Source organism: Anopheles gambiae, chromosome 3 (genome assembly GCF_943734735.2).
Source record: "Anopheles gambiae chromosome 3, idAnoGambNW_F1_1, whole genome shotgun sequence".
Lineage (NCBI taxonomy): Eukaryota > Metazoa > Arthropoda > Insecta > Diptera > Culicidae > Anopheles > Anopheles gambiae.
Window position 1 is genome coordinate 55,851,986 of NC_064602.1, and position 62,071 is coordinate 55,914,056.

The 62,071-nt window shown below is 44.9% G+C and overlaps 1 protein-coding gene and 1 long non-coding RNA gene across 3 annotated transcripts; both read right to left on the bottom strand.

Annotated features, from left to right (window-relative positions):
* Window positions 1–37,619: 37,619 nt before the first annotated feature.
* Window positions 37,620–45,014, bottom strand: LOC133393504 (uncharacterized). 2 transcript variants are annotated; one of them, XR_009766208.1, is made up of 3 exons: window positions 43,988–45,014; window positions 40,356–40,426; window positions 37,620–40,235 (listed from the first exon to the last, which is right to left on the bottom strand). It is a non-coding gene; the product is annotated as an uncharacterized LOC133393504 (long non-coding RNA). The 2 variants fall into 2 exon arrangements; XR_009766209.1 differs by lacking the exon at window positions 43,988–45,014 and adding an exon at window positions 43,188–43,981.
* A 10,729-nt stretch (window positions 45,015–55,743) lies between these two features.
* On the bottom strand, window positions 55,744–59,344 carry LOC1271157 (F-box/SPRY domain-containing protein 1). Its single transcript, XM_309899.4, has 5 exons — window positions 58,685–59,344; window positions 58,441–58,607; window positions 57,902–58,008; window positions 57,730–57,820; window positions 55,744–56,125 (listed from the first exon to the last, which is right to left on the bottom strand). Exons 1-5 carry the CDS (start codon window positions 58,999–59,001, stop codon window positions 56,031–56,033), a joined length of 777 nt encoding a protein of 258 aa, XP_309899.3. The 5' UTR covers window positions 59,002–59,344; the 3' UTR covers window positions 55,744–56,030.
* Window positions 59,345–62,071: the final 2,727 nt, after the last annotated feature.

Here is a 62,071-nt window from a genome sequence, read left to right on the forward strand (position 1 = left end):
TGGTCTTAACATTTCAACAAATGTAGGGAGCCTTATATTATAAAATACTACTATTTCTGAAAACATCCTCCAGTATTGTTCAATTTTTTTGCATGTTTTAAATTTGTGTTCATAATTGTCTTTGTTTCCACAAAAAGTACAATGTGGGTCAGTTATTTCTTTATATTTTTGTTTGAATTTCAGTTCTTCGCAAATTATTTTTTCATTTACTAATAGATAATATGTACTTCTTTGGTTAGAATTAAGCTTATTGCAGTTCAAATTTCGCCATACTTTTCTCCATTCCACTGATTGGCTGTTTTTTAGTTGTATAGGGGGAAGTGGAAGAAAGTCTAAAATAGTTGTATGAATTTGTCTAGCTGTGGGTTTTTGAATTATTCCATCTGTTAAATAAGCCCATTCTTTTGTTATTACTTGCAAACATGGATAGAATTTGGGCACTGATTGAATGTTTGGAGGGTTTTCTATTTTTAGCAAGAATTTAGAGGTAAAAGGCATATTAGTTTTTTCTTTAAGATGTCTATTGATCAGTAATGATGGTAGCTTTATGCTTGGTAGGAGCAGATTTAGACCTCCTTTAGCTTTGGATAGCCCAAGTTGATTCATGCTGACCCTCAGTCCACCTTTAGGCCACATGAACTCACCCAGTAAGGATGTGAGCGTTGCTGTTTGTTTTTTGTTTGCTGATATTATTGATCCTATGTACCAAAGTTTAGCTGTTAGGAATGTGTTTGATAATATGGCTCTCTGTTGCAAGTTGATATCTCTATGTTTGTGATGTCTGATTAGTTGTGCAAATGTTTGTGTGGTTCTATCCCAATTTAACTTGATTGTTAATCTTAGCGAGTTGGTGAAAATTATTCCCAAAATTTTTAAGCGATACTCTGTGCTAATCCAAGGAACTTTTAATTTGTTGCGCTCTATGAAATAACCGATGTCCAGACCTTTTGTTTTTTCGGTGCTTAATTTAGCTCCTGATACTGATTGATATTCCATAAATATTTTCCTGATGTCATTAATTGTCTCTTGTTTTGTTGTTATGATAGAAATGTCATCAGCATATGCGTTTATGATGTCGTCACATTCGTTACACACTGATTCTAATTTTTCCAGTAAGGGGTGTAAGTATAACACAAACAAATGCATCGCAAGTGGATCTCCTTGCCTCACTGACTTTTTGATCGGGATTTTTTTTGATAGGCTTCCGTTAATATAGAGTCTAGAATATGTGCATGCATTTATTTTCTTAATGAATGTAATCAAGCTTGGGTTAAATCCTATTGCTTGCATTGTTTTATACAAAAAGCTGTGATTTACTCTATCAAATGCCTTGGAAAGATCAAAGGAGATGAGTTTCCCAATTTTCTTTTTGTTGTTAATTTCTAGAATTTTATCTTTAATCGATAAGAGGGCTTGAAAAATATTATTGTCCTTATTACTACTTTTTTGAGAGTTTGTAAGTATGTTGTGTTCATCTATAACTTTTGTGATCCTTGTTTTCATTATTCTATTAAGTATTTTAAAGTCGGTGTTCAATAATGTTATAGGTCGAAAAGCTTCTATATCCTTCTTCTGTAGATTGTTTTTCCGAACAAGGACTACAATACCTTCCGTGAATTTATCCGGAATATTTTTACATAGAGCTTCATTGATTATCAAATTTAGTTCTTTATGTATTACATCAAAAAAATTATGTAAAATTCAGTTGTCAGTCCATCTCTCCCAGGACTACGATTTTTTGATGATCTTAATATTGTGTTGTAAATGTCCTTTGTAGTTATTTCTTTTGTTATAGTTCGGTTAAATTCACAGTTATCAGGTATCTTTGATAAACAAGAATATTGAGACTCTTGGATTGGATCTTCCATCGAGAGTAAATTTTCAAAGTGCATAACTATATAATCATGTACTTGCTTTGGCGTTTCTAGTAAAGTTCCATGATCATCGACTATATTATTGATTAATGTACGTTTTCTCCTTCGTTCATTCAAGTGAATTGTTGACAAACTTTCACCACAGATATAGTAATTGCTTGGTTTTATGTATTGTTCTGTGATTTTTCTTTGCAAAGATATCATTTTTGCTTTTTTTCTATTGATATTGCTACGTTCTTGTGGACTATCTAGATATTTTGTATAGGATTGATCTAAATCTTTTTCTAGTTGGTTGTATGTTGCGTTAAATTCTTTGAAAAATAAGCTCCTTTCCCATAAAAAATATTTTTTGATTTTGGGTTTAGCGAATGTAACCCACCAATCTATCCATGTTGGGAAGTTTTTTTTGTGCCTTGTCCAAAACATCCACTTTTCCTTGAATTCATTTTTTGTAGCATCATTAACAATATTTTTCTTGAAAGTCCATAACTTGTGCGAAGTTAAAGGATAATTTTTGCTTGTAATTCTAATTCTAATTGCATATGCCTTGTGATCACTAAATGAGACACTGTGCATTTCTGCAGAGGCAAGTTCGGTTTTTAAATTACTAGATACATAAATTCGGTCTATACGGGATGCAGAGTTATGCGAAAAATACGTAAATTCCACGTTATTTTTTAAAAGGTTCCATGTATCATAAAGTTGCAGATGTTGTATAGCGTTTTTAAGTGCAGCACTATTATTCGAAACCCGTGTTGCGTCTTTTTCGTTAATTACACAATTGAAATCCCCTGCAATTATCAATTGCTCATGCGGCACTCGCAGATGATATGCTAAGGTGTGCCTAAAGAAGTGCTCTCTACTCTGTCTGTTTTGCGATCCAGAAGGCGCGTATACATTTACAATTTTAAGGTTGTTATTAATGCATACTGAGATAATCCTCCCGTCTACGCTCTTCTCTATGTGTGAGTGTTTCAAACAGAATCCGTTCCGTATGGCTATTGCTGTCCCTCTTTTTTATAATCTACATTTGTATACGTTGTGAAGCCATTGATTTCAAGTTGATGATCAAAAACTTCTTGCATACATACAACATCTGCATCTAATTTTCTTATAGTCGAATGAAGACAGTCCAATTTAGTATTGCTTGATAAATTGTTTAAGTTTATCGATATAATACGAAGGCTTATGTTTATATTATTCATAATGTTTGATTTTTCGTACCTTTTTATGTCTCTGATTGTTTGTGATTATACTTAGTACGTCCTCTTTTCGATTCCTTGTTAAACACGTCCGTTATAATCTTATTGGCTACTCTCTTATACAAGACGCTCTTGTTGATCGAAACCGTGAGCGCGATCGTAATCCATGTGGAGAGGAGGATAAATGTCGTTTAGGTGAGAGATTTTCGTCGCTGGATATCAGCAATTCGCTCTCAGAGAGAGTTCTATTTTGCCCAGCTTTTACTTTCTTAACTGGCTTTTGTTCACTCTCTTTAGGCGGTGCACTGTTCGCCGAGGTCGACGGTATTGGTTCAGGCAGTTTTTTGTTGCTTGTTTTTTTCTCTTGCATGTGTGGATTTGTATCCTCAGCAGCTGCCACTTGTGCGTAAGTGGTAGTTAACCGCTCGCCGATGTCGTTTTTTTGGCTTACTAGCCGACGGTTTAGATTACACGTTATTCCGTAGTGTACGTGCTGCCCACAATATCGACATGTGGGTTTCTGACCTCTGTGTGGAGCCAGAGTTGTTTCTCCTCGTATTTCTACGTACGATGGGATTGGTTTTGCTGCCACTATTCTGACAAATCGGTACCCATTCGGGAGACCGGCAAACGTTTTCTTGATTCCAACATCCTTCAAAGATGTGGATTACTTTCCCGTATTTTTGAAAGTGAAACTTTATTTCTTCATCCGCAATACGGGGAGAGAGGTCGTGCAGTTTAACCAACACAGAGCCATCATCCATAGTGATGGGAATAAATACTTCAGTGCCTTGACATTGCAGGGCATGCTTGCCGTCGTGCTCTTCCACGATCTTCAGAGCTAAGCTCTGGTCTTTCACGTCAATAAAAGCGCATGTAGACGTTGTTCTTAGGTGAATTCGTGTCACCTGTTCATGTGCTAGGCACAGCTTGGTTGTGAGGAAGTCCATTACTTCCTTTAATGTTGGTCTCACAGCCATCTTCGAGAAGTCCACTCTAAGCGAGGCTCCTCCTGACGCCATGATAGGGATAATTGTGCACTTTCACTCTCTCGAAATACGTGTGTTCTCTCGGAGCTCTAGAACCGAACTGAAAATAAACCATCAATACACCGATAACACTTTAAATCCCAAACAAACCCAACCAGCTTCTCCCGCATCGTCTCAAGGTCACACACAAATTAATAAATGCTAACACCCACCAATAACAATACACAACCGCAATGCACATATATGAATCAACGCATACACCACAACACCCAATCAGCTGGCGGCGGAAGGCACGGACAGAAGCGCAAGTAAGGCAAGGCAGGGTGAGAGAGGGAGAAGCGAAAGAAGCGAACGAAAAAATGGGCGTAAACATTTTTGAATTTTTTGACCGTTTTTTTTGCTCCGCCGCCTAAAATAGTTCGTTCATTTCGCCAACAGATGGCGCAGGCCTGCACAGGAATCGCTGAAGTCCCGCGCGGGGAACGGGTCAGAATCTGCGCTGGCTAGCGCACCCGCTGCGCAAAGCGACGGAAGAACTCATGGAGTTCTGAGAATTTTATCATGCCCTCCTTTTCTCTCCAACGGCAAATTTGTCGAGCAGCGTTTCGAGCTACCCGTCCCTGGCTCCGCCTCATACCCCTCGCCTGAGCGCGCTGCCGAAGGTTTGAATGTGTTGGTGCGTCAGACGGCCAATCGCTGTCAGCCATCGTCCGTGCTCTTTCCCTCCCTAGCGCTATCTCATTCTCGCGTGTTGTCAATGCTCGCGAGCTGTTGTGGCGCCAAAAATGCCGTTAACAAACATTGCGGCGATGAAGTTGCATTTTCACAAATCAAACCAAAAAATCGCAATGAGTTCAAACACTGCAATATAGAAATGACTAAGCAAGCGCTAGTTTACGCTGGAGGGTTTGCTGTGCAACGCGCTGAACCCTAATTCGCATTGACACGTTCAGCCCGGCGCTGATTTTCATCAACTTTCCGTTCCACCAGCATCTAGAACGCAGGCCGGAAAGTTCACTGGCAGTTCCTGAGGCCTGCCATCGATCTGAACGTGTTAAGTACTAAGCATAACTTTGTCACACAAAGCTTTTGCTTTCGTATGTTGTAGATTACATAGATATGCTGTGCCGTCTGCGCAAAGGTATGAGCGTGCGTGTGTGTGCAACACTTTCGCCAAATGTGGTCAAAGAAAGGAAGGTGTTCATGAAAGGCGGAAAGACGAATGGAGGCCCCTGTCAATGGTAACTGATGACCGGGAGCAGGGGGTATTGGCACACAGCTGTTGGAAGATTGAACGGTATACTTAAATTGCCGGCGGATGGGAGGGGAGGGGGGTGGCCATGGGACCCCTACGATCATCGGTCACAGTCCCTAAAATTGTAGTAGCCATGGGGGAAGGGGAGGTGCAAATGGTTCTCCAGCCACGGAGCCCCAACGACCATCTTTCCGGGGGGGCCCTTATCGCTAATACTCTGTCCAATTGTAGACATACGGCATACTACAGACTAGAGATCTTCGGTGACCGCTTAGTCCGCCTACCGTTAGGTCCACCGCTGGTTCATGACGGTGTTTTTTTTTTACTGTGGATGTGCATCCTTCCCCCTGCCTGCTGCGTATGCACCGGGCAGGAGACAGTATGGCAGTATGCAAGTTGCACACTGGATAGGAGCGGGCCCGCGGCACCGCCATCATTCCGCACATCTGCATGCCCGTCGTGGGTTCTAATCGCGTATGAACCGGCAGCCGTAGCAAGGGATTAGCCACCGGCTCCGGCTACGTGGTACTCAAGTCCTGAAAAGGCCGACATGATCGCGTTGGCTATTACGCCAATAATAATAATAAAAAGAACTTAGCGTAGCAGTCCACACCCGGGTAAGAGTTTATCTTGACTTTGTTGCTGCCGGGCTACCGCTGTGACGAGACAAATACACGGAATGCACTCGACCAAAACATGAACCTACCGATCCGAACCCATTCCAAGGCATTGCCGGTCAATCGGCGTCATGATAACTACTCCAAACCAACAAGCCACTAGATTCTGGACGGACAGGTGCAGCACCATACGCGCACCGTAATAAACAAATTAAGAATCCTCTTTTGTATGGATTCAATTCAAAATGTTGTTTCCACTTGCGTCCGCTAGCTGAATTGGAGAGAAATGTGCAACATATGACACGCACGTTTGCTTTGATCGTGTGTCTTTTTGATACTCCCAACAGCAGAGACGATCGCAAAGATGCCAATGCCAATGGTTGTGTTGTCTCTCAGGTAGCGAGATCGAAAATGCACCGACTTTGTAGCCGCAGCGGATGAAAATGTACGCATCAGAATCAAATAGTTTTGGGGTTTCCAAACGCACGCACACACACAAACACACAAACACGCGCGCGCAAACTCACACACAAACACGCGCGCGCTAACTCACACACAAATACGCGCGCGCAAACTCGCACACACACACACACACACACACAAACGCGCGCGCACATGCATGAACGCGCGCACGCCAGCACGCACGCACGCACACGCACACGCACGTACGCGCGCCCGCGAGCATGAAAGCGCGCACGCCAGCACGCACCCACGAAAGCGCGCTCGAGAGCACGCACCCCCGAAGTCGCGCAAGCACGCACTCCCCCCCCCCCCCCCTCACTAGACCACCCCCCCCCCCCCTTCCCGCACGAGCGAGTACGGCTACCTTTTCGGTAGAACGGCTGGTTCAGCCTTCTTGTAGCGCATCCTCATTCAAAGCGCCGGGCGGGGTGGGGGATCGCGGCATGATAGAGTGAACGGTCACTTTCTACGCGCTGTGTGTGTGTGTGTGTCGAGACCCGAAAACTCTAGACAAATTTCGGCACATTAAAAAAAAAAAAAATATTGCCACTATACATCGTGCTACATGATGCATAGAAGGTCGTTGAAGCATCAAACATGTTCAAATTGAAAAATATTAGATTAGTGTTAGACGTTCTCCTACGCTTGTTTTAAATAGGCTTCTTCACGCTCAACTGGCAGGGGCATCGAATGGTCTCATCAGCAGCGGCACGAAATAAAATAAACCATCAATACACCGATAACACTTTGAATCCCAATCCAGCTTCTCCCACAGCGTCTCAAGGTCACACACAAATTAATAAATGCTAACACCCACCAATAACAACACACAACCGCAATGCACATATGAGTATCAACGCATACACCACAACAACCAATCAGCTGGCGGCGGAAGGCACGGGCAGAAGCGCCGCAAGTGCAAGTAAGGCAAGGCAGGGCGAGGGAGGGAGAAGAAGCGGACGAAAAAATGGGCGCCAATTTTTTTAAATTTTTTTGACCGTTTTTTTTGCTCCGCCGCCATAAATAGTTCGTCCATTTCGCCAGAAGATGGCGCTAAACTTGCTCGACCCAGCGCAGAAATCGCTGAAGAACAGCGCGGGAGACCAGGCCAAATCTGCGCTGGCCAGCGCAGATTTTGGTGCATTTTCTGCGCTGGAAACTGCTCGAATTTGCGCAGCGGGCAGATTTTGGTACATTTCCTGCGCTAGAAACTGCTCGAATTTGCGCAGCGGGTTGTTTGGGATGCGTCGGCAAAAATGTCCCGCTGCGCAAATTCGAGCAGTTTCCAGCGCAGAAAATGCACCAAAATCTGCGCTGGCCAGCGCAGATTTGGCCTGGTCTCCCGCGCTGTTCTTCAGCGATTTCTGCGCTGGGTCGAGCAAGTTTAGCGCCATCTTCTGGCGAAATGGACGAACTATTTATGGCGGCGGAGCAAAAAAAACGGTCAAAAAAATTTAAAAAAATTGGCGCCCATTTTTTCGTCCGCTTCTTCTCCCTCCCTCGCCCTGCCTTGCCTTACTTGCACTTGCGGCGCTTCTGCCCGTGCCTTCCGCCGCCAGCTGATTGGTTGTTGTGGTGTATGCGTTGATACTCATATGTGCATTGCGGTTGTGTGTTGTTATTGGTGGGTGTTAGCATTTATTAATTTGTGTGTGACCTTGAGACGCTGTGGGAGAAGCTGGATTGGGATTCAAAGTGTTATCGGTGTATTGATGGTTTATTTTATTTCGTGCCGCTGCTGATGAGACCATTCGATGCCCCTGCCAGTTGAGCGTGAAGAAGCCTATTTAAAACAAGCGTAGGAGAACGTCTAACACTAATCTAATATTTTTCAATTTGAACATGTTTGATGCTTCAACGACCTTCTATGCATCATGTAGCACGATGTATAGTGGCAATATTTTTTTTTTTTTTAATGTGCCGAAATTTGTCTAGAGTTTTCGGGTCTCGACACACACACACACACAGCGCGTAGAAAGTGACCGTTCACTCTATCATGCCGCGATCCCCCACCCCGCCCGGCGCTTTGAATGAGGATGCGCTACAAGAAGGCTGAACCAGCCGTTCTACCGAAAAGGTAGCCGTACTCGCTCGTGCGGGAAGGGGGGGGGGGGGTGGTCTAGTGAGGGGGGGGGGGGGGGGAGTGCGTGCTTGCGCGACTTCGGGGGTGCGTGCTCTCGAGCGCGCTTTCGTGGGTGCGTGCTGGCGTGCGCGCTTTCATGCTCGCGGGCGCGCGTACGTGCGTGTGCGTGTGCGTGCGTGCGTGCTGGCGTGCGCGCGTTCATGCATGTGCGCGCGCGTTTGTGTGTGTGTGTGTGTGTGTGTGCGAGTTTGCGCGCGCGTATTTGTGTGTGAGTTAGCGCGCGCGTGTTTGTGTGTGAGTTTGCGCGCGCGTGTTTGTGTGTTTGTGTGTGTGCGTGCGTTTGGAAACCCCAAAACTATTTGATTCTGATGCGTACATTTTCATCCGCTGCGGCTACAAAGTCGGTGCATTTTCGATCTCGCTACCTGAGAGACAACACAACCATTGGCATTGGCATCTTTGCGATCGTCTCTGCTGTTGGGAGTATCAAAAAGACACACGATCAAAGCAAACGTGCGTGTCATATGTTGCACATTTCTCTCCAATTCAGCTAGCGGACGCAAGTGGAAACAACATTTTGAATTGAATCCATACAAAAGAGGATTCTTAATTTGTTTATTACGGTGCGCGTATGGTGCTGCACCTGTCCGTCCAGAATCTAGTGGCTTGTTGGTTTGGAGTAGTTATCATGACGCCGATTGACCGGCAATGCCTTGGAATGGGTTCGGATCGGTAGGTTCATGTTTTGGTCGAGTGCATTCCGTGTATTTGTCTCGTCACAGCGGTAGCCCGGCAGCAACAAAGTCAAGATAAACTCTTACCCGGGTGTGGACTGCTACGCTAAGTTCTTTTTATTATTATTATTGGCGTAATAGCCAACGCGATCATGTCGGCCTTTTCAGGACTTGAGTACCACGTAGCCGGAGCCGGTGGCTAATCCCTTGCTACGGCTGCCGGTTCATACGCGATTAGAACCCACGACGGGCATGCAGATGTGCGGAATGATGGCGGTGCCGCGGGCCCGCTCCTATCCAGTGTGCAACTTGCATACTGCCATACTGTCTCCTGCCCGGTGCATACGCAGCAGGCAGGGGGAAGGATGCACATCCACAGTAAAAAAAAAACACCGTCATGAACCAGCGGTGGACCTAACGGTAGGCGGACTAAGCGGTCACCGAAGATCTCTAGTCTGTAGTATGCCGTATGTCTACAATTGGACAGAGTATTAGCGATAAGGGCCCCCCCGGAAAGATGGTCGTTGGGGCTCCGTGGCTGGAGAACCATTTGCACCTCCCCTTCCCCCATGGCTACTACAATTTTAGGGACTGTGACCGATGATCGTAGGGGTCCCATGGCCACCCCCCTCCCCTCCCATCCGCCGGCAATTTAAGTATACCGTTCAATCTTCCAACAGCTGTGTGCCAATACCCCCTGCTCCCGGTCATCAGTTACCATTGACAGGGGCCTCCATTCGTCTTTCCGCCTTTCATGAACACCTTCCTTTCTTTGACCACATTTGGCGAAAGTGTTGCACACACACGCACGCTCATACCTTTGCGCAGACGGCACAGCATATCTATGTAATCTACAACATACGAAAGCAAAAGCTTTGTGTGACAAAGTTATGCTTAGTACTTAACACGTTCAGATCGATGGCAGGCCTCAGGAACTGCCAGTGAACTTTCCGGCCTGCGTTCTAGATGCTGGTGGAACGGAAAGTTGATGAAAATCAGCGCCGGGCTGAACGTGTCAATGCGAATTAGGGTTCAGCGCGTTGCACAGCAAACCCTCCAGCGTAAACTAGCGCTTGCTTAGTCATTTCTATATTGCAGTGTTTGAACTCATTGCGATTTTTTGGTTTGATTTGTGAAAATGCAACTTCATCGCCGCAATGTTTGTTAACGGCATTTTTGGCGCCACAACAGCTCGCGAGCATTGACAACACGCGAGAATGAGATAGCGCTAGGGAGGGAAAGAGCACGGACGATGGCTGACAGCGATTGGCCGTCTGACGCACCAACACATTCAAACCTTCGGCAGCGCGCTCAGGCGAGGGGTATGAGGCGGAGCCAGGGACGGGTAGCTCGAAACGCTGCTCGACAAATTTGCCGTTGGAGAGAAAAGGAGGGCATGATAAAATTCTCAGAACTCCATGAGTTCTTCCGTCGCTTTGCGCAGCGGGGTGTAATTGGACGCTAGTAGCTTCATTTTGCAGAACGCATCGTTGTATTTGTATTGTGTTAAGTAAGTTGAGCTCATTTTTAAATGATAGCCATTGTTCCTGGAGCTGCTCTGGAAGCTCAGTATCCAAGTTCCATATCGAGTCATCGCTGGCCTTAAGTGTCCAGAGAGATTGCATGAATATTTTTGCCTTCGTGACTACTGGTCCGATAAAGCCGATTGGATCGAATAATCGTGCAATTCCCGACAACGTCGAGCGTGTTGTGATCAGTTTTTCTTCAAATGGTTTGATACGATACGTCATGGTGTCATTCAATGGATGCCAATGCAAACCAAGAGTTTTGATAATCTGGTCGCGATCGAAACAAAATGACTCGTCTTCTGAAAGTTTGTCTTCTGAGAGGGTTTGGCGAACTTGTTCTTCATTTGTGGCCCATTTACGTAGAGTAAAACCACCTTTGGAAACAAGCGCAGTTCGGTTGTGTGATTACTTCGGAAGCTTCGGCTACGGTGGAAGTGCCGGTAAGTAAATCATCGACGTAAACATCTTTTTTCAATACCTTGGCTGCAATAGGATAGCTACTGCCTTCGTCATCGGCAAGTTGTGACAATACTCGTGTAGCTAAATAGGGCGCACTAGCTGTACCGTATGTGACGATACACAGTTTGTATGTTTGCATTGATTTGGACGGTGTTGGCTTCCATACGATGAATTGTAACAATGTATCACGATCATCTACTAGCACTTGACGGTACATCATTTTGATATCAGCGACTATCATGATCAAATGTTTACGTGCTCTCATGATGATTGATCGGATATCGTCCTGAATTGTAGGCCCTACCATCAAAACATCGTTCAACGATATGCCGCTAGATGTCTTGCTGGAGGCGTCAAAGACAACGCGCAACTTGGTTGTTAGTGATTCTTGACGCGTCACCGCATGGTGTGGAAGGTAATAATGATGTTGTTTTGTGTTTATTATTATTATTGTTGACACGCCAAAATATAAACAGTACAAAGGTTGGGACAAACAGAGGTGCGTTAATCGATCTGAGCGCAATCGATCACCACTGCTATAAAACGCGAGCAGGATAGACGATTGGGCGAGAGAGAGAGAGAGAACAATCGTTCTAAGCAAGGTGTTATAAATGACAAGGTGAAGTTGTTCAGAGCAAAATGACATTTCTCGACTTGACATTTCTCTTCCAGGGGCTCCGGTATAAAAATCGGGGAGGGCTGGTGCGGGGTAATGAAATTTGTATGCAGAGAGTGACAGATGTCCCCCACAATGTCGTCCAGCAAAAGCGATAAAAATCAACCTTCTAAATACATTATCCTTGGTTCTAAGCGGTCAGGGTTCCGGTGCCATGTCAACGGTCGAGGATCGGGAATCGGCAGAGCGCGCGAGAAATCTTGACCAAATAAGGGCATGCGCAACAGAAGCGATTTATTAATCAAAGTGTGAAGACCCAAATTGTAAAAAAGTGTGAATAATTTTGAATCAATTAAAATAAATATAATTTCAAATCCACGCTATACAAAGGTCTTGTTATCGCTTCCACAATTATTATTATTATTTATTTAATCTTCAACGGGCCGTATGGCCTAATTAAGATGTAACAGTTCATTAAAAAAAACATAACAAAACCAAGATTTGCATCGCAATTCACTGCGGCCACGGCAAAAGCCGGAGACGTTCCTTGAAGCACTGAGTCGAGATGTCGAAGTCGAAGCAATCCGAGACAGTATTGAAGACAGCCGACATGCGGAACATAGGGTCAGACCGACCAGCGCTGGAACGGGGTTGAGCGAACCGTAGAATTTCTCTAGACCTAAGTGTTCGGGATGGTGCATAGATATCGACTCGATGCAACAAAGGCGATGAGTCGATAGAGCCATTTAGCAATCCAGCGATGAAAGAACACTGTGCATTGCGTCTTCTAACCGAAAGAGGTTCAAGGCCTAGAAGACGGCACCGCGCAGCATACGGAGGAAGATTATTGCGATCCTGCCAGGGAAGTAGGCGTAGGGCATATCTCGTGAGCTTACGTTGAATCGCCTCAAGTCGAGCAATTGAAGAAGCAGTAGTTGGGCTCCAGACTACGCACGAATATTCCAGAACCGAACGAACGATACAGTTGTAGATAGCTTTGATGCACATGGTTGGTTGCGGAATTCATTAGTTGTCCGGATAACCACGCCAAGTAATTGATTTCCTCTGGCTACAACGTCATCGATATGCTGTTTAAAGTTCAAACTAGAGTCAAGCAGAACGCCCAGGTCTTTGGCATGATTTTGTCGATTATCTGCAGTGCCGTCCATGAAGTAGGTACCAGTGACTGGGCTCCTGCATCGACTAAAAGACACACAGTAGCATTTTTCGATGCAGATAGTCAGCCCATTACGCTTGCACCACGAACAGAAGATTTCGATGCAGTCTTGCAGGAATGTACAATCACCTGTATTGTGAATAGGCGCAAACATTTTTGCATCGTCGGCAAACAGACTAACACTGTCGGGAGGTAAAGCGAGGGTAACATCGTTGATGAACAATATGAAGAGAAGCGGGCCAATATTGCCTCCTTGTGGCACACCCGAGCTGCTGACTATTTCTTTGGACATGTGTTTATCAATTTTCACGATGTATGTGCGATTAATTAGGTAAGACTTAAGCCACTGTACGAGCGAGCAGGGAAATCTTACCTTATTGAGTTTAGCGAGAAGAATTGCGTGCGGAAGAGAGTCGAACGCTGATTTCAGATCTGTGTAAATTGCATCGACTTGAGCTCCGGCATCAATTTGACTAGTGCAATAGGTTAAAAATTCAACCAGGTTCGTAGTAGTCGACTTTTTTGGCACGAATCCATGTTGATACGGGCTTAGGTAGCTGCGGCATGTATATAGCAGATTATTGTATATCACTAGTTCAAACACCTTGGCAATGGCACACGACGATGTAATACCCCGGTAGTTGATGGCATCTGTCCTGTCGCCCTTTTTGTAAATAGGAACCATCCAAGATTTCCTCCATGTTTTGGGAAAGTAGTCATTGGCTAGCGATGCATTGAACATTTTTGCAAGGATAGGTGCTACTGTCGTTTGACAGCGTTTCAGCACGGTAGAAGGAATTCCTTCGGGTCCAGGAGCGAAGGAAGGCTTTAGTTGCATTAGGGCTGATAAAACAATCTCACTGTCGATGAAAGGAGTACTCATGTTAATTGCGCCAGCCGGAGTGTTGACGAGAGCAGCATCAATGGTATCGGTATCATTCATGGCCGGTGAAAAGCAATCTGCGAAGCGATCCGAAGCGAAGAGATTGCACATTTCATTAGTGTTGACACTTATTGCTCCTTTGTACGTAATAGTTTTCGGTGTATGCGTGGATTTTGTTTTGCTCTTGTAGAAGCGCCAAAACGAGTCAGGTCACCTGCAGAGGTTACGTTGAATATTATATATAGATATATAGATCGAGCGAGATCTTTGGCAGCAGCGCGTTTGGTAATGACGATAAGCAGCTCTTTTTACACGTTTGAGTCGTTTGAGTGTGCGGTCCGCCCAGGGGGGGTTAGGTTTAGGACGCTGAACTGTGACGCATACAACAAAGGCTTGCAGCATAAAGGACGAGAATGAACATACTGCTTCGTCAAGTGAAACAAAGTTGGAACAATGAAAGCTATTGTTAAACATTGATATCATGTCGTTCAGTTTCATATAGTCAGCTTTAGCAAAGTTATAACGATAAAATGCGGTTGTCGTCGAGTTTTGTCGAGTCGTCGAATTGCGTCGGGTCGGCGAGTTAATACGTATATTGAAATCAAACGCCGGATGGTAGGAGTCAAGAGGTACAAGCGGAACAACACTTGGAAAGACAGGCGAACTCGATTTAGCTGCAGCATTGTTAGCGTAGAGCAGGTCAAGCATGCGTCCGTGCGAATTGTTGATGTGATTAAGTTGCACTAATCCGTTAAATTTAAATCCATCCACAAAGGTGTTGTTGGCCAGTGAGCGCGCAGTTGGTTCATAGTGCGTGATTGATGAGTATGCTGGCGAGGACGAAGGATCAGCTGTGGACCAGCTTATGCTAGGCTGATTGAAATCGCCAATAACAAACAGCAGATCCGAAGGCTTCAGTGTGAGAGTGAGGCCGCTGATACAATCATGTAGAGAGCGAAGAGTCGATATCTCGGAGCTAAGCTGCGGTGGAATGTATACTACCATGACGTACAGATGTGCGTTATTGCAGGCGACGCGCACACAAATATACTCGAGAGAGCGATCACGGGAAGGTAATTCTATCGACTCGTATGCGTTAGAAACGGCTAGCAAAATACCACCACCGCGAGAGCTAGAGCCGCTGAGCGATCACAGCGGTAAACAGAGAAGTTGTTGTTAAAGATAAGAGCAGATGGAATGTTGTCTGTGGTATTGCAATAATATTTAGATTGCACATCACTACATGGAACGACAGTTCCAGATCGGATGACACCAACCGATCCACGGATGACAGCGGTGCTGTCAATGGATGACGAGCAGATCGTCCTGTATATTCATGTACGCGATCACGACCGGACTGGAATAGCAGAGTAACACATTGTCAACAAGCCAAGTTTCCGTGAGGGCGATGAGATCGAAGTCAGCCTCCTATACAGCTAGGTGAAATTCTTTTGTTTTAGTACGCAAACCTCTAACGTTTTGATAATAGCAGCTTAAATACTCAGCGATAGCGTTGTCATTGTGGCGGTTGGATAAAGCGGGTATACGGTAAGTCTATTTAGCTGCGTTGTCAGAGCATGAGGCTTGGCGTGTTTGTTGCGTGTATGGAGCGGAACTTCGTCTAGTTGAGACAAAGCGATTGATTGTAGACTGGTGCAGGTGCGGAGATGAAGCACGGTGGTTTTGGGGCGGTCCGGAAACAAGTGTTGAGTTCGGTGCTTCCAAGTGTAGCGAACAAGTGTAGCTACGATCCGTTTTCGATAAGGCTACGTGTAGCTGCGGCTAAAGGGGCGGCCGTGAGAATAAATATTGCGGATAGTTGCGAGAAGAGAACGAGCGAACTGAAAACCGAGAGAGCGAGCGATCGGACGAAGCGGAGTACGATGATCGAGCGGTTTTGCGGCGCGATGGCGAAAAATAGACCCGGCACTTTGGTAACGGTTATCAAGTGGTTTGGTGGTGGTTTTTAATAAGATTGATGGAAAAGATTTAGAATATTAGTTCAAGTTTTTTTTTCACACTTCACGTATAGGTTAATGAGTCGAATGCAGAATACAAAGAAGAAAGTTGTAGAAAGAGACAGAACGTGACGCTACGAAAAACGCGGACACACTTCTGTAAGTTTGTAGTCCGGTTGATAGTGGGTTTATGGAGTCGGGTTAAAGGATCGAAGTGTAGGATATTGTCAATCCTAACACCCCCGCTCAATATCCAGAAGGTGCCAACCCCAGTTTGGCTCGATGCTTCTGGAACACACCGGATGACAAGCCCTTGGTCATCATGTGTGCAACTTGTTCACCGGTCGGGACATAACGAACAGCAACACGCCCCCGCTGAATCTCTTCACGGATGAATCGATGTCGAACATCGACATGCTTCAAGCGCGCTGTATCTCGCTCCTCCTCGACAACCCTTATCGTCGACTGGTTGTCTTCGTAGTAGACCACCGGACCCTCCGGTTCCATGGAAAGCTCCTGCAGTAAACGAACCAGCCAAACTCCATGGCAAACAGCGGTGCTCAAGGCCACGAGCTCCGCTTCCGTCGTAGACAACGATATGGTGAACTACTTCTTAGTCAACCAACTGACGGCACCGCCGCATACTCGGAAGACGTATCCAGTGATAGAGCGTCTATCCACCAGATCGTTCGCCCAATCTGCATCGGCAAATGCTTCCAGTACTGGTACCGGATCCTTCGCTGAAAACACCAAAGCCAAATCCAGCGTTCCTTTAATGTACCGCAGTATCCGTTTCGTTGGACAGCTTTGAAACTGACTCATGTAGTTTACCACGGCACATAGGGCAGGTCTTGAAGTTAGAGTTACGTACGTGAGACAGCCAACCAACTCTCGGTAAGGTTTCGCAGTACGCTCAGCTTCTTCTCCTCTTTTTAAGTGCAGGCGACACTCCATCGGTGTAGATGCTGGTTTGCACTCAAGCATGTTGAAGCGACGAAGCAGGTTCTCTAGAAATCCCCTCTGGCTGATGCGAAGGATTCTCTCTTTAATGTTTCGGTTAATTCTCATACCGAGAAATGTGCGTACTTCTCCGATGTCCGTCATTTCGAATTCCTTTGAAAAACATTTCTTGATGGCTTCTATTTGCTTCAGCTGACGACCGTCAACAAGTAAGTCGTCCACGTACAGAACTAGGATAACCTGGCTGCTTTTGGAACCCTTCACATAAAGACACGGATCACTCAAGCTTCTGGTAAATCCTAGACGCTGTACGTAACTATGGAATCTTGTATTCCAAGCTCGCGATGCCTGCTTGAGACCATACAAAGAACGGTTAAGACGACATACAAGATTCTTACCTATCTCGAATCCTTCTGGTGGAATCATAAAGATCTCCTCTTCCAGTTGCCCATTTAGGAAGGCCGTCTTGACGTACATCTGATGAATTATCATCATTTGGTCATTAGCGATACTCAATACTGTTCGCACAGTGTCAAGACGCGCAACTGGCGAATAGGTTTCGCCATAGTCAAAACCTGCTTTCTGGCTGAATCCACGTGCCACAAGTCTTGCCTTGTAACGCTGCTCACCATTTGCCTCGTTTTGCTTTATTTTGAAAAGCCATTTGCATGTGATAGGTACACGCCCTTTAGGAAGTTTCACTAGTGTCCACGTTTGATTTCGCTCAGCGATAGCGTTGTCATTGTGGCGGTTGGATAAAGCGGGTATACGGTAAGTCTATTTAGCTGCGTTGTCAGAGCATGAGGCTTGGCGTGTTTGTTGCGTGTATGGAGCGGAACTTCGTCTAGTTGAGACAAAGCGATTGATTGTAGACTGGTGCAGGTGCGGAGATGAAGCACGGTGGTTTTGGGGCGGTCCGGAAACAAGTGTTGAGTTCGGTGCTTCCAAGTGTAGCGAACAAGTGTAGCTACGATCCGTTTTCGATAAGGCTACGTGTAGCTGCGGCTAAAGGGGCGGCCGTGAGAATAAATATTGCGGATAGTTGCGAGAAGAGAACGAGCGAACTGAAAACCGAGAGAGCGAGCGATCGGACGAAGCGGAGTACGATGATCGAGCGGTTTTGCGGCGCGATGGCGAAAAATAGACCCGGCACTTTGGTAACGGTTATCAAGTGGTTTGGTGGTGGTTTTTAATAAGATTGATGGAAAAGATTTAGAATATTAGTTCAAGTTTTTTTTTCACACTTCACGTATAGGTTAATGAGTCGAATGCAGAATACAAAGAAGAAAGTTGTAGAAAGAGACAGAACGTGACGCTACGAAAAACGCGGACACACTTCTGTAAGTTTGTAGTCCGGTTGATAGTGGGTTTATGGAGTCGGGTTAAAGGATCGAAGTGTAGGATATTGTCAATCCTAACACCCCCGCTCAATATCCAGAAGGTGCCAACCCCAGTTTGGCTCGATGCTTCTGGAACACACCGGATGACAAGCCCTTGGTCATCATGTGTGCAACTTGTTCACCGGTCGGGACATAACGAACAGCAACACGCCCCCGCTGAATCTCTTCACGGATGAATCGATGTCGAACATCGACATGCTTCAAGCGCGCTGTATCTCGCTCCTCCTCGACAACCCTTATCGTCGACTGGTTGTCTTCGTAGTAGACCACCGGACCCTCCGGTTCCATGGAAAGCTCCTGCAGTAAACGAACCAGCCAAACTCCATGGCAAACAGCGGTGCTCAAGGCCACGAGCTCCGCTTCCGTCGTAGACAACGATATGGTGAACTACTTCTTAGTCAACCAACTGACGGCACCGCCGCATACTCGGAAGACGTATCCAGTGATAGAGCGTCTATCCACCAGATCGTTCGCCCAATCTGCATCGGCAAATGCTTCCAGTACTGGTACCGGATCCTTCGCTGAAAACACCAAAGCCAAATCCAGCGTTCCTTTAATGTACCGCAGTATCCGTTTCGTTGGACAGCTTTGAAACTGACTCATGTAGTTTACCACGGCACATAGGGCAGGTCTTGAAGTTAGAGTTACGTACGTGAGACAGCCAACCAACTCTCGGTAAGGTTTCGCAGTACGCTCAGCTTCTTCTCCTCTTTTTAAGTGCAGGCGACACTCCATCGGTGTAGATGCTGGTTTGCACTCAAGCATGTTGAAGCGACGAAGCAGGTTCTCTAGAAATCCCCTCTGGCTGATGCGAAGGATTCTCTCTTTAATGTTTCGGTTAATTCTCATACCGAGAAATGTGCGTACTTCTCCGATGTCCGTCATTTCGAATTCCTTTGAAAAACATTTCTTGATGGCTTCTATTTGCTTCAGCTGACGACCGTCAACAAGTAAGTCGTCCACGTACAGAACTAGGATAACCTGGCTGCTTTTGGAACCCTTCACATAAAGACACGGATCACTCAAGCTTCTGGTAAATCCTAGACGCTGTACGTAACTATGGAATCTTGTATTCCAAGCTCGCGATGCCTGCTTGAGACCATACAAAGAACGGTTAAGACGACATACAAGATTCTTACCTATCTCGAATCCTTCTGGTGGAATCATAAAGATCTCCTCTTCCAGTTGCCCATTTAGGAAGGCCGTCTTGACGTACATCTGATGAATTATCATCATTTGGTCATTAGCGATACTCAATACTGTTCGCACAGTGTCAAGACGCGCAACTGGCGAATAGGTTTCGCCATAGTCAAAACCTGCTTTCTGGCTGAATCCACGTGCCACAAGTCTTGCCTTGTAACGCTGCTCACCATTTGCCTCGTTTTGCTTTATTTTGAAAAGCCATTTGCATGTGATAGGTACACGCCCTTTAGGAAGTTTCACTAGTGTCCACGTTTGATTTCGCTCTAGAGAATCCACTTCTTCGCGAATAGCTGTTTCCCATAGATTCCAATCAGGACGTTTCCTCATCTCAACCAGCGAGCTCGGAAGATTATCCACAAATGCAGTTGCATTCATGGCATAACCAGTATATCCCATGTCATACCAGCTTGCCAGCTGGGATGCTTTCGGTCTCGTTCCGATTTCCGAACTTCGACCATTTCGTCTTCAGCTTCATCTGAACCCTCTCCAGGATCAATTCTGTCTGCACAGCTGTCGAAGGTCTCATCCTCATCCGCATCGTTTGTCTCTGCATCATGTACAACGCCTGATGCCTCCGAGACGCCGCCTGAATCATCGGGAACATCCTCGTCGTTACTTTCTGCCTCGGACTCACTTTCGGATTCGTATCGCACTCTACGAATCGGGAACACATCGGGACTGCAGCTAGGCTTCGGACTATCTTCCGAAATAGTTGTTGTTTCACCTTTTAGGAAGACCACATCTCGAGCTACGACGATCTCCTTGCGATTAGGGTTCCATACTCGATAACCATTACGAGCATACCCTACAAAAACCCCTTTCCAGGATTTTGCGTCTCGCTTCTTCCTTCGCTCCTTTGGAATGTGGACAAACACAGTTGATCCAAAAGCTCGTAAGCTTCGGACATTTGGTTTTCTTCCCTCCCACATTTCACGGTGTCTTACGCTGATCAAGCGCACTGGCAGGACTGCGGTTGGTCGAAAACGCTGCCGTCTCTATGGCAACTCCCCAAAATACTTTGCTGATGCTGCGGTCCTCTAACATGGATCGAACTTTCTCGACGAGAGTTCTGTTCATGCGCTCGCTCACGCCGTTTTGTTCAGGAGTGTAGGGAACTGTCCACTCGATCTGGATTCCTTTTCGCTCGCAAAAGCTCCTAAATTCGCGACTGATCTATTCTCCTCCATTGTCACAACGCAGGCGAGAAATACATGAACCAAACTTTGCGTTTACCAGCGCTTCATACTTACGGAAGTTGTCGAATACTTCTTCCTTTGACCGCATCAGAAACACCATCGTAAACCGACTCCAGTCGTCGACAAAAGTAACAAAATACTTTTCGCCTTCTAGCCCTTCTGGCGTCACCGGGCCACATACGTCCGAATGAATCAATTCGAGCACTCGCGACGATTGTCGACCCTCGCGCGCGGAAAAGGCTTTACTCGTTTGTTTCCCGATGAGACACGGCTCACACACGAAATCGCCACCCGATTGTGAAACTTTCGCATTTAATCCGCAAACAATGTCATTTCCGATTAACACCTGAAGATTTTTCGCACTGAGATGTCCATATCTACGATACCACAATTCGAGATTCTTTGGCACTCGTCCACACGAATATAACGCTGTACACGACGCTTCGTTAAGATGGAAATCTATCACGTATAGTTTCCCGCGACGCATCCTGATTGCTATAACCTCAGAATTTCGCTCGATCTTAACAACACCATCTGCGAAAACAACCTTCAAACCGGCCATCTCCATTTTCCGAACGGATAACAGATTTACCTGCGCTTCCGGAATGAACTACACATTCTTTAACCTGATCGGAAACGACTCGCCATTCACTTCACTTAGCACACGAATATCACCACATTCCTTAGCGACAATGAACTGCCCTTCCTTCGCCACTGCGATGCGCATCGGTTCCTTCATCGGGTAAAGCTTCTCGAACAGCTTCCGATCGTTGGTCAGATGCTCTGACGAACCAGAATCAATTATCCAGCTCATTTTCGATGGTTCATCGTACCCTCTACTAAGGAAACAAATATCTTTGCTAAGATGTGCACTCGTTTGCGACGTGTCGTTCTTCTTCTTCTTTTCCGGACAGTCAGCGATCTTGTGCCCTTCTCGTTGGCATCCGTAACACTTCTAAACTTTCTTTTTCTTTTGTTGCTTCTTCGCTCCACCAAACAAGATCAGATCCACTGAATGCAGCCGCTTCCACTCTCGAACCACTCGATTTGCTGCTGCCTTCGCCGCTTCGCTTGATCTCTTCATCAAGTAATCTGCACTTGCAGAACTCCAGCGTCAGCTTGTCTTCCGGCATCGTTTCTAGAGCTGTAATTACTGTCGCATACGCTGGCCCAAGCGTCAAAAGTAAATAGCAAACGATATCGATTTCCTCCAGCTTTGCTCCGGTTGACTTGTAGTCCCGGACGATTCGCTCAAAGGTTAGGAAATGATCATGCAACCTTCCTCCGTCATGCCGTAGTGTGAGAAGCTTCTTTTGCAGGTAAAGTCGACTGGTGATGCTTTTTCGTTGAAACACCCGCTCCAAGGCCAACCGAATAGCCCTGGGTGTCTGCTGATCTTGGATATACTCAAGCATGTTGTCACCAATCCGAGAAATCAGCAGCGACTTGCAACGCCTTTCCTTCTTTAACCTCTGCTCGGAAAATTTCACTGCAGCCTCCTTGACTTCAGCACTGTCCTTCTCGTTTACCGCAAGCCGATGATCATCCGCCGCTTCCTGCTCCACGCAAGACCTGAGCTCGTGCTCCTCCAGTAGCACAGACATTCGGTAGTTCCATTGCGGATAGTTAGATCCATCGAACAGGGGTACACGCACATATTCCATATCTTTATCCATCCTTATACGCTTTGTTATCACCAGCGAATACCTGGGCCCATAACCTAATAAGATTGATGGAAAAGATTTAGAATATTAGTTCAAGTTTTTTTTTCACACTTCACGTATAGGTTAATGAGTCGAATGCAGAATACAAAGAAGAAAGTTGTAGAAAGAGACAGAACGTGACGCTACGAAAAACGCGGACACACTTCTGTCAGTTTGAAGTCCGGTTGAAAGTGGGTTTATGGAGTCGGGTTAAAGGATCGAAGTGTAGGATATTGTCAATCCTAACAGTTTTTTGCTCGATCAATAAAGTTTATTTGATTTGGCGTTATTTGAAATAAAAATATGTTATTTATTTTTAACAAGAAAAGTAGTTAGTCGTTTCACAAGGTATCATTCACCGGGGGGTGATACTGTTGTGATGATGTTGTTTCAGGACCAGGTGGAGTAGACGTGCGTGCGGCTAAACGGTGAGTCGTTGTTGGTGTGCGTGTGGTGTAGCGGTGATCAGTACTAGTTGCTGGTGTGCGTGTTGTAAAGCGATTTCGGCTGACTGTAGGAGATGAGGTTTAGTGGTCGTGTTGACGGGATGGAAAAAAAAAACTCACGTACACCGATACCGATGGGCCAGGTGGATGGTGTGAGTGCCGCATCTCGAAGGATAGCCGGGACTCTCACTTTGAATGAAAGCCAATTCATGCTGTCCACACTAACCCCTCTTCTCAGCAGGCAATACGCTATAACGTCATCGGTGGCTAAGCGACGCTTTACAGAAGCGACCACTTGTTGTTGTTATATTCTTCCTCCTAAATGCGCTTCATGTGCCCCAGTTTCTAAATTCGTTGTTAGAACTGAGCCGGGATTGCAAAAAATGAAATCGACGAACTGCTGCCTTGCGATTGTCAACTAGTTTTGTGAGAATATGTTTTTTCAGTGAAACACGCACGACATAGCGTCCGGATGAATTTCGTGAAACGGTGCGACGAAAGTGTTCTTCGCACGCTGCATGTTCATTAGATTGTGCGTTAACTATTTCACCTTCCTCTATTGCCCAGAACCGTTCCATAAGTTTATGAACATCTTGAACCGTTGTAGATGCATGGTTGACTGTAATAGAAGAAGCTTGTGAAGTAGGTGTGAGTGTACTTACGGCTGGCCCCGAAACGATCCATCCGAGCTCCGATTTGACAAGGGCTGGTTGATACTTCCCGAGAAGTATTCTTCCAGCTGGTCTCATGATGTCGAAAAAAACTTCCACGCCGATCAAGACATCAATTCGGCCGATGCAATCGAATTGAGGGTCCGCAAGAAAGATGTTGTCAGGTAAGTTCCATCCCGTTGTGTCGATCGATGACGATGGAAGATTCCCCGTGACTCTTGGTAGTATGAAGAACTGTAGGTTGGCAAAGTATCGGCCAACCCGCGAGCGAAGTGTCGCTCGGATGTTCAGCTTTGCGGTTGTGTTGGTGGAACTGATTCCTGAGATGCATAGATTCCTTCTCTCCCTTGTTGATTTCATTTGCTGGGCTAGATTTTAAGTGATAAACTATCACTTCCTGAATCTAGCAGCACTCGTGCGTTGTGTTTGTGGCCTTCATCGTCAACGATTATGACAGCGGCAGTGGCCAGGAGGACTGTTGACCTGATGAAGCACATGTGATCGACTCGACGACCGATGTTGATGCTAACGAGGTCGGTGGATCTCGTTGTTCTTCTTCTGATGACGGTACAGTAGGCGAGGGTTGTGGTAAAGAACACAATTGTTTATGATGGCGCTTGTGACAACTCTTACAGGTGCTGGCAAATTTTCATTCACGTAGATGATGACCAGGACGAAGACAATTATAACACAATTTGTTCTGTCCACCTTTTGCTTCGCATTCAAGGATAGTTGTTTAAACTCATCGCACGCGTACACAGGATGGTCTCTGTGGCAACAAGCACAACCCTTGGTGTTGTTGTTCGGCATTGTGGTTGTTGCAAATACACGTTGCTTAGGCGGTTTACCTGATGACGTTGATGGCAACACTTCTAGCACTCCTACTCGATGGTACAGAAACGCAACCAAATCAATATACGAATCGATTTTCTTTTCTGCCGAATGTTCTTTCCAGCTTCGTAGTGTTGACGGATCGAGCTGACGGCTAAGCATTTGTATTAGAAGCGTATCCCATTGAGCAGTTGGTTCCCAAGATGTCACAAAATAAAATCTTTTACAATCTCTTGATCACGCGTTACGCAGTTACGGGAGCACGTGCAGGAGCGGATGCGAACGAAAAGAGAAGAGAGCGCGTGGTGGGAGCGACGGCTTTTTTATAATCTTTATACAGGAAATAGTTTAGTCTGGCTAAGTTGGTAGCTATTGCCCGAATTAGGGTGCTCGAATTAGGTTGCTAGAATTAGGATGCTCGAATTAGCCCGCTGCGCAAATTCGAGCAGTTTCCAGCGCAGAAAATGCACCAAAATCTGCGCTGGCCAGCGCAGATTTGGCCTGGTCTCCCGCGCTGTTCTTCAGCGATTTCTGCGCTGGGTCGAGCAAGTTTAGCGCCATCTTCTGGCGAAATGGACGAACTATTTATGGCGGCGGAGCAAAAAAAACGGTCAAAAAAATTTAAAAAAATTGGCGCCCATTTTTTCGTCCGCTTCTTCTCCCTCCCTCGCCCTGCCTTGCCTTACTTGCACTTGCGGCGCTTCTGCCCGTGCCTTCCGCCGCCAGCTGATTGGTTGTTGTGGTGTATGCGTTGATACTCATATGTGCATTGCGGTTGTGTGTTGTTATTGGTGGGTGTTAGCATTTATTAATTTGTGTGTGACCTTGAGACGCTGTGGGAGAAGCTGGATTGGGATTCAAAGTGTTATCGGTGTATTGATGGTTTATTTTATTTCGTGCCGCTGCTGATGAGACCATTCGATGCCCCTGCCAGTTGAGCGTGAAGAAGCCTATTTAAAACAAGCGTAGGAGAACGTCTAACACTAATCTAATATTTTTCAATTTGAACATGTTTGATGCTTCAACGACCTTCTATGCATCATGTAGCACGATGTATAGTGGCAATATTTTTTTTTTTTTTAATGTGCCGAAATTTGTCTAGAGTTTTCGGGTCTCGACACACACACACACACAGCGCGTAGAAAGTGACCGTTCACTCTATCATGCCGCGATCCCCCACCCCGCCCGGCGCTTTGAATGAGGATGCGCTACAAGAAGGCTGAACCAGCCGTTCTACCGAAAAGGTAGCCGTACTCGCTCGTGCGGGAAGGGGGGGGGGGGTGGTCTAGTGAGGGGGGGGGGGGGAGTGCGTGCTTGCGCGACTTCGGGGGTGCGTGCTCTCGAGCGCGCTTTCGTGGGTGCGTGCTGGCGTGCGCGCTTTCATGCTCGCGGGCGCGCGTACGTGCGTGTGCGTGTGCGTGCGTGCGTGCTGGCGTGCGCGCGTTCATGCATGTGCGCGCGCGTTTGTGTGTGTGTGTGTGTGTGTGTGCGAGTTTGCGCGCGCGTATTTGTGTGTGAGTTAGCGCGCGCGTGTTTGTGTGTGAGTTTGCGCGCGCGTGTTTGTGTGTTTGTGTGTGTGCGTGCGTTTGGAAACCCCAAAACTATTTGATTCTGATGCGTACATTTTCATCCGCTGCGGCTACAAAGTCGGTGCATTTTCGATCTCGCTACCTGAGAGACAACACAACCATTGGCATTGGCATCTTTGCGATCGTCTCTGCTGTTGGGAGTATCAAAAAGACACACGATCAAAGCAAACGTGCGTGTCATATGTTGCACATTTCTCTCCAATTCAGCTAGCGGACGCAAGTGGAAACAACATTTTGAATTGAATCCATACAAAAGAGGATTCTTAATTTGTTTATTACGGTGCGCGTATGGTGCTGCACCTGTCCGTCCAGAATCTAGTGGCTTGTTGGTTTGGAGTAGTTATCATGACGCCGATTGACCGGCAATGCCTTGGAATGGGTTCGGATCGGTAGGTTCATGTTTTGGTCGAGTGCATTCCGTGTATTTGTCTCGTCACAGCGGTAGCCCGGCAGCAACAAAGTCAAGATAAACTCTTACCCGGGTGTGGACTGCTACGCTAAGTTCTTTTTATTATTATTATTGGCGTAATAGCCAACGCGATCATGTCGGCCTTTTCAGGACTTGAGTACCACGTAGCCGGAGCCGGTGGCTAATCCCTTGCTACGGCTGCCGGTTCATACGCGATTAGAACCCACGACGGGCATGCAGATGTGCGGAATGATGGCGGTGCCGCGGGCCCGCTCCTATCCAGTGTGCAACTTGCATACTGCCATACTGTCTCCTGCCCGGTGCATACGCAGCAGGCAGGGGGAAGGATGCACATCCACAGTAAAAAAAAAACACCGTCATGAACCAGCGGTGGACCTAACGGTAGGCGGACTAAGCGGTCACCGAAGATCTCTAGTCTGTAGTATGCCGTATGTCTACAATTGGACAGAGTATTAGCGATAAGGGCCCCCCCGGAAAGATGGTCGTTGGGGCTCCGTGGCTGGAGAACCATTTGCACCTCCCCTTCCCCCATGGCTACTACAATTTTAGGGACTGTGACCGATGATCGTAGGGGTCCCATGGCCACCCCCCTCCCCTCCCATCCGCCGGCAATTTAAGTATACCGTTCAATCTTCCAACAGCTGTGTGCCAATACCCCCTGCTCCCGGTCATCAGTTACCATTGACAGGGGCCTCCATTCGTCTTTCCGCCTTTCATGAACACCTTCCTTTCTTTGACCACATTTGGCGAAAGTGTTGCACACACACGCACGCTCATACCTTTGCGCAGACGGCACAGCATATCTATGTAATCTACAACATACGAAAGCAAAAGCTTTGTGTGACAAAGTTATGCTTAGTACTTAACACGTTCAGATCGATGGCAGGCCTCAGGAACTGCCAGTGAACTTTCCGGCCTGCGTTCTAGATGCTGGTGGAACGGAAAGTTGATGAAAATCAGCGCCGGGCTGAACGTGTCAATGCGAATTAGGGTTCAGCGCGTTGCACAGCAAACCCTCCAGCGTAAACTAGCGCTTGCTTAGTCATTTCTATATTGCAGTGTTTGAACTCATTGCGATTTTTTGGTTTGATTTGTGAAAATGCAACTTCATCGCCGCAATGTTTGTTAACGGCATTTTTGGCGCCACAACAGCTCGCGAGCATTGACAACACGCGAGAATGAGATAGCGCTAGGGAGGGAAAGAGCACGGACGATGGCTGACAGCGATTGGCCGTCTGACGCACCAACACATTCAAACCTTCGGCAGCGCGCTCAGGCGAGGGGTATGAGGCGGAGCCAGGGACGGGTAGCTCGAAACGCTGCTCGACAAATTTGCCGTTGGAGAGAAAAGGAGGGCATGATAAAATTCTCAGAACTCCATGAGTTCTTCCGTCGCTTTGCGCAGCGGGCGATCGAAAAAGCGAGCAGAAATGTCAGGGAAAACGCTTGGATTCCGATCGAAGAAATATATCAATCCAAAAATTTCAGCGCTGAAAATTTCGAAATATTTCATTTATAAATTTGCAACAATTTTGAATGCGAAATATTTCACAGCCATGCGCTGTGAAATATGTTTGCAGTGTGAGTTTGAAAAGTTTTCGATCGCTTTGCGCAGCGGGAGGGTGTTCGAATTTGGGTGCCCGATATTTTGAATTGACAATTTTATATCTCGCTGAAAGAGTCTATTATATGCCTGAACGAATATACAACTCGCTTAACATGTCTAAATAATCCTCGAAAACCCTGTAAAGGGTTATATCAATCTTTATCAAACTAAAGGGTATCAATAATTGTGATATCAAATCATATTCGTGTTCTATACAAATCGTAACACACGCACGAACAGAAGTGAGCACGGACCACGATAGAAACAATGTTCAATTGGTTGGTAAGTATTGCGCTTTGCGTTAAATGGAACAGCTGTTAGCAAAATATTAAATATTTCCCTCTATCCCTAGGAGTGCCGAAAATAACAGAACAGGAGAGGAAAGAAGGACGGAACAATCTTTCAACGCGTTAGAGCCGGACGAAGGAGAAGCGGTCGGAAGGCAGGAACTATCATCCAACGTGCTACCGCCTGCCCAAGCGAGTGAAAAAGTCACTTTTCGGCTGTATTTTCGATTGATATTTCGTGCACGATTTGACAAACGAAATATTGTACGAGATTCAGACTTTTTTCGGCACATAGCCAAACGAGTGAAAATGTCACTTTTCGGCTGTTTTTTCGATTGATATTTCGTGCACGATTTGACAAACGAAACAGTGTACGAGATTCAGACTTTTTTCGGCACATAACCACAACAGCGTGCAATGGCATATTTGCTATCTTCATTGCACGTCTAGCGTTACACATTTTGAGGTTAAATAGTTTTTAAATTGTTGGTATTGATATGAATGATACGATACGAAAGAACACAACTGATGCAAACTAAACGTAATACACAAAAAGAAATACACATAACCTGCTTCAACGCTTGGCTTGGAGAGCGAAATGTTACGAATGGAAGAACCACACATACAATCATATATTGCTTGTCAAATTATGAGAGTGTATGAGTTATCGTCCTAAAATTTCCGCTTGGGTGATAGAGGAGAAGCGGCAGGAAGGTAGGGACGATCATCCAGCGCGCTAGCGCAGCATGTGGGAGCAGCGAGGGGGAGGCAAGCAGGAATAATTTTTAACGCGTGCACACCATTCGAGGAAGACAACGCTGGATGAAAGGAAGAACGAGGAGAGAAGGCAGGCAAGACGGGTACGTGTGTATTCCGCACCGGTTTTCGGCAGTGTGAATTGTGTGAGTATGTAAATTTGTATGTGCGAGTAAGAAGGTAAAATAAAGAGCGTAAGCATGTACGGAATCGACAAATGAGAGAAAGAGCTTTGTAGGGAGAATGAAGAGAATGAAAGAAATTGAGAAGGGATGTAGCATACATAAACCAAATGTATGATACACGCTGTCGCACGATTTCAAAAACCTTCTCTATAGTTCTGCTATCGAGAACGATTTGACCGCGCTATAGAGAACACTTTTTCTATACAAAAAAACCGCTTGCAACGTGACAATGTTGGTTGGGATTGTCCTGGGGGTTATCAAGAGATTTGCTGAGCGTCAGATACAAAGCTAAGCGGTGAACAAAGCTGTCATGCGATTTCATATGACGCGGCGCTTAAAGAGTTAATGACGCGTAGACGGACGCGTAGTTAAGTCTTGCTTGTTATACCATGTTGAGATATTACCACGGAACCGACCATTCCACGCGACTCCTGGTGTACAAACATTTGCAGTACAACAGTACTTTTAATTTGATTGCTCTGTTCTATAGCTCACAACTAATTTAATTTCGGATCGATCGGTTCACTTCTAAACATCGCGGTGGTTACGTTAAGACTAATTTATTATACATATTTACAATTCACTTACACCTTCATCCTATTCTAATCCTAAGTATATCACCAATATACACACGTTTTAGATCCGTCGAGCGGAGTCTTATTTATCTGCCGATACCTTAATTCATCATATCTCACATCAATTTCACTGGATAAATTAATCAATCTAGTGCCTCTAGTCCATCTAAACCACTGATAAATTGATGTCTTAAATATTAGATCCCTCTCTTATGCATTCCACCACCACTTATAATTATAAAGGTATGTTGTACTATTTATCAATATTTTTTCAATCACTCCTCTAACTGTTACTTCCCTTTCACCTTGTCGACGATTACTGGTTAGGCAAAATACAAATACGAATTACTGGTCGCTTGATATCTTAACGTTGGACATTCGAAATGTTACTGCCCGTACCACACCGTCACTCCCTGGATGGACTTCTGACACTCTTCCTAATGGCCATTTCGTTGGGGGTACATTATCCTCGCGTAACAAGACTAACATACCGGGCACGATTGCGGTTACAGATCCAAGCCACTTCATTCTGGCATGGAGGTGTTGAAGATATTCCGTCTTCCATCTGACCCAAAACTGCTGTAACCGTTTTCTGACCAATCGCCAATGATTTAAACGGTTATCTGGGATGTCCTTCATATCGATCTCTATAGCGTGCTGCAGGTGAGATCCCGTCAAAAAGTGCCCTGAGATTGGCGCTTCAAAATCTGACGGGTCATCTGACAGTGAGGTAATGCCCGCTGCGCAAAGCGACGGAAGAAATTAAGGCGTTCGGAGAATTTTATCATGCCATCTTTTTCCCTCCAACGGCAAATTTGTCGAGCAGCTCGTCGAGCTACCCGTCCCTGGCTCCGCCTCAAACCCCTCGCCTGAGCGCGCTGTCGAAGGTTTGAATGTGTTGGTGCGTCACGTTAGACGGCCAATCGCTGTCAGCCATCGTCCGTGCTTTTTCCCTCCATAGCGCGATCTCTTTCTCGCGTGTGGTCAATGCTCGCGAGCTGTTGTGGCGCCTAAAAATGCCGTTAACAAACATTGCGGCGATGAAGTTGCATTTTCACAAATCAAACCAAAAAAACGCAATAAGTTCAATTGTTGCAATGTAAAAATGACTAAGGAATCGCTAGCTAACGCTGGAGGGTTTGCTGTGCAAGTCGCTGAACTCTAATTCGCATTGACACGTTCAGCCCGGCGCTGATTTTCATCAACATTCTGTTCCGCCGGCATCTAGAACGCAAGTTGATTGTAAAACCGGCATACTGGAAAGTCCACTGGCAGTCCCTGGGGCCTGCCATCGAACTGAACGTGTTAAGCATTAAGCATAACTTTGTTACCCTAAGCTTTTGCTTTCGTATGCTGTAGATTACAAAGATATCCTGAGCCATCTGCGCATGGGTGTGAGCGTGCGTGTGTGTGCAACACTTTCGCGAAATGTGTTTTCTTCCGGAAGGTTATGATCCATCGGTCAAAGAAAGGAAGGTGTTCATGAAAGACGGAAAGACGAATTGAGGCCCATGTCAATGGTAACTGATGACCGGGAGGAGGGGGTACTGGCACACAGCTGTTGGAAGATTGAACAGTATACTTAAATTGCCGGCGGATGGGGGGTAGTGGGGGGTGGCCATGGGACCCCTACGATCATCGGTCACAGGCCCTTAAATTGTAGTAGCCATGGGGGAAGGGGAGGTGCAAATGGTTCTCCAGCCACGGAGCCCCAACGACCATCTTTCCGGGGGCCCTTATCGCTAATACTCTGTCCAATTGTAGACGTACGGCATACTGCAGACTTGAGATCATCGGCGACCGCCTAGTCCGCCTACCGTTAGGTCCGCCGCTGGTTCATGACGGTGTTATTTTTTAACGTGGAGGTGCATCCTTCCCCCTGCCTGCAGCGTATGCATCGAGCAGGAGACAGTGTGGCAGAATGCAAGTTACCCGCTGGATAGGAGCGGTCCCGCGGCACCGCCATTATCCCGCACATCTGCATGCCCATCGTGGGTTCTAACCACGTATGAACCGTCCGCCTTAGCAAGAGCTGACTATACGGCGATGTGATATTCAAGTCCTGAAAAGGCCGGCATGATCGCGTTGGCTGGTACGCCAATAATAATAATAATAATAATAATAATAATTATAATAAGAACTTAGCATAGCAGTCCACTCTCGGGTAAGGTTTTTGTTTTGACTTTGTTGCTGCCGGGGCACTGCTGTGACGAGACAAATACACGGAATGCACTCGACCAAAACATGAACCTACCGATCCGAACCCATTCCAAGGCATTGCCGGTCACTCGGCGTCATGATAACTACTCCAAACCAACAAGCCACCAGATTCTGGACGCACAGGTGCAGCACCATACGCGCACCGCAATAAACAAATCCAGGATCCTCTTTTGTATGAATTAAATTCAAAATGTTGTTTCCACTTGCGTCCGCTAGCTGAATTGGAAATAAATGTGCAACATATCACACGCACGTTTGCTTTGATCGTGTGTCTTTTTGATACCCCCAACAGCAGAGCCGATCGCAAAGATGCCAATGCCAATGGTTGTGTTGTCTCTCAGGTAGCGAGATCGAAAATGCACTAACACATCCAAACCTTCGGCAGCGCCTCTGAACGCCTTGATTTCTTCCGTCGCTTTGCGCAGCGGGGCATCAACACATCCAAACCATCGATAGAGCACTCAGGCGAGGGGATGAGGCGGAACCACCCGCACAACAAAATCGAGCAGTTTTTGAGCTCGGTTTCTAGCTCGCTTTCCACCGAAACCGATCGAGAAAGCGAGCAGAAACGTCCGAAGAACCGATCGAAGCTCTTGATCGATTGAAGCGTTTACGGTCGTTCGAGAGAGCGCCCTGTATGTGTTTATCTCTTTCTGACAAAAAAGCTTCGTTACCGTATTAATACACGATGCGCAGTCTCAGATTGCGCATATATTCGTTTTATCAAAACATAAGTCATTTCGCGAAGCCAACCCTGAGCTATAAACGTCATTTCCATACATTTTCAGATTGCGCCAAGATTGCGCATAAATTTTCAAGATTATATGTCCGAGATATATAAATTTTTTTTGACAGATAAATATATCAAATCGACCCGTTTGACAGATAAATATATGCGCAATCTAAGATTGCGCATCGTCTATTGCTACGGTTACGCGACCGTGTTGATGCAAAAATGATAATGGCCGAAAAATAGTTCACACCCACTTTCTCTTTCTTTCCTCCTTCCCCTCTTCCCCATCCTTTCGCCTCGCTTTATCATTATTGGTTCTTGCTCTCTAGCTATATTGAGCGAGATGCTGAGAAGTTTTCGATCGCTTTGCGCAGCGGGTGGTCATGTCTTCGTACGATGCTGAAGCATTTCCAAGAACTCTTATTGGATGAAATTTCATTGATCTTACGGCAGCTTCCCACAATCTACCAAAGTGTGGGGCACGAGGTGGGATGAACTTCCACTGGATTGTATTTTCCGCACTCCATGATGAAACCTCTTCTCTATGCTTTAGCGAGCATAGCATTTCATATACTTGATGTAGCTCGTTTGCTGCTCCCTTAAAGTAGGTTCCATTGTCTGAATGCAGCTCCGTCACCAACCCTCGTCTTGCAACAAATCTCCTGAGTGCAGCCAAGAAGGCTGGAGTGCTTAGGTCGGATACTAATTCCAAATGAACGGCTCGAGTTACAAAATAAACAAAAACGGCTACAAATGCCTTTGTCGGTGCTCCTCTTCGATGTTGTGCCTTGATCTATACAGGTCCGCAATCTATACAGGTCCACTCCCGATATCACCAATGGTCTTGCTTCTGTTACTCGATTTGCAGGAAGATCGGCCATTGTTTGAACCACTCCCTTTGGATTACATTTGAAGCACCTAATACATTTGTGGCATACTTTCTTCACTATCGATCTTGCCCCAAATATCCAGAATCGTTGTCTAATCGCAGTCAGAGTTGTTTGTAGTCCAGCGTGCAATTGTTTTAGGTGATAATGTTCAGCCAGCATTCTTCCCAACAAATGGTTTTTTGGCACAGCTATTGGATTTTTTGCTTCTATACCCATGCGAGCCGGTCTCGTAGTACAGTCGTCAACTCGTACGACTTAACAACATGCCCGTCATGGGTTCAATCCCCAAATAGACCGCGCCGCCATACGTAGGACTGACTATCCTGCTATGGGGGGGGGATCAATTAGTCACTGAAAGCCTAAGCCCACAAGTGGGTACAGGCAGGCCTTGACCGACATCGGTTGTTGAGCCAAAGAAAAAAAAACCCATGCGTGCATTTTGTAACCTTCCATTTAACCGAATGATCCCTTCTGCGTCGATAAATGGCTTATACCCTCTCAATGGATGACTGGGGAATTTCCTTCCTACTTGGGAGATAACTTAATTCCTTTTCAAAACATTGTTTCTGAGCTAGTCGACACAATACCCGCTCTGATCGCAAACGTTCTTCTGTGGTGAGGATTAGCGTCTCGTATTGAACTACTGAAGATCCATGCTGTTTTGACTCTCTCTTCGATCGCATTCGCACACCTTGTAGGCACCTTAAGCAGTAACCTACTATTAGACGAAGCTTAGCGAAAGATGAATAACGATTGAACGACCAGTCAACAAATGCCTCTTGATTAACTGAGGAGGCTATTAACTACACCTTCCTTTCTTCGCCTGTTGATATTGCTCTTGCTTCGGGCAATGTTGGCCATTTTTCTTCAGCTTCTGATAGCCAAGTAGGCCCCGACCACCAAAGCGCATTATTAATTAATCGCGATGGTTCACATCCTCTCGACACTAAATCGGCTGGATTGTCTACTCCAGGTACATGTCGCCAATTACATCCAGCGGTCAACAATTGGACCTTTGTCGTGCGATTGCCCACAAAAGTTTTCCACATATGATGAGGGGACTGGATCCAATGCCATGTTGTCATAGAATCAGTCCATAGGAAACACGGCCCTCCACGCAGCCTCCCCTTTCTTGAAAAGTCCCATAGACGGCTTCCTAACAGCGCTGCACACAACTCTAATCTCGCAATGGTCAAACGCTTTGCCAATGGAGCAACCTTGGATCGAGAGATCAGCAGCTGCACCTTCGCTGCTCCCGACGGGTCTACATTCCGCACATACAAACATGCACCATATCCACGCTCAGATGCATCACAAAATATATGGCACTCAATCGTCTCACTTGAGCACACCAACCGTGGAAGCTTTACATCTTGCAGCACATGAAGTTGGGTTGCAAAATTTGTCCATTCACGACTCAAGCCTTCCGGCAACTCTTTATTTCAAGGCCAAGAAATTCCATTAACATCTTTCAGCTTCCATAATTGCTGCATAAAGATTTTTGCCACCATTTTAACGGGGTCCACAAATCCCAGAGGATCGTACATCCTTGCGATCGCACCCATTACATTTCGTTTGGTAGCACTGGATGACAACATGATGCTAGGAACTCGTACTCTCATTATATCCGTCCTCGGCTCCCATATTACTCCTAATGTACTGACCATGCTTTCTCCCACATTTAATACATGCACATCTGTCTTGGCTAGATCTTCCTTTGGAATTCCCTTTAATGCTTCTACCATGTTTAAAACCCATTTCCGGAGCTTAAATCCTGCCTTTGCCAACATTTCGACCACGTCTTGTCGTATTAGTTTTGCTTGATCTGCAGATTCGGCACCCGAAATCAAATCATCAACATAGAAATCGTTGTACCATCGTTTTGACGCCGGAAATTCACTCACCATCTTCAAAGGCTCGCCTTAAAGTTCTTATTGCCCGTACCTGGCAATAAGAACTTTAAGGCGAGCCTTTAAAGATGGTGAGAGTAAATTGCGGTTCCATATGTGACAGTGTTTAGTTTAAATGTACCCACTGGCTCTGCCTCATGTGATCGCCTAAAAAAGCACTGCAGCTCTCGATCCTTCTCATCTATCAACACCTGCCGATACATTTTCTCCACATCGGCTACCATTGCTACTTTGTTCAATCGAAAGCGCAATAAAATAGAGATAAGATCGTCTTGCAATTGAGGTCCGGTCAACAAAATATCGTTGAAACACCTTCCACTGTCTGTTTTGCACGAAGCATCAAACACGACCCTGCACTTGGTAGTTGTGCTGTTTAGCTTCCATACGGCATGATGAGGTAAATAGTATTGTATACTCTGTTTGTTCCGCTCATCGGTTACCTTTGTCATGTGACCTAATTCAAGATATTCATCCATAAAATTATGATATTCTTCGCTCAAGCATGTATCCCTCTTCATTTGCCGCTCTACTGCTCCGAATCGTTTTAGAGAAATTGATCATATGATTCTCCTATTTCCCTTTTATAGTTGTCCTTCTTTGGCAACTGTAGTATATATTTCCCATCTTCATTTCGTCGTGTTGTTTTATCATACCATTCTTCATATAGTTGCTCCTCTGTTGACAAAATCTTCTCCTTAGGAATATCTTCCAATCTTACTAACCTTTCCATTGCAGCATTAAAATCATCATCTATCGCACATCCCGCAATGATTTCGTTGAAATTGTCCTCAATAGCTTCTGTCATGTTCCCGATGACAATCCAGCCTAACTTTGTTTCGAGCAATCGAGGAAGATATGACGCCAACCTTATTTTTCCTTCACCCTGCAACTCTGCAAACAAGCCGGCTCCTATTAGAATATCAATTCGCTCTGGCTTTTTAAACGTTGGATCTATACCTGAACTATACCTGATGGTATGTTCCATCGATTGACTTCTACCATTTAACTCTGATAGTCGGATGTAACCTTCGGTAACACCAAAAATTGCAATCCTGCTTGGAAATCGGAAACACGCGATCTAATGCTAGTAGAAACCATGCTGGTTGCAGTAACTGCCACTGCACCAATTCCTAATAACGGTCTGGACATTCGCAATCTCTTCAATTTTAGTTGTTGTGCCAGTCGTTCAGTAATAAAGTTAGACTGCGAACCTTGGTCTAGCAACGCCCTAGCTGGTAACTCTTCATTATCACTTCCGCGAATCCACACCAGTGCTGTTAGTTACGCAATTAGTGCTAGGTGCTATCGAATTTGCACATTACCAGTGTCGTACGCAGCGTATTCCAATGCTGCGTTGGTTCTTCCAGCCGTTTCATTCCTTGAACTAGTCGTCGTGTTTCGTTAACAATTTTGGTTAATTCAGATGACGTTGCGGCACTCATCGGTTCCAGCTGGACAACCGCTTTAAACTATTCCCTTCGCAGCTGCTTATTGTCGTCGTATCTCTGCAACAGGATGTCCCAGGTTGACGCGTAGCTTTTCTCCTCCAGTGGCACATGCTCAAACTGTAATGCAGCTTCTCCCTTCAGCGAAGCTAAAAGATACTGAAGTTTGGATACATCCGGTAGCTCAGCCACATCATGCACTAATGACACAAAACAATCCTTATACGTTACCCACTGGCTAATGTTACCATCAAACGTCGGAAGTTCGAGTTTTGGTAAACGCATTTTAACACTCGCGGTAGTCGTATTCGCCATCGTGCTATTTGCGATCGGCTGCACACTTTCATCAGTCTTCAACAGATCCATGATAAACCCTCTCACACGGTGAAACTTTTTAAAGAAATTCCTTCTATCATTTCGCATCTGCACTTCATCTGCTTCTTCATCTTCAATAAGCAAATTTTCCCTCGCTTCTTCGTACGCATCCTTCGCTCCTTCTAATGCTTTCAATTGACTTTGTAGTTCTACCCGCTGTTCAGAATCTTTATAGTTGTCTACAAACCATCAACATGTTTTAGTGAATCACAAACAGCCGAACGATTTCTACCAAAACTTTCCACCCACGCTTACAAATTGTGACTGTACTTAACACAATTTCCAGATCCGGTTCGAAGGACCAAATGTTCTATAGCTCACAACTAATTTAATTTCGGATCGATCGGTTCACTACTAAACATCGCGGTGGTTACGTTAAGACTAATTTATTATACATATTTACAATTCACTTACACCTTAATCCTATTCTAATCCTAAGTCTATCACCAATATATACACGTTTTAGATCCGTCTAGCGGATTGCCTACTCATAGGCGCAAACATGCTCCATGGATTTGTGATATAAATATTCGATTCAACATAGTTTTCGAAATTCGTTAGCCCTTGTACTCAGTAGCCCAAGGATACTTCAGTATTTTTCGATATGAATTAGCTATACACGAAAGTTTGGAGGGGTAGATGATTGATCCCCTCAGCGTATGTCTCTTCCCGAAGGGCTGCGCTGGCTTCTTCCGTCTTGGCTCGCTGCAAGACTCTAAAAAGCCAACGAACGTAGGCCCTACGACGAGACTGAAGGTTAGAGGATAAGCCTTGCAAATCACCCTCGTAAAAACTTCACCGCAACGCACAGTCAACAAGAAGAAGTACCGTATCGGACCAATCGATTTAGACCCACGCAAGGAAAAAGGACTTACGATTGGAAGCTCGGGATATGGAACTGCAAAACCCTCTCATCGGATGTAAAGACCCGAATTGCGTTCGATGAGGTCTGGGCCCGCGGTTTCGAAATAGTAGCACTTCAGGAGGTATGCTGGAAAGGCGTGACGGTGCGCCAGTACCGTAGCAACTGCACGATCTACCAGAGCGGTGGAGAGAAGCGCGAGCTCGGTACTGCGTTCATGGTGCCGGGTGCGATGCAGCAGAGAGTGATGGGGTGGTGGCCCGTGAACGAAGGGATATGCAGGTTGAGAATTCGTGTCAGATTCTTCATCCTGAGCAATATTAATGTGCATAGTACGCACCTTCGGAGCACCGATGACAAGAAGGAGGCTTTCTATACGCAGCTGGAGAGGGAGTACTACCGCTGTCCTAAACATAACGTGAAGGTCGTCTTCGGAGACCTTAATGCTCAGGTCGGACAGGAGGAGGCATATAAACCAACGATTGAAGCTTCAGCGTCCACCAGCTGACTAATGACAACGGCCTCAGGCTGATAAACTTTGCCTCCTCCAAGCATATGAGCATCCGCAGCACCTTCTTCCAGCATGCACGCCGTCATAGTTACACCTAGAGACACCCGAAGGGTGATTCAAAGTCCCAAATCGATATCGATCTGATTGACAGAAGGCACTTCTCGGATTGTATCGACGTTAAAACGTATGGAGAAACTCTCCGTGGTTAACAACCAACGAAGTCAGGCCACCCCAAGGCACAACCTGGACCGGTTGAAGTATGCTGATATGGCGGAGGGGTATGCGACAGCGCTCGGGGAAGCGCTACCGGCCGAGAACAACATCGCCGCGATGCCCCTCGCAGACCACTGGCGTATGGTGGAACAAGTCATCAGCACTGCAGCCGAACACAAGATCGGCCGCTTACCACGTAGAGAGAAAAAGGAATGGTTCGACGAAGACTGCAGACGAGCACTATCCGAGAAGAATGCAGCGCGCGCCCGCATGCTACGGCATGAAACCCGTCAGAACGTGAAGATCTGAGGAAACAGCAAACCCTGCTCTTCCAGGCCAAGCAGCGCCGTTTTGAAGTCAGACAAACAGCTGCTGGAGCAGCTCTCTCAGTCGGGGGACACCCGATTGTTCTAAAGCCATCAGAGATTGAAGGAGGCACGGAGCGGGGTTGCTCCTAAAACCGCAATGTGCCGGGATGCGGAAGGAAATCTCCTGACGGACGAGCGGGATGTGATCGAAAGGTGGAAGTGCTATTACGAAGGACATCTGAATGGAGCAGAGGCAGGAGAGGCTGGTGCAAGTGGCAGAACAAGGCAACCACCACAGCAGCAGCACAGCAGTAACAACAGTGACAGCAACGGAACAGACGACGAGGTGCCCCCGCCATCTCTGGATGAGATTGCCAGCGCCATCAAGCAGCTTAAGAGCAATAAGTCTGCCGTCAGCGATGGACTGCCGGCCGAGCTCTTCAAGATGGAGCCGGAGAGGCTTACCGTCGAAATGCATCAGCTGATCGTGAATATAAATGTGTTACATAGACATAGAATGTAGATACATATTGAGTAAATGAATTACCCGTGCATAAAAAAAACTGACTTTAACAAACATTGAAGTGGCCGCTTCTGTAGATGTGTGGTTTAACCCACCAAACTGAGAGTTTTTTGGCTTTGTTCGATGCAACTGGATTTTTAGTACAGGAAATTGGTGGCGTTTTCGGTATCTTGGTTATTTGGGGTGTGAGCGATCGCTGAACGAAAGAAACAAACACAAGCACACGAAAGGATGATCGCGCATGGGCGCGAGCATTGAGAGAGCGCACCGTATATTTTGTATGGTACCCGTTCCCTCCCCTTTTTTTAAGCCTAGGAAATCTTCCATCGGGTTAACTCTAGGTTTTTACGCACACTATGTTAAAAATTACCCGCTCTTTGCCTGTAGGATGCCCAGTTCGGCATAAGGCGTAGGGGAGCACAGCGAACTCGATGGCTAGACCAGGTGAAGCGAGACCTGACGGATATCGGGTGTCTGCATGGATGGGAGGCTGCAGCCAGGGACCAAGCATCCTGGAGAATTGTTGTTGACCGGGCCATGTCACATCGACGTGCTCTATTGTGAGCAGGCTAACAAGAGAGAGAGAGAGAGAGAGAGAGAGAGAGAGAGAGAGAGAGAGAGAGAGAGAGAGAGAGAGAGAGAGAGATAGAGAGAGAGAGAGAGATAGAGAGAGAGAAATATTTACTCACCAGAATGTTTTAAAATTAAGATAAAATTTTTTTGTATCCGTTTTGGTATGCAAACGCATCCGAAAATGTTCCTGCAACAAGTAAACATGAAACAAATCAATTTGTTTCTCAGCCAACAAAAATGTTCCAGCAACTTGAGTCTGACAGTTCGTCCATACAATTTGGTAACAAATGTTCCCGCTACCTTTTCATATAGCGCGTGGCCACGGAGCTGAAAAAATGTTGAAAATTTTTTCAACTTTGTCAAAATTGCTTTTATACTGCAAAAAAGAGCTTTTCTCGTGGCCGCACCAAAAACATGCACAAGAGCGACAAAAAGCTCCAACATCTGAATATCATCGATATTTTGTTTAAGAAACACTAACTAGGTACATAAATCAATTAGAATCATGCATTTTAGCATTATTATCATAACAATGGGTCACAACTGCGCCAAATAGCTGTTTGTTTAGGCTTTTTCACGAACGTCAAATTTTGTCAACTTTTGTCAACTTTTTTTCCTGGCTGCTCCAGGCAAGGTGGATTAAAAATATCAGGTGGTGGATTAGGGCCTTTGGGGGGTCGCCATAGTTGAGGGACTTTACGTCATTTTAGAACCGTTAAGCATTGGTTTCCGCACACAAAGCTTAGCCAATAGAACAGATTTCTTTGTTATTATGTGCATTTTTGTGTGTCTATTGCTTTTATCGAAAAAATTAGATATATTAACAAAAGATTTGATGATTTGTTTATGTACGAAATTTAAAATCATGTGAGTAAGAGTTCTAATCTCGCGTAAATTGTCCATGCGGCTCGTCGATAATAAGGAATCAATGTGAAAATTGAAAAAATAATGGTTTTCTTAATTTTTATCTCCAAAAATGTCGAAAACACAATGTATTATGGAATAAATTCACGGAATAAAACAAAATAACACACTTTAATCCATGTTCTAATGTTTAATAAGAACTCGCAAAGTCCAAAATATATTTTTAAAGAATATTTAATCGAAAAAATTTGGTAGATATATTAAATGAACAAATTTAATAAATGTAAACAAAGTTTGAATCCTGGGGACCTTACGTCAAGTGACGAATTGTCAAAATGCACTAGAGTCCACCACCTGATATTTTTAAATCCACCTTGGCTCCAGGTCACAAAATTTTGACAAAAGCTCAAAAAAGTGACAAAAGCTCACATTTTGAAAAATTTGTCAGCATTTTGTCACTCCCGTGGCCTTTCGCTTATAGCACTTAGCCTAATTAGACATTCCCCGCTGTTCAAAGCGACGGAAGAAATCATGACGTTCGGAGAATTTTATCATGCCTTCTTTTTCCCTCCAACGGCAAATTTGTCAAGCAGCTCGTCGAGCTACCCGTCCCTGGCTCCGCCTCATTCTAATCGCCATAGCGCCATCTCTTTCTCGCGTGTGGTCAATGCTCGCGAGTTGTTGTGGCGCTTTAAAAGCCGTTAACAATTCACATTTTCACAAATAAAAAAAAGGCGCAATGAGTTCAATTGTTGCAATGTAAAAATGACTAAGGAATCGCTAGCTCACGTTGGAGGGTTTGCTGTGCAACGCGCAGAACCTTAATTCGCATTAACTCGTTCAGTCCAGCGCTGATTTTCATCAGCTTTCCGTTCCGCCGGCATCAAGAACGCAAGCTGATTGTGAAACCGGCATACTGGAACGTTCACTGGCAGTCCCTGCGGCCTGCCATCGAACTGGACGTGTAAAGCATTAAGCATAACTTTGTTACACTAAGCTTTTGCCTTCGTATGGTGTAGATTATACAGATATGCTGAGCCGTCTGCGCATGGGTGTGAGTGTGCGTGTGTGTGCAAAACTTTCGCCAAATGTGTTTTCTTCCGGAATGTTATGATCCATCGGTCAAAGAAAGGAAGGTGTTCATGACAGTGGCGGATTAGAGGAACATGGTAACTAATGACCGGGAGGAGGGGGTATTGGCACACAGCTGTTGGGAGATTGAACAGTATACTTAAATTGCCAGCGGAGGGTGGGAGGGGGGGGGGGCTTCGGCCATGGGACCCCTACGATCATCGGTCACAGGCCCTAAAATTATTGCCGGCATGAGGGGGGTGGGGGGCCCAAATAGTTCTCCAGCCAAGGGGCCCCAACGACCATCTTTCCGGGGGCCCTTGTCGCTAATACTCTGTAAACATACGGCATACTACAGACTAGAGATCTTCGGCGCCCGCCTAGTCCGCCTACCATTAGGTCCTCCGCTGGTTCATGACGGTGTTTTTTTATCGTGGAGGTGCATCCTTCCCCCTGCCTGCAGCGTATGCGAGACATCGAGCAGGAGACGGTGTGGCAGTACGCAAGTATGCAACCGACTTTGTAGCCGCAGCGGATGAAAATGTACGCATCAGAATCAAACAGTTGTGGGGTTTCCGCACGCACACACACACGCACGCAGGCACACATGCATGTATGCACGCACGCCAGCACGCACCCACGAATGCGTGCATGCGAACACGCACCCACGAACGCACGAACGAGAGCGCGCAACCCCCGCCAATCCCTCCCCCCTCCCCCGCCGCATGAACGAGTACGGCTACCTTATCGGTAGAACGGCTGGTTCAGCTATCTTGTTGCGCATCCTCATCCCTAGCGCCGGGCGGGGTGGGGGATCGCGGAGATGATAGAATGAACGGTCACTTTCCACGCGCTGTGTGTGTGTCGAGACCCGAAAACTCGAGACAGATTTCGGCACATTAAAATAAAATTATAGCCACTATACACTGTGCTACATGATGCTTAGAAGGTCGTTGAAGCATCAAACATATTCAAATTAAAAAAAAATAGATTAGTGTTAGACGTTCTCTTACGCTTGTTTTAAATTGGCATCGTCACCCTCGATTGGCAGGGGCATCAAATGGTCTCATCAGCAGCGGCACGAAATAAAATAAACCATCAATACACCGATAACACTTTGCATCTCAATCCAGCTTCTCCCGCATCCCCGCACAACAAAATCGAGCAGTTTTTGAGCTCGGTTTCTAGCTCGCTTTCCACCGAAACCGATCGAGAAAGCGAGCAGAAACGTCCGAAGAACCGATCGAAGCTCTTGATCGATTGAAGCGTTTACGGTCGTTCGAGAGAGCGCCCTGTATGTGTTTATCTCTTTCTGACAAAAAAGCTTCGTTACCGTATTAATACACGATGCGCAGTCTCAGATTGCGCATATATTCGTTTTATCAAAACATAAGTCATTTCGCGAAGCCAACCCTGAGCTATAAACGTCATTTCCATACATTTTCAGATTGCGCCAAGATTGCGCATAAATTTTCAAGATTATATGTCGGAGATATATAAATTTTTTTTGACAGATAAATATATCAAATCGACCCGTTTGACAGATAAATATATGCGCAATCTAAGATTGCGCATCGTCTATTGCTACGGTTACGCGACCGTGTTGATGCAAAAATGATAATGGCCGAAAAATAGTTCACACCCACTTTCTCTTTCTTTCCTCCTTCCCCTCTTCCCCATCCTTTCGCCTCGCTTTATCATTATTGGTTCTTGCTCTCTAGCTATATTGAGCGAGATGCTGAGAAGTTTTCGATCGCTTTGCGCAGTGGGTCGTCTCAAGGTCAAACACAAATTAATAAATGCTAACACCCACCAATAACAATACACAACCGCAATGCACATATATAAATCAACGCATGCACCACAACAACCAATCAGCTGGCGGCACGGGCTGAATCTCAAGTAAGGCAGGGCAAGTGAAAGTGGGTGAAGAAGCGGACGAAAAATGGGCATCACCCGCTGCGCAAAGCGATCGAAAACTTCTCAAACTCTCGCTCAATGTAGCTAGAGAGCAAGAACCAAAAATGATAAGCGTCCGCTGCGCAAATGCGTGCAGTTTCCAGCGCAGAAAATGTACCAAAATCTGCGCTGGCCAGCGCAGATTTTGGCCCGTTCCCCGCGCTGGACTTCAGCGATTCCTGCGCTGGGTCGAGCAAGTTTAGCACCATCTGCTGGCGAAATGGACGAACTATTTATGGCGGCGGAGCAAAAAAAAACGGTCAAAAAAATTTAAAAATATTGGCGCCCACTTTTTCGTCCGCTTCTTCTCCCTCCCTCACCCTGCCCTGCCTTACTTGTACTTACGGCGCTTTGCCCGTGCTTTCCGCCGCCAGCTGATTGGTTGTTGTGGTGTATGCGTTGGTTCATATATGTGCATTGCGGTTGTGTATTGTTATTGGTGGGTGTTAGCATTTATTAATTTGTGTGTGACCTTGAGACGCTGTGGGAGAAGCTGGAATGGGATTCAAAGTGTTATAGGTGTATTGATGGTTTATTTTATTTCGTGCCGCTGCTGATGAGACCATTCGATGCCGCTGCCAGTTGAAGGTGAAGAAGCCTATTTAAAACAAGCGTAGGAGAACGTCTAACACTAATCAAATATTTTTTAATTTGAACATATTTGATGCTTCAACGACCTTCTAAGCATCATGTAGCACAATGTATAGTGACTATAAAATTTTTTTTTAATGTGCCGAAATCTGTCTCGAGTTTTTGGGTCTCGTCACACACACACACACAGCGCGGGGAAAGTGGCCGTTCACTCTATCATGTCGCGATCCCCCACCCCGCCTGGCGCTTTGGATGAGGATGCTATAAGAAAGCTGAACCAACCGTTCTACCGATAAGGTAGCCGTAATCGATCATGCGTGGAGGGGGGGGGGGGGGTGGTCTAGTTGGGGGAGGGGGAGTGCGTGCTTACGCGACTTCGGGGGTGCGTGCTCGCGAGCGCGCATTCGTGGGTGCGTGCTGGCGTGCGCGCTTTCATGCTCGCGGGCGCGCGTAGCTGTGTGTGCGTGCTTGCGTGCTGGCGTGCGCGCGTTCATGCATGTGTGCGTGAGCGTGTGTGTGTGTGTGTGTGTGTGTGTGTGTTTTGGTTGCGCGTGCGTGTTTGTGTGTGAGTTTGCGCGCGCGTGTTTGTGTGTTTGTGTGTGTGTGTGTGCGTTTGGAAACCTCAAAACTATTTGATTCTGATGGGTACATTTTCATCCGCTGCGGCTACAAAGGCCATGCATTTTCGATCTCGCTACCTGAGAGACAACACAACCATTGGCATTGGCATCTTTGCGATCGGCTCTGCTGTTGGAGGTATCAAAAAGACACACGATCAAAGCAAACGTGCGTGTGATATGTTGCACATTTATTTCCAATTCAGCTAGCGGACGCAAGTGGAAACAACATTTTGAATTGAATCCATACAAAAGAGGATTCTGAATTTGTTTATTACGGTGCGCGTATGGTGCTGCACCTGTCCGTCCAGAATCTGGTTGCTTGTTGGTTTGGAGTAGTTATCATGACGCCGATTGCCCGGCAATGCCTTGGAGTGGGTTCGGATCGGTAGGTTCATGTTTTGGTCGAGTGCATTCCGTGCATTTGTCGCGCCACAGCGGTAGACTCGGCAGCAACAAAGTCAAAACAAAAACTTTCCCCGAGTGTGGACTGCTATGCTAAGTTCTTCTTCTTATTATTATTTTTATTATTGGCGTAATGGCCTACGCGATCATGCCGGTCTTTTCAGGACTTGAGTACCACGTAGTCGGAGCCGGTGACTAACCCCTTGCAACGGCGAACGGTACATGCGCGATTAGAACCCACGACGGGCATTCAGATGTGCGGAATGATGGCGGTGCCACGGGCCCGCTCCTATCCAGTGTGCAACTTGCATACTGCCACACTGTCTCCTGCCCGGTGCATACGCAGCAGGCAGGGGGAAGGATGCACCTCCACGATAAAAAAACACCGTCATGAACCAGCGGTGGATCTAACGGTAGGCGGACTAGGCGGTCACCGAAGATCTCTAGTCTGTGATATATTCATATTCATATTCATATTCATATTCAAATTTATTTGTCTACCTTTTGGTTACACAAATACTTAAATAATACTTATTACCTATGTTCCTAACCTAACAAAAATTAACACAAATTATCTAAAATTTGAGAAAAAATTTTTTTTTTAGAAAATTAGAATTTAAAATTGAAAAATTGAAAATTAAGGCAGCACGGGATTATGGAGGGTTCTGATGCGGGAACGGAAAGAGGATAAGGGAAGGTTGAAATCAAACATAGAATATACACAGTTAAATCGACGAATTGCACGAAGAAGGGGGTCATTACGGCCCACTGCAGTTCGGCGGGAAGGGATCACTAGGGGAGGGCGGTTTCGAAGAACACGGTTAGGGGCGTAGAAAGGGATAGAAGAAAGAAGGGAAGGAGAATCAATATTACCAAGGAGTAATGCGGCAATAAAGGTGGATTGGGCATGGGAACGGCGGTTTTCCAATAGTTCCAGGCCAAGCTGCCGGCACCTGCCCTCGTAAGGAGGTATGGGGGAGGACAATCTACCCAGGATTTTACATATAGCAAACCTGGTGAACGATCGCTGCACCCGCTCGATACGTTCCACGTGGGTTCGAGCTATAGGGGACCAGACTACTGAGCAGTACTCCAAAATCGATCTGACCAGAGAGCAGAACAGAGTCTTCAGGCACATTGGGTCGGAGAAATCGCACGCAATTTTCTTTAGGAGACCCAATGTTTTCCGCGCCTGATTGACAACTGAGTCAATGTGGTGGCTGAAGGTGAGGCCTCTGTCAAGCAACCCAAATAGCCAGCTCGTACTTTATAGCTGATTTAGGGCTGTTTAACGAAAAATCGTTCCGATGTCGTACTTTGTGGCTGATTAAGAGATAGACGGTACTTTGCGGAAATATGGAGATTTTTAACAGGCACATGGTACTCTTTGGAACTTTGCGGCTGATTAGCACTATGCGTAGGGTTCATGATGGAACTTGAAGGCTTGTTAAGAAAGGGTACTGAACTTGGTGGAACTTTATAGCTTTTTAATGCATGACATCGGTTCAAGGTGGCTCTTGTCAAAGTGTCAAAGACGGACGCCGGCAATAATCTCATTGCTGCTGCACAAGTTAGATTCGTTAATTGAAGAATGAATTTTGAGTGAAGTGATTGTGAATTATCAGTAAATTGTGTAAAATTTTGTGTAATTCATCAATACAAAGAATTTAAAAATATACATATGTGTTTAAACGAAAAAAAATCTTGTTGTTTATTTCATCGATGACGCTTGCTTGACAATAAAACACAAAGAAAAATAATCCCTGGCACCGTGGCATAAGGAAACTGCTTAGGCGCTGTTTGAAAGACCCACATAGAACTTTGATGCTGTTTATCTACTGCAAAAGGCGAATTCAAGCAGCGATCTTTAGCGTGCCAAAATGAGCTGATTAAGCAATTCTGGCTGTTTGGGAAGACACCGAGGTCTTTTACGACACAAACACGATTGACTGGTACAGAATTTAGGACGTACGAGTAAGTGATTGGAGACTGCGAACGACTAAACGAAATGACGTTACACTTATCAGGACATAATGTGAGGGAATTACTAGAACACCAAGACGAAAAACGATCAAGAATATTTTGTAGGGAAATGCAATCACTAGGAGACGAAACTGGGAGAAAGATTTTGAGGTCGTCTGCGTAGCAGAGGAAACACTCAGGAGGGAGGGTGGTACGGACATCATTAATAAAAATTATGAACAGCAAAGGACTTAGAACACTACCTTGCGGTACGCCTGCACTACATGAAAAGGGAGTCGAAAACATATCATTAAATTTGACACTATAGGAACGATCACATAGAAAAGAACGTAACCAAGATACAAAAATATTATTGACGTCAAGTTGTGAAATTTTATTTAGAAGTAAGGAATGAGGAATACGATCAAATGCAGATTTGAAGTCAGTATAAATAGTATCAACTTGTTTAACTGACTCTAACTGGGATGATACGAAAGAGGTGAAGGACATAAGGTTAGTTGTTGTAGAACGGTTATGAAAAAAGCCATGTTGCTCAGGGATAATAGTAGAAGAGGTGAGTTTAAACATATAGGTATGGATAATATGCTCAAATACCTTGGTTATTGCGCATTGTATTGAGATGCCACGGTAATTGGAAATGACAGACGGGTTACCTTTTTTGTGAATCGGAACTAGCCATGCTCGCTTCCACAATAAAGGGAATGAAGACGAGGACAAAGATAGGTTGAACAATTTTACCAATAGAGGGACGAATAGAAAAGGTGACTTTTTTAAAACCGAGGCTGGTATTCCATCCGGTCCAGGGGAGAAGGATGGCTTAAATTTTTTAAGAGCTTCAGAGACTGTATTAACATTGACAATACCCTCAGCCCATGCGACGGAGTTTAAACCAGGCCACATGCCCTCAGACTCTGTCAAAGGTTGACTCTCCGGTCTAGACAGACCATTGGCGAAATGCTCAGCGAATAGGGAACAGGTGTCAGCAGCATTGTCCGTAGTGACCGAACCGAGCGACATGGAAGTAGGAAGGGAAGAGGGATTACGACGCTTCTTGGCATAAGACCAAAAAAGTTTAGGATTACGGTATAACATGCATTGAAGCCTTCCAAGATACAACCTATAACTGGCCCGATTATAAATACGAAAAGCAGAAGCGGCATATTTGAAAACTCTACGATTATACTCAGAAGGAGTTGAACCGAGTTTTTTGAGGGCACGTGTCCTATCCGCCTTTAATGACCGCAATGTAGCATCGTACCAAGGAAGGCGAGAGGAGGGTTTAGAACGAGGACAACATAAAGGGAGAGCTGCCTTAACAATATTACTAAATTGCTCCACCGCTACGTCCACAGTGGAGGGAGAATCGGTTCTAATTTCTAAAAAATTCCAATCAGAGTTGGTTATGATTTCCCTAAATTTTTCTAAGTTCATTTTCCGATAATTCAACTCAGATTTGTTATCTCTAACATTATTACCATTATGCGGTAAAGGAACATTTACTACGAATTCCAGAGGTGGGTGATAATGATCTAATATGCCGTATGTCTACAAGTATTAGCGACAAAGGCCCCCGGAAAGATGATCGTAGGGGTCCCATGGCCACCCCCCCTCCCCCCCCATCCGCCGGCAATTTAAGTATACCGTTCAATCTTCCAACAGCTGTGTGCCAGTATCCCCTGCACCCGGTCATCAGTTACCATTGACAGGGGCCTCAATTCGTCTTTCCGCCTTTCATGAACACTTTCATTTCTTTGACCGATTGATCATAACATTCCGGAAGAAAACACATTTGGCAAAAGTGTTGCACACACAGGCATGCTCACACCCACGCGCAGATGGCTCAGCATATCTATGTAATCTACAGCATACGAAACCAAAAAAAGCTTAGTATAACAAAGTTATGATTAATACTTTACACGTTCAGTTCGATGGCAGGCCCCAGGGACTGCCAGTGGACTTTCCAGTATGCCGGTTTTACAATCAACTTGCGTTCTAGATGCCGGCGGAACAGAATGTTGATGAAAATCAGCGCCGGGCTGAACGTGTCAATGCGAATTAGAGTTCAGCGCGTGAACTAGCGATTCCATAGTCATTTTTACGTGGCAGCGTTTGAACTCATTGCGCTTTTTTGGTTTGATTTGTGAAAATGCAACTTCATCGCCGCAATGTTTGTTAACGGCATTTTTAGGCGCCACAACAGCTCGCGAACATTGACCACACGCGAGAAAGAGATAGCGCTATGGTGGGAAAAAGCACGGACGACGGCTGACAGCGATTGGCCGTCTGACGCACCAACACATCCAAACCTTCGACAGCGCGCTCAGGCGAGGGGTATGAGGCGGAGCCAGGGACGGGTAGCTCGACGAGCTGCTCGACAAATTTGCCGTTGGAGAGAAAAGGAAGGCATGATAAAATTCTCAAAACGCCATAACGCCTTCCGTCGCTTTGCGCAGCGGGCGAGATGAATGGTAGGAGAAAGAGAATGTGGGTGTGATCTATGTTTCGGCCATTATCATTTTTGCGCCAAAACGGTCGCGTACCGGAGCTTTTATGTCAGAAAGAGATAAACACATACAGGGCACTCTCTCGAACGACCGTAAACGCTTCAATCGATCAAGAGCTTCGATCGGTTCTTCGGACGTTTCTGCTCGCTTTCTTGATCGGTTTCGGCGGAAAGCGAGCTAGAAAGCGAGCTCAAAAACTGATTTTGTTGTGCGGGCCATTTCCTGCGCCGGAAACTGCTCGGATTTGCACAGCGAGGTTGATGTGAACAACTTTTTTTGTGTTTATTCCAGATCATTCTTGAGTGTGTAGCCGCGTTTCGAACTCAGTCCAGTGATGATGACAACCCCAGTCCAGTGGTACGCTAGGAACACATAAAATACTTGTGGTCTATGATTGTGATAATTGTGATACAAATATTTTTATAGGGTAGCTGTACCAATTTTCGGCACGCTAGTTGTTGTGTTCGGATTTGGATATGTGACGCGAACACCATTAATTAATATAATTAAAACTTATATATTAACAAATAAAATTATCAATCACGACACACGTCTGCTCGCAACCAAGCCCGAATCAAGAGAGACCGATCTGTCCATCTCCCAAGCCCTGCACGGCTCTCCGAATTCCAATCCTAATCAATACGCTCTCATTACACAATTACACCTAATTAGCCGCCTTCCTAGCATCATGGTCCGACAGCGGTCATGAGCCAGGGGAGTACAACTCGCAGCCACAACATCTCCTTCCCTTAATTCAGTTGGTACGGTTCAAATCTACAAGCCGGTCTTCTAACACGAGAAGAGCGGCGAGAATATCGTTCCAACTGGCATGCACTACTATGACTTTGCCGCGATAGTATATCTAATGGCAGTTTAGTATTTTTCTTGATCATTGGTCGGATTACACTTTCGTAGTTGATTTATATGCCGTCTATACCTACGGTTATCACCAGTATTGATCTCATACCTAACATTTCCTATACGTTTAGTTACTTTGCCGGAAATCCATATATAATTATTTTGCATGAAATATTTCATATATATCAATTCGCCTACATGCAACCTCGGTGTAACATCGACCGGTTTAATCTCCGCATAACTAGGTTTAATTAAAAGTGACTTTGGCCAATTTACTATTTGGTCTTTTGGTGATGCTTTTACTGCGACCTGACATGTATTACAATTGTTAACCACCTTAACTATGTCTGTTTCTATTAATGGCCAGTAAATGCAACAACGCGCTTTTGCTTTCATATTAACTATGCCTGGATGACCCTTATGCAGCTGGTCAAGGCATCGCTTCTGTAGTGCATTTGGTATTACTACCCTCGCTCCAAATATTATGCACCCTTTTTCTATAGTTAAGCCATCTTTAACGTTGCAAAAACTTTCAAGCTCTTCGTTAAATGGAATTTCACATGGCCAGCCATTCTTTACATAATCGTATAATCTGCTAAGTATTATATCTCTACGCGTAGCATCGGCAACTTCCTCATGAACCATCGGAATTGCGTTTAAATAATCGTTTGCTACACACTTTAAATCATCATCTATCTGCACACTGGCGATCATACCTTCTATATCAGGATATTTATGGTTATTAATCATTATTTGGCTTGAAAATGCATCCATTGGAATTGAACCTAGCTTCAAAACATCAACCAAATCTGCGCCAAGAAGCATCAGGTTAATTTCTGTAACCCGTATTGTCGCCTGCGCTGTATGTTCACCTAAGCTCACGGTACACACAAATTCACCATCAATTGCCAACCGTGACCCTGAAGCATTTTTCGTTAGAACTGACGATGGTGCCAAACTAGGACTTCCAATATGTTGCCATGTCTCTCGATTTATAATAGTTATATCAGAGGCTGTGTCCAATTGGAGACGGACTGGAGTGTCGTTAAGCTTAACATCCACGAAACGACGGTGAGCTTTTACATTTGCCACATTCACTGTCATAACGTTTGTTTTAGAAACATGCCGACCATTATATCCTGAATCCTTTTTACACTTAAAATTCTGATACTGATTCTCCTCTGGGTTGCAATAACCGTCTTTGTGACCAAAACGTTTGCAATCACTGCACTTATTGTTGCGAAACGAACACTCGCTAACCCAGTGTTGCTCACCACACTTGAAACAAAGGTACCTGGGCTTTCTAGGTTGCACTGGTTGCGAGCGTTGGAACCGCTGTTCCCGAGACTGCACGGCAAATACATTACTATCCTGAGCATTCGATTCAATCATCGCACTGTCTCGTTTTAGGTTTATGACCCTATGGCACTCGGCAGATAACTGTTGTAAAGTTACATCTGGCTTATCCTCAATGCGTGCTAGCATCCTAGTTCTCATATCTTTATCAGTTTCGTCTTTTAGACCGCACACAAAAAGCAAACACTTTAGTTGCTCCTCGCCCATTTTGCTAAGCTCAAAATCTACGCACGCTTTGTTGAGCCGGCACGCAAACGTAAGATGGTCCTCACTGCTTTTTTTACATAATTGTAGGCACTTAAAACGCTTACTTAGCAACGATTCACGCGTATCGAATAACGTTTCGAGCTTTAATATCGTTTCCTCGAATTGAAAATCACTCGCGCGCGCAGGTAGAATAAAGGATAAATACCTGTCGTGCTCCATGGGACCTAGCTTGCGTAGCAGCAGACGCACCTTCGCTGCATCATCGATACGGGCAGCATCTTTCTTAAACAGCTCATCGTAGCGTGAGAACCACGCTCTGAAGGTGATACCGCTCTCGTCATCGAAACGAAACTCCGTGATGTTCCTGGAGAGCGCTTCGATAATTTGCTCCGGCTGGAAACTGGGGACAGTTGGATTCGGCGTATACATCCGCTGACCCAAAATCTGCTTTAATAATTGCTGTTGCTGTGCCATCTGTTGTTGAAGCAATTGTAACGTCTCTGCCATCGTGTTGCCGTTGGTGCTGGAGCCCGAGATCATCGACCCCGTTGGCAATGGTTGCGATGGTCCATGTTGAACAGCAAAGAGCGATGGCGGAGGGACACCCGAGTGCAATGGCGCAGGCCGGTCATCTCGCCCAAAATTTGCAGCTTGCTCCGGAAAGGGGCCGGGATGGTGCTGCGTTACACTTCCAATAACTGATCCAATGTGTTGTTGCACCGGGTCCAATGCACTGGACCGTCCAAATGACGAACGCCGCTGATCCTCTTCGGGCTGCACGCCGGCACCGTTAGCTTCATTGGTGCTCATCCTCCGTCGTTTACGTTGTGGTCGCGGAATTTTCGACACGTGGGTAAAATAAAACAGATAAAACGAAAAATATTAGACTCGTCGCCACTGTTGTGTTCGGATTTGGATATGTGACGCGAACACCATTAATTAATATAATTAAAACTTATATATTAACAAATAAAATTATCAATCACGACACACGTCTGCTCGCAACCAAGCCCGAATCAAGAGAGACCGATCTGTCCATCTCCCAAGCCCTGCACGGCTCTCCGAATTCCAATCCTAATCAATACGCTCTCATTACACAATTACACCTAATTAGCCGCCTTCCTAGCATCATGGTCCGACAGCGGTCATGAGCCAGGGGAGTACAACTCGCAGCCACAACACTAGTGTAGCAGTTTCACAAAAATTGCCTACACATAAACATTTTTTTATTATTTTTCATGAAAGTGATGTTATTCTGGTTGATAATCTATCATAGTATGTTACACTATTTTTTTCCGGTTCAAAGCCCTTTTCATAAATATTCGTGAAAATGCAAACATTGATTTTGCTCCTATTTTCGGCAGTTTGTTCCTATTTTGGCAGGCTGTATTCCTATTTTCGGCAGCACGAATACGGGTCAGAAAAAATTTTTATCAATGTAAATATGTACAAAAAAATATTGAAAGCAATTTAACACTCTTACTTTCCTAAGATTGGCGTTAAAAAGCACTTTAATTATTAATTTTATGTTGCTTATTTTAGCCCGTTTTGACAGCCATTTTGATGCGACGCTTTTACAGGGTTTCACACTTTATCTCAAGACCGCAGGACCCCTTCCCGAATCGGTCTTAGCCAAAGCCAAGACTGCGGTATGATGCTTGAAAACGTTGATGATACCTGAATTCATCGGATGCAATGCTGAATCTGCGGCACATTTCTCGAAACACACTGGTCCGCGCCGAGGACATGCGGTCGAATATTTTTTTACACGGATAACCTTTGTGTACATCAGTGTACTGAAAACAGTGAATTATTTTTTCGTGTTTTTACCAGAAAAGATTATTTAAATAGTTCAAACTACTTTCTTAACACTTTTAAATATTTTAAATAAACAAATATGCATTCACTCATTTTATTACATTGTCTTTTTTTGATAAAAAACGAAAATGATAATTGAGTGTTTCTAATAGAGCAGATACGGCGATTTTGATTTTGACAGTTCAAAGTTGTCATTGAGACGAAATTGAGGTATTTTTTGTATTTTAAAATGCCAAATAATTTTTGTTTTGATCGAATGTTATAAACTATTTCAAAGAGTTTAAAAAAGTTATATTCAGTCAGAATCATATCAAATCATTAAATCAGTGGCAAAAACCACCCCTACTTGCCAAATTACACGCAAATTAGTGATATTTTGGCTAGAAATCACGAGATACGACTTACGCGGAAATTCGAGATACGCGGTATTTTGCAGCCGTTTTCGGTCCCCATTAACCGTGTATCTCGGGGACCGCCTGGACACAGCTAGCACAACATTTGGAACACACAGCACAACAATTGGTACATGGAAGAGGATTTGGAAACGGCTTTAACTTTGTGAAAAGGGTCCAATTAACAAAATATAAAAGCAATAATGTAGCTAAGTTATGTGTCTATCTATTTAACCTCTGATTATTAATTTTATTCAGTAAATTCGTCACAATTCTTGATTTGTCCAAACGCTGTACTAAATCGTCCATAATTGGTGCACCTACCCTACTTCGATTTTTAATTTGACGATGAAACACTGTAATCGAGCTGTAGTTGTTTTTTTATTCGTCTTTTATTTTGATGACTTCCATTCGCGATGCCACCAATGAAGTGAGATAAAATACCGTTTTTTTTTTTTTTGTAAAATTCCCAGTCTTTTCCGGAAAAAGAAAATTCCAGGCTGATTCTCGGTTTTGCCGGTTTTTCCGGATAAATCGCAACGCTGAAAAGGGGGACAAATCCCATCACTCAAAGAAGAGGAATAAGATAGTTGAAATGTTTTTTACAGGAATGAATTGTTTGGGTACTGTTTTAAGCTGGCTAGAAAACCCTGCAGAGCAAGGAACAATTGTGTCGATTAACCCTGAGGAACCCGGTGGATTGCTTATAGCAATATCTTAGTTGTAATCAAGTAGCCATTGGTTACAGCAACCGTGGTTACACTAAATATGGAATAAATGTAGTGAGTCTTAGTTCACACTTAGAACGGTGTACATCGTCTTTCAATCGCTCCCACAACCCCATAAATTCGGTGACAGAAAATGAAAAAAAGCTAGAGATACTATAATGAAATCAGACTTTATATCGGGTTTGAATAAATCAAATTTCGTATCACAATATTAAATATTGTACAATATAAATTTAAATAAAACCTATAAATGGAATTTCAATGGACTGCACCTACAATAAAACTTTTAAATAAATAATAGCTAGTACTTGGTTACGAAACGCAGATTCCAAAAAGTTATTTGACTAGTTACAATAATAATACTAAAGCGGTATTCAATAAATATTCGCACTGAAGTTTCCAAAACAGTGCGCTGTGAATCTGTCGTTGAAAGCCCATTTATCCATCTAATGGAGCGCCTAAATATACCATTGAAATTTCCGTATTTCCATACACCGCAGCAACAGTCGGATAGAAATTTTTTTCTGGTAAATCTGTCAAATAAATAAATAAAAATAAATAAATAAAATTCTCATTTTTAACATATTCGTTGCTTAGTAGATCAGAAATCATTAAAATTTTATGCATAATTATCCAAGTGCCACAAATCCGCTTAACGACCTCTAGACGGGGTTTAAACGACTCAACCTCTCAGCTTAAAGGAATCTTTAAAAAAAACTTCGTTTAGAAGACGATACACGATTGATGAATTTTAAAAATTGCAAAATAGCTAGTGATAACATAGCTAGCCGGCTTAAATAGCTAGTGATAACATAGCTAGCGGAGCTTTCTCTTTCCCCCAGTATTTTTGTATAGTTTTGCATTGAAGTTACAAAGTGTCGAATTACAGTGAACACTCTCTTATTTGACACCTCTCCAATTTGAAAAACCTCTCTTATTTGAACATTTTGCGCAGTCCCTTGATTTCCAGTACATTTTTGTTCCTTTAATTTGGAAAACCTCTGAAATCTATGTCCCTCTTACAGGGTTTCGAATCATATAAGGGAATAGTTCAACCACTTAGGGGAATGTTGCAAATCGGTAGGGGAATGTTGCAAGCAAGCTGTGGATGTTTGCAATCACTTAGGGGAATTGTGCAATCGATTAGGGGAATGTTGCAAGCGTACTGTGGAGCTGTCATCAGACTGTGGGTGCCGCTGTAAATACCTTAAAATATTTTCGTCAATCTTACTAACTTATCATGTTTAATTATGGCTTTAATTAAAAGTTGAAAAAGCACAATGGTTTAATATGGTATACTAAAAGATCTTCAGTAATTTGTGTGCGAACCGTTTCTTCCCCATCTTTCAAAATCAGTCAAATCCTTTCACGGGCCGCATTTGGGCCGCGGACTGGACTTTGCCTACCGCTGATATAGGGGAGTGTTGCAATCGACTAGGGGAATTTTACAAGCATACTGTGGAGCTGTCATCAGACTGTGGGTGCCGCTGTAAATACCTTTAAATATTTTCGTTAATTATTCTAACTTATCATGTTTATTTATGGCTCCGCAGCAGTGTTTGTTTAGTTTATCATGTGTATAGCTGAATGCCACACGAAAACAACTCCAAATGATGTCTTAAAAACAACATCATTGCTATTAATTCGAAGCATTTTACAAATGTATCTGATGACAGCTTCACAATATGCTTGCAAAATTCCCCTAGTCGATTGCAACATTCCCCTACATGATTACAAACTTCCACAGCTTGCTTGCAACATTCCACTACCGATTTGCAATATTCCCCTATATGTTTGAACTATTCCCTTATATGATTCGAAACCCTGTATGCATCACTAGAACTAGAATGGCGATACGATTGACAAAATACTCAATTCCTATATGAACCACCTAAACATTCCTGTTAATTTTTGCTTGAAGAGTTAGAAGGGTATATAAGGCATGAGCGAAATAAATAGCAAGCAAAGGGCAACAATATAATGATAAGAAATAAAGTGCCGTCGATTGAGCAGACCAGTGAAGCTATGAAGCTATCGTTTTTTTGTATGGATATTTGATTTTATAGTCGTTTAAGCTTAATCTGGGGCCCTTCATCGACTCTTAGAACATTTACTTATTAATAAAAAAATTATTTACCTGTAAATGCAACTCCAAGAAATTCATAGTTTTTCTCAAAAGACAAAGTATTTTCGTCACAATCCAGTATTACACGTATTCTTTCTCCAACCTATTGAACAAGATAGGAATAAACCAACAACAATTATTATAATGCATTTCTTCTCCATCATATTACTCAGCTATCACGTACCTTATATTTAGGGGCATTATTCAGAAGAGGGTATATACCATGGGCGTCTCCGTTGTGAAGTAGCAAATTATCTACCAGATTCCATCCCCAACTTTGATCGTCGGCACCTATCGGTAAGCCATGCAGTTGTAACGTGTGATATAAGATTTTAATGGTGCTATTAGACTAGGTAGATGAAATTAGAATCAATATGTCAAAGCGCGTTCGACAGAAATTATCATGGGGCAAAAACATTATTCGGATGACCGTATGTTGATTCTATACCGAGAGGAATTTACCTGTCAGAGAGCTAAAAAAACGTAAATTAAAGCCAATGTTCCATTACATGCAAGGTTAAACAAAGCCAGACATGTTTTCAACGTATTAGCAAGCGTTTAAGTCTTTCAAACAGAAAACAATTAAACACATTCAATTCAGATTCCCTGCGCGTTATTACACTAGAGACCAGAATTTGAGTGTCATAAAGCTCGCTGGAATCGATTTTGACAACCGAAGTCCAATTCCATCTTCCAAATATAATAGCACGGCTAATATCTTACCGAGTAAAGCATAATATCCATGACATTGAATAGCGGCATCCTTGGTAGCAATTCCTACAACTGCTACCGTTCCAAGTGGACCTTCCCACCGTACTTCCCAGGCATGCCTGCCATGTTTAAATCCAATTTTCCCTCTGGAACCGTCCGTACTTTGTGCCACAGGGTTTCTTCGTAAAGGAAGACAAAATACATGTTTTCGATTTAGAGAAGTTCATAATTCTTCTCGTCGTAATGCATTTCACACCTGTGAAGAGTAAACCCATTTGGCTTGATATATACGTGGCGACTACAATCAAACGGATTCCAGGCGTGGAAATATGCTCGCAGTTTAGCTTTGTACGTCGGCACAACAGTCAAAAGATCGTTTTTAAAAGCCTCTGCAGGAACTTTTTGCAAACATTGTGCGCGCCAAACTTCATTGTTTTCATCGCAAAAGAATCGGTACCAGCTTTTGCAAACTAATGTACAGTTACGTAGATCCTGCAGCTTCAGAAAGGAAAATATTAGCTCCAATACATTATCCGGAATGTTTGGGGCGTATTCCATCAAATCCTCTTCCATCGTATGCACAATAGCAATATCGATTTTATGCAAAACAAATGTCTTACAAAACTATTGTTAAAGAGCACTGTAGCAAAACAAGTTTCTTGTACTGGATCAAGTAAGTTCAAAGCGGACGATTGAGCTAGTCTTCATTGTTATTCCCGAGCTGCAATGTTGTACAGTCTGTTCCCGAGTTACGCGGTTTATGCGTTCCCGAGGAATCCGCGTAACTCGAATATCCGCGTAAGTCGAATTTCACGTTTTTTGACTAAAATACTATTAATTACTCGGATTTTTTTTATTTTATTTAGTACTTTTATACACTTTATCATTTATTTAATATATTTTGTGTAGAAAATCCTAATATTTCAGGCTTTTAAACGGTTTAAATTTGTTAGCAAAAAGGCAATTTCTACCGAACTTGAAGCAAATTGTACTGATTTGACATTTAATCTGTCAAATTTCAAAAACCGCGTATCTCCGAATCCGCGTAAGTCGAGACCGTGTAACTCGGGAACAGACTGTATTATAAGATATATACAGGCGGTCCCCGAGATACACGGTACCTCTTATACGCGGATTCGGAGATACGCGGTTTTCTAAATTTGACAATTCTTTGAGCAAATTGTACTGATTTGACACATCAATTGCAAATTGCCAAATAATTTCCGTTTTGATCGAATGTTAAAAACTATTTCAAATGGATTAAAACAGTTATATTCATTTCAAATAATTCATAAAGTGACTAAAACCGCCCCTTACTTGCAAAATTACACGAAAGTTTGTGATATTTTAGCTGGAAATCACGAGATTCGACTTACGCGGAAATTCGAGATATGCGGTGTTTTGCGGCCGTTTTCGGTCCCCATTAACCGTGTATCTCGGGGACCGCCTGTACAGTCTGTTCCCGAGTTACCGTTCAGGGTGGTGGCAACGCTTTTTCGCATGCTATTTTATCGGACGGCCTGTCAAATTTTTATATGGGATTTGACAGATAACGTCGGGCGACGAAATCGCACGTCCGACGTTTTCTGTCAATCCCATATAAATCTCGTCCGATAAAATCGCATCCGATCAGCATTGCCACCGCCCTCAGTTAGGGCGGTGGCAACGCTCATCGGATGCGATTTTATCGGACGAGATTTATATGGGATTTGACAGATAACGTCGGACGTGCGATTTCGTCGTCCGACGTTATCTGTCAAATCCCATATAAATCTCATCCGATAAAATCGCATCCGATGAGCGTTGCCACCGCCCTTAGACATACAGCGACAACGTCGCGCGCAACAAAAAGTAGCTCAATTTTGCAAAAAGAGCTACTCGCCGCGCGCGACATTTTTGCTTCATCCGAAAAAATCGAATTATCTAGTTTATTTATAAGCAAGATTAATGCCAATCACAAAAAAATTAGATTTGAACACATTTTAACCTATTTTTGTGTGTTTTCAAATAAAAAACAAGTTGGTTGACTGAGTCAAATGAGCTACTTTGATCTACACCGAGTAAAATCTTGAGCTATTTTTCGTCGCGCGCGACGTTGTCGCTCGATGTCTATTTGGACGGTTACGCGGTTATCGACTTAGGCGGCGCTCTAGCAGCAATCGAACACGACATCCGACACGAACAAACCCATATAATCATATGGAGCAAGGTGTATGGATATTAGGAGGTGAAGTGCTTCAGAGCAAATTGACATTTCACGACTTGACATAACAATACTGGGGGCTCCGGTATTAAAATCGGGGAGGGCTGGAGGGGGGTATAGAAAATTGTATGCGATTTGACATAACAATTCTCAATGATGGCGCCCGGAAAACGCGCTAACAATTCACCTCCTTAATAAACACACCTTGATATGGAGGTGCTATATGGATATGGTCAGACATATACAAACAAACAAGACAAACCTCGAGTCGGACATGTCAGTTGATTCTGTCTGTGATGTTATTATTCATGTGAATAACTAGTAAAGTATTTGTAAAATTCTCCCCCCTGCAAATGGACATTAATTTAAACTATGAAAATGCTTCATTTTTGAGATGAAAAGATAGGCGTATTGCAGTGCATTATGACAGGTCTATAAGACATCGAACAGCTGACAGTAGTGATGGGAAAAGTTGGCAAAAATCCGGAGTCGACTCCGATCCGACTCCGATAAATTCGGAATCGACTCGGAAAGGTAGGTCCGCGCTGAAATATCCGGAGTCGTTCGGAATCGTCCGGAGTCGTACGGAGTCGCCCGGAGTCGCCCGGAGTCGGAGTCATCTGGAGTCATCCGGAGTCGTTCGGAGTCGTTCGGAGTCGTCCGGAGTCGCCCGGAGTCGGAGTCGTCCGGAGTCGTTCGGAGTCGTTCGGAGTCGTCGGAGTCGTCCGGAGTCGTCAGGAGTCGCCCGGAGTCACCCGGAGTCGGAGTCGTTCGGAATCGTTCGGAGTCGCCCGGAGTCGCCCGGAGTCGGAGTCGCCCGGAGTCGGAGTCATCCGGAGTCATCCGGAGTCGTTCGGAGTCGTTCGGAGTCGTCCGGAGTCGGAGTCGTTCGGAGTCGTTCGGAGTCGTTCGGAGTCGTTCGGAGTCGTCCGGGGTCGTCCGGGGTCGTCCGGAGTCGTCCGGGGTCGTCCGGAGTCGTTCGGAGTGGGAGTCGTTCGGAGTCGTTCGGAGTCGTCGACTCCGGACGACTCCGGTCAACTCCGGACGACTCCGAACGACTCCGACTCCGGACGGATCTAGTGGTTCCATTTTGCCGGAGTCGGAACCGAACTAACAATAGTCGGAGTCGGATCGGAGCCGTGGGTGTGATCCATACAGCACATCACTAGCTGACAGAGCACCTATCGAACAGAGTCGTGTTTGTTTGTCTCGTTCGATTGGTCCCAGAGCGCCGCCTTATGCGGATTCGGAGTAAGGGCCAAAGTGGGTATAGGGACTAGGTGGGCTTATAGGTTTGGCGGGAAGGCCATATTGGACGAACGAAAGACAGGAGGGGATTCGATTGTGATACGTAGTTTTTCACCCATACTACGACACATCAACCAAAACAGCCATTGGAATTCACACGCATACATCAACAAATGATCGACTTCCCTCCTG

Excerpts from the sequence above, each read along its gene's own strand:
- LOC1271157 (XM_309899.4), bottom strand. The coding sequence starts at position 59,001 with ATGGAAGAGGATTTGATGGAATACGCCCCAAACATTCCGGATAATGTA. Across the intron at positions 58,608-58,684 it reads AATGGGTTTACTCTTCACAG|AAACCCTGTGGCACAAAGTA; the intron begins GTGTGAAATGCA and ends TCCTTTACGAAG. Across the intron at positions 56,126-57,729 it reads TCTTGGAGTTGCATTTACAG|ATTTACCAGAAAAAAATTTC; the intron begins GTAAATAATTTT and ends TTTATTTGACAG.